The sequence below is a fragment of the Magnolia sinica genome, chromosome 15 (assembly GCF_029962835.1).
Source record: "Magnolia sinica isolate HGM2019 chromosome 15, MsV1, whole genome shotgun sequence".
Classification (NCBI taxonomy): Eukaryota; Viridiplantae; Streptophyta; class Magnoliopsida; order Magnoliales; family Magnoliaceae; genus Magnolia; species Magnolia sinica.
Genome location: NC_080587.1, coordinates 45694335 through 45766423, shown reverse-complemented (window position 1 = coordinate 45766423; position 72089 = coordinate 45694335). Strand labels below are relative to the sequence as shown.

The window sequence follows — 72089 nt, the reverse complement described above, 5'->3', positions numbered from 1 at the left end:
TTCAAGACGTGCTACTAGTGCAAAGGTTTCATCGAAATCAATCCCTTCAATTTGAGTATAACCTTGTACCACCAGTCTAGCCTTGTTTCTAATTATATTTCCACATTCATCAGACTTATTTTTGAAAATCCATTTTGTTCCAATGATATGTTTATCTTTAGGTCTTGGTACGAGATACCAAACATCATTTCTTATGAATTGGTTGAGTTCATCTTGCATCGCAACAATCCAGTTCTCATCAGTAAGAGCTTCTTTTACGTTTGATGGTTCAATTTGGGATGTAAAACATACATAATTACATATATCCTCAAGTTGTCTACGGGTGCGAACACCGGTGAGAGGGTTTCCAAGAATTTGTGTAGTTGGATGATCTTTAACAGTCCTCAACTCAGAATCAGTCTGATTTGATGAAGTATCGGGTTTATCAATGATTAGTACTTCATCATTATCTGAATTAGAGATTGGTGTGTTTAAGTGATCATCAATGACAACATTAATGGATTCTTGAATCACACCAGTCCTTTTGTTCAGAACTCTATAAGCTCGACTGTTTAAAGAGTATCCTAGAAAAATACCTTCATCACTCTTCGTATCGAACTTTTCCAAATTTTCACGATCACGTAAAATATAGCACTTGCTGCCAAAAACTCAAAAGTATTTAATAGTAGGTTTTTTATTGAACCACAATTCGTAAGCCGTTTTATTATTATCTTTTCTAGTGTAGACTCGGTTAATAATATAGCAAGCTGTGTTGACTGCTTCAGCCCAAAGATTTTTAGAGAGCTTCATGCTATTCAACATAACATTAGCCATTTCTTGAAGCACCCTATTCTTCCTTTCTACAATTCTATTTTGTTGTGGAGTTTTGGGAGCAGAGAATTCATGTAATATTCCTTGGCCGGTACAGAACTTCTCAAAATTGCTATTCTCAAATTCAGATCCATGATCACTACGAATTTTACTGATTTGAGAAGATTTTTCAGTTTGAATCCTTTTGAGAACTTTTCTTACTTCTTCAAGGGTTTCAGATTTATCCCTTAAGAAGACTACCCAAGTGAATCTGGTAAAGTCATCGACTATTACCAAGATATACTTTCTCCCACCACGACTTTCCGTTCTGGTAGGTCCTATCAGGTCCATGTGGAGAAGTTCGAGTGGTCTTGATGTGGTATTTGAATTCACCTTTTTGTGTGAGTTCTTTTTTTGTTTGCCTATCTGGCACTCACCACATATTTTATCTAATTTCTGAAGTTTGGGTAAACCTCTTACAAGTTCTCGTTTGCTCAATCGATATAGATTTCGATAATGTACATGTCCAAGACGTTTGTGCCATAAGTCGGTCTCGTCTGTATGGACCATGTAACATGTTTGATTAGATGAGCTGGATTCACTAATAATATAGCAATTTTCAGACGTTCTACGTCCAGTTAATATTACAGAACCCTTATTGTTTAGTATTTCACAGCTTTGATTAGAAAACCGAACATTATGATTATTATCACATATTTGTGATATACTAAGCAAGTTGTGCTTTAGGCCTTCAACGTATAAAACATTTTTAAACACCGGAAGATTAAAAAGTTGAACCGTACCTTGGCCTATAATCTTGCAGTTGCTACCATCACCAAATGTGACTGAACCATCAGTCATATCTTTCAGATCGGTGAATAAGGCTTTGTCACCTGTCATATGCCTGGAGAATCCACTGTCTAGGTACCACTTTGAATGACTTGTTGCTTTGAAAGCAGTGTGAGCAACCAAGCAGGTGACTTTAGGAACCCATTTCATAACTGTTTTGGGTTTAGGAACATAGTTGGTCTTCTTTTGTGTATACTTGTAGGAATGACCTATAGAGTTAGATTTTAATAGCTCCTTGAGTAAATCAACTATCTTTTCAGCTAGTGGATTTCGATTCTGATTAAAGTTGACTTGGCTGTTTCTAGGTTTTTGAAAAGTTTTTGAATTTTTAGAAAAATCTTGATAAGTATTTTTCCCTTTTGAGTTTGAGGACTCTCCTTTAACAAACATAGGAGGAGTATACTTTTGTTTGGGAGGTAGATTTTTATCATAGCCCAACCCGGATCGATCACCACATTTTTTTGATCCGGATGACAGTTTTTCTAACTTTGGATCACCTTGGGCATATTTCCATGTGTCCTTTAAACTTAGAAGAGAAGATACTTCAGTTTTAAGATTCTCAATTTCAGATTTTAAATCAACAATTAGTGAGTTTTTGAATTCCAAATCACATTTTGATTTTTCAAAATTATCTGAAATTTGTGATTTTTCTAAGACAAGTGAATCAAAACAATTTTTGAGTTTGGAAAACTTTTCTTTTTGAAGTTTAAGTTTGACAGCAATTTTACAACTTTCCTTATATAGGGCATTGTAAGCATCTTGAAGATCATCTTCATTTTCACATTCACTATTCAGATTTTCTTCACTTGTAGAGTCATTATCTGAAAATGTGAATTTGGCTAAAGTCATAAGAGCTTTGACTTCATTGCCCGACTCAGTTTCAGAATCTTCTGATTCAGAAGAACCTTCAGAATCAGATGATTCATCCCATGTAGCCAACATACCCTTCTTCTTGGGTTTGTCCCTTTTAGGACATCTATTTGCTAAGTGCCCATATTCTAGACAGTTGTAACATTGACTATCTTTCAAAGATTTTCGAGATTTGGGTCTAAACTTCTTTTTGTCATTTGATTTTTGAAAATCAACTCTTTTCTTGCTTTTGAAAATTTTGTAAAATTTTTTAGCTAAAAGACCCATATCATCTTCTGAATCAGAATTTTCTTCTGAATTACATTTAGATGATTTTAGAGCGATAGATTTACCTTTAGGAGCTTTAAAGTTTAACTCGTAGGTTTGTAGAGAACCAACTAGTTCTTCAACCCTCATATTATCCGTATCACGAAGTTCCTGGATTGCGGTTACTTTAGAATTGAACCGTTCAGGAAGTGAGCGTAGTATTTTTGCACACACTTTACTTTCTGGGATTTTATCGCCAAGACCCCACATTGAGTTTACAATGTCATTCAATCTAGTGTAGAAGTCCATAAACATTTCATTTTCCTCCATATGAATTTCTTCAAATCTGGTTGTGAGGAGTTGGACTTTAGATTTTTTGACAATTGTAGTACCCTCGTGTGTCATTTCTAATGTATCCCAAGCTTGCTTTACAGTATCACAAGAAATGATTCTTTTGAACTCATCCGGTGATAGTGCGCAAGTAATTGCATTTAGTGCTTTAGCATTTGCACTACTCTCACTTTTCTGAAGGGTGGTCCATTGGTAATATGGTGTGGTTTTCATAGATTTTGTACCTTCTATCCCTGTAACTTCGTTGATAGGAGGATTCCATTCAGTCATTGTGGCTTGCCACACATTTTCATCCATTGATTTGAGGAAGATCCTCATTCTGGCTTTCCAATAAGCATAGTTGGAGCCATCAAAGGGTGGAGGCCTAGTGACTGAAAGGCTATCAAAATTTGACATCTTAAATAGCTTAAATCGTTAGCTCAGGAATTAAATCCAAAAAAACGAGCTATTAGGCTTTGATACCACTTGAAAAGGCCAAGCTATATGTCCTAGAGGGGGGGTGAATAGGACAATGCCCAATAAAAACTTATAACAGCGGAATAATAAAGAAAATGATAGCCAAATTAAATAACAATGCAGGAAAGTAAAACAACCTCAAAATTCAGATCTTGAGAGGTTGATACAAACGTTATTCTAAGGACAACCTTACACCAAAAACAAAGTTTATGGTAGGACAACCTTATTTCTAGAAAGGTCTTTGTATCAAGTCTCAAATCGAAGAGGAATACAGAATTAAATATAAACTGAAATGAAATAACTTGTAATTAAAAATGTATTGTTCTAGGGACAGCCATACACCATAAAAATGGCAGGGCAACCTTGCTGGAACAATTTCAAATGAAATTGAAAATCAAGCTTATAAAGGAATAGCAGAAAGTAAATTCTAAGCTATTACAACATTCTCACAAAGCTTGAAATAATTACAACATTCACCACCATACATACATCCCACAAAAAGAATAAAAAATTAGAAGAATAAAACAATCAACCACAACTCAAGGGATTATAGTGGTTCGCCTGTGTGTTCACCAACTGGTATACAACAGCCACATAAAAAGCTACTCCACTACTAATATCCTCACACAGGGGATATTAGCGTTTACTAACAAATAGGTTTTCCCAGGTTCACCCAAAACCCTTACAATTGTGTCTTTGTATGTGGGCTTACACAATTAAAAAAAAACCCCACTTCTGAGTTTTCCTGGCTTTCCTCAGATAACCAAAATAACAAGATTTTTCTGGCAAATCTTGAAAGAAACCAAAATAATAGAAAGGAATTTACAATATGTAAAATACCTGAAAATCTCCTTCGTTGTAGCAGCCCGGTAGAACCAAATCAAAGTAGATAATTGAATGTCCAAGTTCAATGTCCAGTACTCGATTACAATGGTTCTAGTTCTAATAGATTTTAAATTAAACCAAATAAGGCTTGCCTTAATTGATTTTGATTCCAAAGAAAGGGAATAACAATTCCTCTTTTCAAATCAGATTGGAATAGTAGAAACAAAATCAATTAAAATAAAGCTAAGAAAAGAAGATATTAAATAAGCACACTTAGCTTAGATGGAGCACAGAATTATCTCTCAGAAGTTCGACGAAGATTGGCTTGAATACTTTAATTAAATCGATGATTTCTTCTGAGATTCGTGCACTATTTATAGGTGAAAAGATCGTGTCTTCGACTGGTCTAGAGTGCTCTTCGACTAGTCGAAGCTCTAACAGATATTTGAAAAATTCGGCGGGATATGCTCAGACCGTTCTACGACTGGTCGTAGCTCTCCTACGACTGGTCGTAGGTCACCTACGACTGGTCGTAGGTTTCCTTCGACTGGTCATAGGTCCTGAATATCTTCGCTGGACTTCGAGTCATAGATTCTACGACTGGTCGAAGATGCAGAAACACTGTTCCTACGACTGGTCGAACAGATTCCAGGACTAGTCGAAGGCTAACAGATTTTATCCGGAATTTGTAACAAACTTACAACTGGTCGAGGAATTTCTTAGACTGGTCGAAGCAAGTCTAGGACTAGTCGAAGAAGGCCTAGGACTAGTCGAAGAACAGACCAATCACATCTAAAATAAACATACGACTTATGTATCCGAAATGACCTACTTCTAAGGTCATCCTATGGTCAAACAAACCTCAATCATGAAGTATGGACATTGAAACAAGAGACCATGAAGAATGAGCCTTGAAGTCTTGATGTAGATTAAACCTTGAAGTAGCTCAATCTTGGAAGTGGCTTGAGTTTCAGCTTGAGTCTTGAGTTCAGCTTGAGTTTCAACTTGAGTCGTGAGATCAGCTTGAGTCTTGCCTTGTACTTTCTTTTCAGCTTGAGTCTTGTATTGTGAGCAGTGCTTGTATTCAAGATCTTAAGTCTTGTCTTGTGAGCAGTGCTTGTTGTGAGCTTAGCTTATTCATGAATGTTGATCCTTGAGAGAGCTTCACTTATGCAAGTTATATATAACAGAGTATAATAGTGATTTTGGCACCACAAATTTGACAACAAACAGGGATAGAAACTATAGCACTTACATGATCCACTTGGGATTTGAATCTAACTCTTTATGGGGCCCACGACACTTATACAAATCGGGAAATGGATGGACATCGTGTATGCAACACTTACAACATGATGGGCCTCATAAGGCAGCTCCATGGTGGGCATATAATCCATAAATTAGGGTGGGCCTCTTAAGGCAATGGGGCCGATGGCCTGAGAGAAATAGATGAACGGTGTGAATATAACTCATACATCATGGTGGGCTTTACACATCACAATTGGGCCTCACATATACAATGGTCCTCACACATAAAATGGGCCTTATACCATCACGATGGGCCTCACACAAGAGCCTCATGTACATATCAATGGGCCTCATCGCATGGGCCTCATATACATCATAATGGGCCGCATCTCATGGGCCTATATACATCACAATGGGCCACATCTCACGGGCCTCATATGCATCACAATGGACCGCATCTCATGGGCCTATATACATCACAATGGGCCATATCCATGGGCCTCAAATACATCACAATGGGCCACATCCATGGGCCTCAAATACATCTCAATGAGCCACATTCCATGGGCCTCAAATACATCTCAATGGGCCACATCCCATGGGGCACATATACATATCAATGGGCCTCAAATACACCAAGTGTCCCTGCACCTGCAGCAGGTGGACACTGCTTACAGCAGGTGGTTCCCACCGTCCAATAAATGGGCGGTGAGGATGAAATACATAAATCACGGTGGTCCCACGTGGGTGGGGTCCATGACTAGGCTGTGTGAATAAAGCACATACATCAAATGGGGTCCATAGACAGATGGCTAGATGAAATCATGCATCAGGAAGGGGGGGTCCACGTCCTGCTGGACGGACAACGTAAACAAAGCACATACATCACATGTGGGCCTCACATATGGACGATGTGTATACAACACATACATCAAGGTAGGGCCCACCGTCTGCAAATGGATGACGTGGATAAAACACGTACGTCATGGTGGATCTCACCGTCAAGATGGACGATGAACATAACATACATATACCACAGTGGGTCCCACCATCCCATCTGCTGGACGGTGTGGACACCACATGTGCCAGGTGGGTCTCTCCGTCCAAACAGTGAACGGTAAAGATATAGCACATACCTCATGGTCAAACTCACAAAACTTGCTGACATCAATACAACAGCTACATAGCTGGAGTGAGGTACACTAGCCGATCCGCTTCTCACACATTCATCATGGTAGGTCCCACCATCCAAGGTCTGGACAGTGTGGATAGATCCATACATCACATTGGGTCCCATCGTCTAGGGTCTGGACGGTGGAGACAACACCATCAAGGTGGGGTCCACACGTGGCCACCACACATGTCATGGATGAAATACATGAATCATGGTGGGGTCCACTCAGACCAAGCTGATAATTTTATCTTCGTCCAGCATCCAGGACTGCTGGACGATCTAGACAGCAGGCCGTCCAGCAGCTCCTGGCCTACCTGGACATGCTGGATCAAGCCAGCTGGACGGATGGTGTAGATAAAACCTGTACATCACAGTGGGGTCCATGTAGGTGGCTCACACAGTTTTGGATCAACTAATATTTGCGTCTTTCCTACATATAGGCCTGTCCCAACGGATAGGTAACAAGGTGGGTCCTGCAAGCAGACGGTCTGGATCATCATACATGCATTATCAGGTGGGCCACACATAAGAGAGAGAGAGAGAGAGAGAGAGAGAGAGAGAGATGTGTGTGATGAAGGGGAAGGGCTCCACCACTATGAGCCCTCCCTAGGTGGGCCATGTAAATACAATACATACATCAAAATGGGTCCTAAATCATGTGGGCCCTAAATCGTAAAAAATCAACGGTGGAGATCCCTTTCCACAAAAAATGCAAGGTCTAGATGACCTTTTCACAATGGGAAATAAACATCATGATGGGGTCCATGGAGAATGGCCCCATCATGGGATGAATCATGGTAGGCCATCAGCCACACCTAGGGTCCAAAGTGAGCTCCATACCATCAATCGGTAGGCCTTACTTGGCCCATCATCAAAAACACAATCTAACATACAAATCACCCACCGATTACTAATCTTCTAGGCTCCTTGGAATGCTAAGCTCCTCAGCTTCAATTTTGATGGAGGATGATGAAAATCGAAGGGCTAGGATAAGAGATGAGGGGGTAGGAAGTGGGCCACATTTGGGGTTCTCTTAGGAAGCTTGGACGTCCACACTTGGTAGCTTGGAATGGTAAAGAGAATGAGAGGGAGAGAGAGGGTGTGTTGGGGTGAAAAGGGATGGGTGAGTGATGAGTGTGAGTGACATGAGAGTTGACTTAGGGGGGTTGCTTGACGTGGGGAGAAAGAAAACATGGGTTGTGATAGGATGTCTACTTGACTAGTACTTGATTGATTGATGTGATAGATGGTAGAGATTCTCTCGGGATTCGCAATGCACGATGTTTCTTCAAGATAAATGTGGGCCCACAACTCCTGGCTTGGGTATCACATCAGTACGCAAGACACGGCGTTGGAACCATGGCGATGGCGCGGTCACACTGGTACAAGTCTCGGGTCGAGTCGACTCATATCTATGGGATGCGACTTAGGATCGCGCGCAAACGCTGATTATAGGTCATGGATTGCCAAAATTCAATGGGGAGGATTGTGGGCGTCTAAGGAATGGTATGGACTACTATACGGGCCTTACACGCTTCCTAAGAGTTCTTCTTCCCTTCTTAGTTTTTAATGCTTTCTTCTAGGGCTTTTAATCCAATCATGTCTATGGTTGGCTAGATCCCTTATCTAGGGCTAAGGGGTGAAGCTTGTAACATGGTTGAGATGTTTTTCGTATTTGATTCTTGTTATTGTTAATCTCCTTTGATTCTAGTTTGATATTTAAGGAATACTTTTAGTGTTTAATAGTTTGTTGTGACTAAAATTACAATGGATCTGCAATAGCTTGAAGTATCTTCTTTTTCTGTTCGGAGTTTGTGAAAATAGGAAATCCTGTTGTTCTTCATCGTCCCCTGGGTAAGGCTGAGTGATAGAATCCTTTCTATTCTTCACAATTCTCCTATGTTGGTTGTTAGACTAGTATATACTATTTTCTACCATCGTCTCCTTATCATGGTTAGGTGATGGAATCACTTCCAATCTTCACAACCTTCATCCGTTGAGAATTAGGTCAATGGAAGTTCATATCTGAGTTTATTGAATATCTTCCAATTGGATAGGATAGGACTCCAATTCCAATTGAGTGCCTTGAATCAAATAAGGAAACATCCTAACAGCTACAAATGGATCCTTGGAAACCCTAGTTCCCACCTTTAATTTCTCAAAGTTTCTAAATTCATCATCTCTCAATTACTCCCAACTTTCCTGATTTAGGTTAGATCTTCTCTTAGTTTTGATTCTAATTACTTTTAAAATAGAAACACAAAATTAGTCCCCATGGATTCGACCTTAGTCTCACCGAGATTATTACTACATTGAGACCTTACACTTAAGGTTGTGAACAGTTTCATCCAGAGGCGAGGTCACATGAAGACACAAGTCCAGTCACAAACTAGACTATACGCAGAGGACTGATCAAGAAACAAAGAATGACCAACCGTTCTCTTTGGCCATCCACACCCAGGATAAGCCATCTACTCCATTGAATCTACATACAAGGGAGTCTGTACCCAGCTTGGAACGCCAAGAAAACAGGAAAACAAAGTTTTGTTTCCTCTGCTGTGTAAAAGTCGGCACTTCCGTCGTTCTGTCCAAATCTTCAGCTACAGAAGGAAGAATTCACGGAGGCCCCTAAATATAAACTCCATCATCCGATCCCAAGGCCATTAGACAACAGATCTGGACCATTCAAAAGGTCGACTGGGATTGGAAAGGGCGGCAACAAGAATTACCATCAGAAACAGGGCCCATTTGTCCCTAAGTAAATTGACGACATTAAATGTGGCCGAAGTGATCCAAACACTTGAGAACGCTAATTAGATGTCCCAAGGGCGGACTACAACACTCAGAAACAAATGCCAAAGAGAATCAATGAACTCGATGACAAAGACAAAGTTAGGCCATTGCGTAAGACATGATCGCGCAAGTCGGCTAGATAGGAAAGGAAATGATGTTGCGCATGGTTTTCTTTTGCGCACCATGATTGACTAAACAACCTCTTACACAAGAAGTTTTGAGACTCTCTCAAAGGTATATAAATACCTCAGTCGAAGGGAAATACACCACAAAAGAAAAGGATAAAGGAAGAAAGGGAGGACAAGATGTGATGGCCAAACCTTGTGCATCATAGTGCCAACGATGAAAGGGAGAAAGAAAATAAGAGACATGTGTCAACCTACCGGACTGCTGCTCAAGAATAATTCAAGTTCAACTGATCCTTTTTTCTTCCTCTTTCCTCCTCTTTTTCTTTACTCTTACCATCCCTTCATAACAATGGAGGTGGGATATAAACCACATCCTCCACCAACATTAAACCTGCTTAAAATGTTGTAGCAAAGTAAACACTAATCCTAATCATTTGATTCGTGCAAGTTAGGGTGAAAGAATAGATTTTAATCTTAAGATTACCCTAGGCCTCTTAACCTTACAAACAGTCGACCAAACAAACTCAAGCTGAGGGTTTTATCCTTTAAGCTTATCTTAATTTAAGTTGGCATGATTTAATTTCCTTTATACATGTTTCTATGTTATTGTGATTCTTTCCCTGCTATCGTATAATTTTACAACCATCAATTGTCTATCCTTTGAAAATTTTAGTTTGGCTTTGATTACATGTGAATGTATGGGGGCGATGGATACAAGCCTTGCCCTTGCTTATACCAATTTTGTCAAGTTAGCCCTTATTACTCTTCTCTTTATTGAGTTAGTCATCACCACTCTTCTCTTTATTGAGTTGGCCATTGCCACTCTCCTCTTTGTTGAGTTAGCCATTGCTACTCATATCCTATATATTATGTTAGTCTTGTGTTATTTACCTTTAAGGCTTGGGCATGCGTCTTGATATTCTAGAACTCCCATGATTCAATGGATTTTCCATTTTGGTGCAAGTACTATGTTGGGTATCCCACCTCTAGTGGTTGAATAAATATTGTGGACGTAATGCATTTTTGGTAACAGCCCCTGAGGCGACACGTAATTCCATGTTTCATAGGTAGTGGTGCATAAATCGATGTAAGTTATTCACAATGCGTGTTACATCACCTCTGAAATTGGATGTCGTAAATAGTCGCTTCATGAACAAATCATGTCAAGTAATTCATCTAGTCATGTGTTGTGTTCATCTTGGGATAACCGCGTATAACCATGTTAAACGTGGGACACGCCAGCGAATCTCCGTATAATGGGATGCGGGGCGAGTTGGATAACTCTAATCATATTTCACATTGTGGTGATCGCTAAGTGTGATGAACCGCATATGCTTCGCTAGGCATGCATCTGATGTAGGTCGCTTGCGCATATTGATACCTCTCGTAGTTATGGAGTACAGGACGTATCAGAACCTTTATATTGCTTTTATGAATCTCATGAATTATTGATAATCTTGAAGGATGACCATCACTATGAGTAGGGTGTTGACCCTCTCCAACCATATAGATGATGTAAGTGATGTATAGATTGAAGTCCTAGAGGACCATCTCCCTATGGAAGACTATACTGAAAGAATACGAAGATAGTTTTATGATTTAGTTTTACACTTCTGCTACAAACTCAATAAACGTAATAAGCTTCCATTGAGAAGGAATTTGATTATTTACTAAATTTTGTTACTCTGATGAAATAATCAATATAGTTGATTTCACTCTCGTGAATGGTTACCATCGTGAATGTATACGGATGTGATGGAAATGAAAAAAAGGGTACGATTTTAAAGTATCCAGTTTATACATTATTAACACATAGTTTTCTCAAACACAAGTATAAACTCTGGTTGTGAAAATTTGGGATGTTTCACAAATAGGATTAGATAGATGCAGATAAGGAGCTAATTGATTTATGTGATTAGGTAATTGCTATCCAGTTGATCTCGAAGTAACATATCGGAATCCACATCACCATATTTCAGGTGAGTGATCCTAACACGTTTCCTCTCTATTGTAATTAAATTAGTCATCTGATTATATCACTGATAGTGATTCCTTGTGTTGAATGTTATGTTTGCTTAAAATTAAAATGACATATATTGATATATGTGTGTGTGTGTGTGTGTGCGCGCGCGCATGCGTGTGACAATTACTAATATGATGCATAAATCATTCTCATGCATCGCATAATTACACTAAATACCTGTGATCACTCCCTAGATGACCTGTAGGTACTTACAGTACCGGCCAGCCTAGGGGACCATCCGTGGATGCCCACAATATGTGGAAGCCTACCCCCAAAAAGGGGGAGATGTGAGTTGATGAGATCTAACTCAAGTAAGTGGACTGATCAACCCACTTGATGCATTCATGTATCCATACATCTCATGATATTCATGCATTCCTATTTTAATTATAATGTGTATGAACCATGATGGGTTCACTCATTGAACTTGGCCAACTGACATTATATTGATGGAAAAACCATACAGATTTAGTAGATAATATAATAGTTGCTCAAGTTTCAGGACAGGAAGATGAACTGAACACATAAAATTAGTAGCTTATTGGAATTAAGCTGATACTATATTATTTGCTTATTATTTAGAATTTATTTTTGTTATAAGTTCAAACTTGTAGATGTTTTACGTTTATTAATTGACTAGCAATTCAATAAAGCCTCAAATGGGTGGGCTGTAGTACAATAATTAGTTTTTGTGCATGTTACAAACATGTGAACTAAATGTTTATTTATTGGTTGATGCATGTAAATAATGGATGATATGGAAACCTAGAATACAAAAAATTCTTGGATTCTAGTCAGACGAAGTGACTCATTGCTTTAAGTACACTTAATGTACGAGTCATGGACTGTAACTCGGCTCTTTAGGTGTACACTCTATATTTGATTTATGTGGCATACTAGAATGGTATCAAAGAGAGGATTTTTCTAAAACTTAGAGTGACCTGTAGGTTATGTGCCCTAGTAAATTTCATAATTTGTAGACCCTTGAAATTAGAAGCATTTCATCAAGATTTCTCTCTTGATTGATATATGGAATGATGAACGTAAAGATCCAAAACTAAGTTCCCTATTAATTTTTATGGAATATGAAAATAAAAATTTATATTTTCTACACTCTGATTTGAATACAATTTAGATTAATATGGGTTAATGAGAACTAAAATAAATTTTAAGGATATTTAATCCACAAAATTCTGATGGACAACAATGGGCAGTAGGAATCATCCAACTTGTAAACTTCGTAACCATAAAAGTACTACTCTGATTAAGGTGATTCGAAAGCCTGATCGAAGATATACAAGTCTAAATTTAAAAAAAAATTAAAAAATTTGAATCTAATAGTCACTGTGCTGATTCAAGGAGTTAGTACAGGCTAGTTCGAATTCATCAAATTTTGGATAGGCCTAACTACATGAATTTTAAAACTCTTTGTGGTTGGAATATTGAGTGAAAATTTTATAGAGATGTTATACACTTAATAATAATTACCCAAAAAAATTTGGACAGAAATTGAAATTTATAAGTAGGTAAACTATTAATTAGAATAGTAACCAACGACAACGATATGGCCTATTCAGTTTGAACTTTACCAAATTAATTAAGTGGAATCCTTTAACTAAAATTCATTAGAATCATAATGTAAATATTAAAATCTAGGGTTAGCTGAGGTAGTTAGGCTGGTCGAACCAGATGTCGGGCTGGCCTAACTTGAGTGTACTTTTACTTAAAAGATTGTTATTATGATGCTATGTGAAATACAGTTAACCTAAGGTCAATCTAAGGTTATACCATTTGATGGTTGACTCATATGGAGTGTTCCGATCTTTGAACCATGTACTTTTATGCTTGAATATGTTGAGTCTTCCTTGAGATGCTTGAACGAGTCGTTTCACAGATCTTCATAAGTTGTCGAAGAATATCTTTATAAGTGCTTGTTCTCCTCATATGACTACGAAAAATGGCAATCCTAGCTGTGCTTAAGCATAAGCACTAATGGTTACATCTTCGATTCAGCATCTGAAGATAAGTACCATGTATTTATTTTATTTCATTTGGATTTTTTTGAGATAGCCTAGAATCTTAGTGGGTTGTTTTGTGGTGAGCTCATGAAAATCACAAAGTGGGTTTTGTTGTGATAGCCCATGAAAATCACAAGAAATGTTTCAAGTTGATAAGGTGATGCTGTGAAAACCTTGAAATAGTGAAAGCCAAAATTAATTGGTGGAACCATCCAAATTTTAGTTAGAGGAAAGGACTGAATATGAATGCACCCACTAATCCCCAAGGGCCATCAATTAGACCCCCATCCAAGAGAACTCTTGAGGATATATTAAATGGATTTATGAAAGGGCTAGTATAAAACATAAATGAACTTGAAACTTTGGTTGCAAGAATGGAGACACAACTAAGTATTAGGGAAAAATGGACCTTTCCGACCAAACCCAACCTAACCTTAAGAGGCAATTAAAGAGAAGTGATCCCAAATCTTTAACCCTACATGTGTAACAATTTAAATCCATCCCTAAGAAGTGGTAAAGAGATTGATAAGGAGATTCCTAAGAAGGTTGAGAAACCTTATGAATCTAAAGACTCAAGGGATGATGTTAAATCTAGTAGTGCTCCACATAACATAAAACCACTGCAGGAATACAAGCTTGTGGCACCGTTTCCCTAATTCTTACCTTATTAAAATGACCAAGTGAAAATTAGGACATTTTAGAGATTTTTTAGTAAGTCAAGATCAACATTCCCTTATTGGATGCAATTAGACAGTTCCCATCTTATGTGAAATTCTTAAAGGATTTGTGTGCGGTAAAGAGTATGATGAACGTGCATAGGAAAGCCTTCTTGAAAAAATAGGAGAGTTCCATCATAAATCAAAATGCTTCCCCAAAATACAAGGATCCCAGAAGTCCTACAATCTCATGTGTAATAGGAAACTTCCAGGTTGATAAAGCAGTTTTAGACCATGGGGCAAGAGTTGATCTAATACCATACTCAGTATATGAGAAATTGGGCCTTGGAGAGTTAAAACCCACTAAGACAATGTTACAATTAGCTGACCACTCGATTAGAAAAATGAAAGGAGTAGTAGAAGATGTGGTGGTCCAATTTGATAGGTTCTACTACCCAGTAGACTTCATTATCATGGATACACACCTGGTTAAAAATGTGAGCACTCAAATCCCTATCATATTAGACTAGCCATTCCTGACTACCTCTAAAGATGATGAGCTTCTTCCAACTAAAATTCACGAACCTCTAGAAGTATGCCTTGCACACTTTGCTGATTCAAACAATCCTATGATTACATACATAGTGAATGCCTCGCAGGATTGTGTCCCGATGCCTAACATTGACTGGGAAGAAAAATATTTTGAAAAACCTCCTTCCACCAATTATGAATATTTATCATTACAGGTGGAGGAGCTGGAATTAAAATCGAAGTCTAAACCTTTAGATTTTACCGAGACTACCCTGACTAAAGAGAACTTTACTGAAAATCAATTGTTTGTAGTCTCTTATTCACCATGGTGTACTAATATTGATGTTTTTTCTTTCCATAGGTAAATCATACATTCTTTGGACACCTCAACACAATGAAAAGAAAATTTTTAATGAGGTACAAAAATTTCTATGGACAATCATGTTCTAGGACATCCAAACTTACTATAAATTAGGTTTCTATATGATCTTGTTAAAAAATTTACTGAGAAATTTGCCAAGGTACCTGCCAGATGAATAACTGATGACTCTACATGATTGATAGTTTAGGATTAGGAACTTATTTACTTTCTTAGGATTAGTTTACTTAGTTTAGTTTAGTTACTGAAACACCTTTTAATAGGAAAAGTTTGACCTAGCTTATTTGTTTGTCGCCTTTCAAGTACTTTTCATCTAATGCTCTTTATTTTTGTTGCTCTCATATTGCTCATATTACATATGTTTATACATTGAGGACAATGTAAAATTTAGGTCGGGGGTAGGTTTCCTTTGAAAAATCTTCGGATTTCTGTTGAATTATTGAGTAATAAAATTTTTCAAAAATTTTGATTTTTTTTGTGAATATGAGTGATTATGAAATTAATCCAGAGATTACAATAATAAAATATTTAATGTTAATGATTTTTTAATCCTAGATTCTTGATATTTAATAGATTTCAAAATTAAGTTCGAAGTTTTTAATTTTTAATTTGAAATTTTAAACATTGATTGAGTCATTAATTCACACATGTCATACCTAGCTTTTGCATTAAATTTTAGGTTTGATATTGAATTGTTGACTTGATGATCATTAAGAATGATATGAACTAAACTTAGGGAATTTTTCCTTCATGTTCAAATGAAAAGAAATGAATAGAAAAAAAAATTGTCGAAAAGGGCTACCTATCGAAGTTCCATGAAAGGATTATTGTGAAAAATAAAAGAAGAAAAAGTTAAAAGTAGTGTAAGAGTCATCGATGGAAACCTCAAAAGCTGGATGAGTGTAGTGTTGAACTATAATGCAAATTTTGGTTTAGGTTTTGGTTATCCTGAGTATTTTTTTGATTATCGATGCTATCATGAAGGTAGATAATTGAACCTTTAGTTGTGATAAGTATAAACTTCACCATACACCCATGAAACTCAATGTTTAGAATTTCTCTGATTATAAGATTAACTCTTGAGCTTGATTAAGACATTTACCAAGTGCTAGATTTAACTAGAAGTAGTGCTCGACATTAATGTATTTTAGATTTCTAAAATCTAGATTATTTTTAGAATTATTTAAGTTATAGGAAATTATTGATTTTGGTTTCAAAATATCTTTTACATGTTTTGGTCGAGACTAACAAAATGTTGGTTGGAGGTGTGATAACTCCTAAATATTTACATATTTATCCTCTCAATTACATTAGCTTTCATGGTATTCAAGTGTTAATTTGATATAATTATATATGTTTTATACATGTGAGATGATTTTGGACCTAAAGATGAAGATGTATTAAAAAGGATAAAATTAGAGCTTAAAAAAAGATAATGAAGAATTACGGATTTGGAGGACATTAATGAAGAATTCACATGTCAAAGATCTAAGAAAACTAAGGACAAAGGGTAGAGAAAAGACTGGTTAAATCACAAGTCTATTAACAGAAACAACAGACTGTTCGGTGCCACCTAAGTTTGGTTTGGTTCGACCGAATGTGCACAGAACAGTCCAGCAAGAAATTGTTATTTTCAGAGTTAATTCGGCTTAACACTTAAGTTCGACCGAAGTTAGGTTTAGTTCCACCGAAGATCCCTTTGGTGCAACCTAAGGAAGATAGAGACTTCAGACAAATATTGGATAAATTCGGTTGCAACTGAGCACTAATTTGGTGCATCCGAATTGATATTCGATGCACCGAAGGCTATGGTTGGCAGTAGTTGAAGTGTAACAAAAGTGTGAAAATTGAAGTTGTTTCATGTCGATACGGATTTTTCCTATTTAAATAGATGTTTTAAGCTTCTAAAGGATGAACAAGGGCTTATAAGAAAGACCTAGGGGTTGCAGAGCATCCATGGAGTCGTCCTTTTTCTTCTTCCTCTCAATTCTTGTTTATTTTTCTAGTTTTTCTTTTGTCTTTCTTTTAAAATGCTAACCATGTTAAGATAATCTCTTGACTAAGGCTAAGGGATGAAGTTTGTAGTTTAATTACAGTATTTGATTTATTTTATTCAATAACATTGGTTTAAATAATGATAATAGATTGAAATAGATTTAGATTTACTTTAAAGTCTTTGAGTTGTTTATTTCTGAATTTGTTATACACTATAGGTACAATGAATGCTTTAATTTAACAATTGTTTAACTTAAATTGGAGATGGAATCATTCTATATAATTGATTGATCTAGTGTTGCCTTTGGGTGCATTAGATACTTTTAATTCTCTATGATTGATGTCTAAGTGCTTCATGAGAAAATCGATCAATTGAAATCATATTATTATTACTGTTAATGAATATTTAATTGAATTATATTTTGGTTAAATATATAGGACTTCTCTTATTGAGATATACATTGAATCAATAAATTGAATATTATGATTGTTATGAATGGATTCCTGGATCCTTAGTGTTTTACTTATTTATTGTTTTAAAATATTTTTTTTATCATGTTGGATTAAAAACCTTGATAAATCATTAGACTTAGATTAGTTCTAGGTCGTTTTCCCTATTCCTTGCGGATTCAACCTCAATCTTACCGAGTTATTACTAAATTGCAACCTTACACTTGAGTTGTCAACCCTTAGGTTCGATCATCTTGTTATCACAGGTATTTAACAATCCTCTGCCACTTGAATTTAAGTTGGAAGTATCAGTCCCCAAGGTAGTGGATTTTTCTTAGTATCTCCATGACTTCTCCGAGAGAAGCATCAGATTCAACAACTTTAGAAGCATCTTTAATGAAGAAGGCAGTGTTAAATAATAGGGAGCACCAGCAATAATCAACAAGGTCATAGTCAAAGATTTCTTTCAAATAGACCTTGACCCGACTAAGGAAAGAAGAAGGGGAATTGTTGAGAGCCATATCTACAAATTAAAAGAGTTTGGGAAGTACATGCATTTTAGTGAGTTACAATGTGAGGTCTAATATTGTTTATATAAGCAATCATTCCCACCCCCCCACCCCCTTTAAGAATTTGTAGTTGTCATGATGGTTCTTTTGGTTAAGGCAGTGCATAACTTTTCATTTTCTGCATGCCACATCATTAAGTCAATTATAAATGGTAAAAGTAAAAGAGATTTCTAAGGAAAAGACCGCCGATGAATTTTTTTAAAAATGTGGCACAATGGCCAATTTTATTAACTGATATACGTGCTGGAGTGGACTTAAAATTCAAAAGATAAAAATCCAGCAATCTCACCCTTAACTTCCTCCTGTCTATCCTTCTTAGCCAAAACAATCTGAAGTCTTAAGGATACCTGTCTAACTTAGATGATTGCTTTAGTTTGTGCTTTGGCAAACTCATCCAGAATCTTGATAGCCTTTTTCCAGTGATCACGCTTCGCTTTCTTCTCATTGAAACTTCTCCTCACCACCTCCAAGTGTATCTCCAAAGCGACAATCTTTATGCTCGTAACATCTAACTCGGCCTTAAATTTCTTCAGCTCTTCATATTCGACCAAGAGCCTGTTAGCAGCGTCACTAGCCATAGCCACCACTTGAGAAGTCACATTTGTCCACTTAGATTTAAGATGTTCAATCACGATGTGGAGCTTGTGATTCTCTTTCACAAGATCTAAAAATTCTCTGAGTGTTGGTAACTTGATTACAAGGCTCTTATCCAAGCGAGAGAAGAATTGGTATCGATCGATCAGTTCGGTAAGTTTCTCAATCAGTTCGGTTGATGCAACCTCTTGTATTCCTTAGCGTACGAGCTCCTGGATTTTTTCTTCGAGATGTTATAGTTGCATGGAGACTGTGGGAGACTCGATCATTGGGATGTCGCTACTAAGAGCTTGATGGAAGGAGATAATATCTTTAATTAGAAGTACATCTTCAGTTGTGATGTCAGATACCGAAGCATCATCAATTGATATCAGTGTTGGATTAGGTATCAGTTCTGAGTGAGGAATAGAAACATCGTTCACTTGAACTCCTGTTGATACTAGGTCAGAAATGATAGCTTCTGTGTTGCATACGATTGGAGTGGTTCTTCATCATGGAAGGATCCCAAGACTAGAGATGGTTGCCAGGTGGATGCTGGAGTAGATCATGAGGTATTCACTTCAGTTTTGTCTTCTCCATCCCCTTGGTCAATAATTATCATAGGTGTCACAGGTTGATCGACCATATGCATGGATTATGTCTCATTATCCATTGTTTCTTGGATGGGAGGAAAATGGAGAAGTTCATTGCTCATTCTCCCTTCAGAATCGGTGGCTTGCTACTTTGTTGCTTCGATGGACTCGACAGCTGGGTTGACTTGTTAAAGTGTTGGTTCTAAAACAACTTGCCTTTCTACGGCTGATAGCTCCCGAGTCACCATGAATAAAGAACAAAGTTGAAAGTAAGATGACTGATAGAAAAGGAAATATGAAAAAGGGAAGGAATGAAGCTAACATCCACCTGAGTTGGAATAAACAGTGAAGGTGGTGAATAGGTAATTTATTGACTAAAGTTTTTTAATAATTATTGCCTTCAGTCAAGCAGAGGTTAGAAATGGTGGCAAATTAGGTTTATAAGGAGTGAGATATTTGTTGAAACTGAAGGTGGTGAATATGTAATTTATTGACCAAGGATTTGTAATGATTGTTTCTATCGGTCGAGTAGAGGTTAGAAATGGTGGGGAATTGAGTTTGTAAGTAGTGAGATATTTGTCATCAAAAGGAAGAGATTATACAATCTCTCCCTATCTTTCCACCATTTGATCCAACATCGATTATAATGTGCATCTTTGTGACGTTTGAGGCCTTCCTCAATTTTTGTAGTATAATCTTCAATGGTGAGCCTTCGTCAATACTTAGTTTGGAAATATATTTCAAAACAAGTTATAGTGTCATCTGAAGAAGCACCTAGTTTGTGCAATGTCAGTGGGCCTTGCATCCTAGTTGATGATGGTTGACTTGTTGATGTTGGCCTTATAGTTAGATCAGCTAAGATGAGGACTAGAGTTAGAGCTTCAGAAGCTAGACTGATAGGAGGTCGCATATCAACAATCCTTGCAGGAGCTGATGGAAGAGATTGAGCAAGATTTTTTTTTTTTTAAAGAAATAGGCCCATTCAACAGAACTTTTTTGCGTTTTGGTTTAGGAGTTGTCTCGATCGTTGGAGTTATTGTTGTTTCAGCCAATATATCTCTCAACCTAATTATTCGTCAGTTAGACGTTACGGCCGATTGGGGTGGATTTCTTTTTCCTCATAAGTGGATTTCTTTTTCCTCATAAGTCCATCAAGGAATAAAGGTGAGTGGTGATGAGTTCACCAGAGGTGGCAACTAACTATTTATAATGTCCCCCCCCAATCACTCAAAAAAGGTGTCCCTCACCTAGGGATGATTCAAAAACTTGGGCAGCTCAAAAGATATGTTGACCGATTTAAAAGAAGAATTACAGGAATAATAGAGTTCGAATTCATCGAAGATCAGCCGAGAATAAGGAGGTTGATTATAATTCTTCTGAGTGAAGGGATAATAAAGGCATTGGACGAGGATGAATTGTCGAGCAAGAAAATTCAGACAATACTGCTGGATTTCGGCCTTGGCATTTTTCTAGTATTTTTGGTCTGCCATAATGAAGATCCCTGCAGATGGGGTAACTTTTCCAGGTGAGAAGCAAATGAGATTTGTTTGTTCATTCGTTTCTGCAAAATTGCTTGCAAACTAGGCTAGGGCAAATTCTTTGAGGATGAAAGGGGTAAAAGTTTGATAATGTTTACCTTTATTGAGATGAAAGAATAAGGATTTCTTATATACAGAGAATGTATGGTTCACCTGAGGAATATAAATAGCGCACTGATCATAAGAGGTATAAATGATATCGAAAGGGATGTGAGAATGTACAAGGGTAGAGCGGAAGTATTTGTAGATCCACATTTAGAGAAGCCATATTGGTCTTCCACTGTGAATAGACCTTTGGTGGTCACTTAATAAATGCCTTTATACAAGTGACCAAGTACAAAAGGCACATGGGTAAGTTGTCGACCCTGTCCGACCGCCTCGACCATTTGGTCATACTTGTTAGTGATCTGGAGAGCATTCACACAGAGTAAATGATGGTACATGTAGAGAAACAAGAAGGTTGCATGTTCGTTGTACTCTACTCGGCCCTCGTTCTTATCGTATGTTTGCATGAAGTAGGAGTAGGCTTTACTGACCTTATTGGTAAAATATATTTGTTCCTTGTGAGCGAAGCCTAAGAAGTCTCGTCAAAAGAAAGAAGTTCGGTAAGAGCAGAGATATCCTAGATTGTTGGACTCATAAGACCACATTCGAAGAAGAATGTGTTAGTGGATGGGCTCCAAAATGTTAATATTACGATAAGTAGAGCAGGATCTGAAGTATAGATGAACAATCGTAATTCAATGCATTCATATATGCCAGATTCTTTTCAAGAAGTTTCATGTTGGGCAGAGATGCTATGAAATCGATCGTTCCATCCTAATAGGGGTTTCAGATAGGATCATGAAATTTTTTTAAGCATTGGAGGATTCTGGAACTAATTTAGATTGAATTAACATTATTTTGCGGTGACAGTTCGGGAAGAAGAAATCCAATAAGCAAATTTCATTAGGTTCGAGTTCAGGTAGGAAGGTCAGCCCCATGCAATGGTAGTGTCCAATTGGTTATTTGAATATAATTTCACCTATAAAATTTTCGAAGAGGCCATCTAAAATGTTTATTAGATCATCTTCTTGGAAGATTAAAGAAACGGAAGAAAAGGAAGTAACCATTACAAAAATGTGAGGGTTAATTTGGGTTTTGGAGATAAAGTAGGGAAGAAGGCGTGAGAAGTGGAAGAATGTGTTAAAATGAGGTATATATTGGCTAAAATCTAGTGCATTAATTAGGACATCATTATTTTCTCATTTGGTATGATGCCTGTACATGCGTCGTCAGGAGAATAACTCTTTATTCTAAAAAAGAAAATAAAAAATGTACTTCAAAATTATCTTAGTCAGAAATGACAAGCGATGCATCGCCACATGGTGTGAAGAGAAAGTGCATTTATGAGGGGTCACACGTCACTTTCACCTTTTCCCAAAAATGAGGCAATGTGAAAGGCAACATTCATCGCTATTTTTGCCAATTCCTACAAGAGCTAATCAGGAAAGGTTGTGTGCAATTAGGAGAGTTGTGTAGTGTATTTGAAGTTTTTTAGAGATATTCAGAGAGGATTTTGTGGTCAAACAACTGATGTTTAAGTAGTGCCACATGATCCACTAAGAGAAAGTGGTCGAGTGAAAAGTAGTCGTGCTAAAACGGTTATCAAGACGAATGGCAGGCTTAGAAGCAACGAAAGCAAGTAGTCCTAAAGCCAAACTAAACCAAATCTATCTTTCAATTATTAATCATTTACATTCCTTAGTGTAATCTTTATCTTTATCAATCATTTACATTTCTTAGTGTAATCTTTACATTTACTTTCCATTTACATTCCTTAGCATAATTTGTAACAGTAATAAACTAGTTGTTAACTTTAGTTCTAATTTTTGTCTACGCTCATATGTTAGATTCAGCTCGAATATCAAGTGAAGTTCTCTATCCAGAGATGCGTTTTGTAGTTGTTCTCTGCAGCCAATTGTAAGAATTTCTTTTTATTTTGTCTGTACTAAAAAGAAAAAGTCTTTTTGCATGGAAGGAAGATGTGTGACCCATTTTAAGAGGATGAACCCCATCCTCTGACTATTGTCTAATCATCCTAAGCAACACTTTGCAAGTGGTTGAATAGGCAATTAATCTTATTAAAACTCGGTATACAGTGGATTTTCAACATATCTGCCTCTCTTAGCGCTTGGGATCATAAATGTTCAGTTTAAATTGAGCCGCACATTCAATTCTGGCACACTTACAGTACTAATAACATTACTGATATTGAAATAATAATAACACATCTAAATGCACATCATTTACCAGGGTTTGGCTCAAAATGGAGTTTAGGTGCCGTTCAAATGGGCCCGAAGGTCTTCCAACCAAACAAGGATCCTAAACCTAGAAAAAAAAAGAAGCATTTTACTTTCTCCCATGTTGGATCTGGTCCTCAAAGTGAGAACAGAAAAGAAAAAAAAGTCTAGTAAAAATGTCACGGGTTTGTGAGGGTGTCGTTCGTTAATGAGTTGGCATGCGGGTACCCTTAATAAAAAGATAGGTGTCTACATGCGTTCTCAATGAAATCCACCCCTTATTCATGGCTAATTATTTAGTGAGGCTAATGATATTGCCCACTTGAATTTGGAGAGTGTTTCAGGAGTGATGATTTTCTCCAACTGGGCTTACCGATGGTGTTCCAAGAGTGATGATAGTACCCAACTGGGCAAGCCAACGGTGTTTGAGGTGATTATTTGTTGAATAACTCTTGGGCCCACGTTTGATGTATTCCCCTTCAAAATATTTTAATATTCATTAATTCTTATGATTACCCATTTAAAGAAATCAGTGATGTATGTGTGGGTTCCATGTGTTAGATGTCATCCAACACATGCATCAGGGACCCAGTCTGCTTTGCAGTAGGAGATACTTGGTAAGGTATTCAACCTTACTAATGAGAAATGATCCACAGAACTATAATTTATAAATGCACCTAGTTCCATCTCAACACTTGGACTGTCAAACCACCAATTGAGACTTTTCCACTAGGTGTGGCAAACATTTCATCTACTAGAACGTTGAAATCACATCGATGGGATTATTTTTTCACCATTCATTTTGGAAACCATGGACCTTAATAAGCACAATTGAATAGACAATTCAAATTATTGATTGGATACAAACACAAATTCACTTTTATCAAGTGATTCTCCTAGTGTATTTCATAAGACAATTAACTAATGGTTAAAATTGTCTTGTATGTGCCATTTTTATCCGGTGTGCCATGAAATGTACGCCGCATTTAGTGGAAGTTCATACCGTGGATTGATTGGCCAAGCATCTTAATGCAACAAAGATCACTATAATTTGTACCACCAAGATCAATAAATTAGTTCCCCCTAGTAGAATTATGAGTGTGACAATAACAATACACATGTACGGAGAAAAGAGGGCAACTCAACCAACCGGTGTGTGGTCACCATTAATGTTTAAACTCGCAAATCAACCTCATCAGTCAAAATTGAAATTGGAACCACTACAGGAACCATCCTTGTCAAGAAGGATGCTAGTTTTGGTTGAAACTACTTTTAGCTTTTCCTTATATGTTATGGGTGTGAAAGTTATTGCTTTTCCTTCCGGATCCACTACATATAGATCCACTATTAAGAAGGTTAGAGCATGAGGGGTTGTTGTGGTTGACGTTGCTAAACTGGATGTTATTACTATTATTGTTGATGTCATAAATGTATAAATAACAGGGACTGTCAATGTCATTGACAGACCACTTGATTCCATCAAACATATTTTGATGCCATCGACAAATCCTCAATGCCATTGAACAAATCTAGAAAATCAATGTTTTATCACTAGAAAGTTTTGGTGTTTTACTCAATGCCATTGAAGGTATTCGATGCCATCGAGATTTCGTCGATGACATCGAAGTCTCATCGAAGGTGCCATCGAGTGTGCACGCAGAATTGCGTAAGTGCTGAATTTGTTTCTTACTTTGATTATGATACTATATGGGGCTATATATATTAGGTGTAATTGAGACTTGGGAGTATAGAGAAGTGTTCTAGGTTTTCTAAATTTGTTCCTAAGGGTTTTAAGGGCATAGCTTGGGCTTGAGGAGTAGTTTTGAGGCTTATTCGAATCAATAATCTCTATCTCTTGTAATTTTCTGCTTTCATAGTGCATTACTATCACTTTATGCAGTGGTTTTTTCGTACAAGGGTTTTTCCAAGTAAAATTCAGTTTTTTTATGTTTGAACTTGGTTGTGCGATTAGAGTAATTTGCTTGATTTATCATTATGTGCTTCTGCGGTTACCCAACAAGTGGTATGAAAGCTAACCTTATGAAGCAGATTGAATTTGAAGGCATAATATCAATGACCTCTTATCCAAAGTTCAATGTTGAAATATATTACTGAAAAAAAAAATTGAACTATGGAATGTGAAGATGACCGGTCTCGTAGTTTAAGAAGGATTGGACGATGCTCTCCTTAAAAGGTGACCAGAATCTATGATAAATGATAAATGGAACAAGATGGATAAGAAAGTGAGAACCTTTATCCAATTTTGCTTATCGGATGAGGTTCTCTATAATGTCATGAGAGAGAAAACTGTAACAAGTACATGGGCGAAGTTAGATAACATTTATGTGAAGAAATCTCTTGAGAATCGCTTGTACTAGAAGTTTCAGTTATTCAATCTGAAGATGGCAGATAGGACTAATGTTGAGGCCCACATTAGTAAATTCAATAGGTTAATTTGTAAATTGTTAGATGTGAAGGAAATAATGAAAGACAAGGATCAGGTATGCATCCTGTTGAATTCTCTCCTAGCTTCATACGAATCATTCAAGGACTTGTTGTGCACTGGTAAATCAACCATTAGCGTCGAAACTACTATCTCAGCCATTCAGTTCAAGGTAATGAGAAAGAAAAATGGTGACGTGGGTGCCTCTATAGATGCACTGGTTATGAGGGGATAAAATTTTGAACGGGATAATGGATCTTCTCAATTGGGGTCCAAATCTAAGGGCAAGTATAAAAGCAAGTTGAAGTGCCGGAATTGTGAGATGTCTGGGCACATGAAGAATGATTGTCGGAATCCTAAGGTAAGAAAAGAGAATTCAGAAAGTACTTCCAGGGAAGTCAACACTGCAGATTCCAATGAGGAGGTGAACAGTAATGATGTGCTCACCACATTAAAATTTGTGTACTTAGATGAAGAATAGATTTTGGATATAGGGGTTTCATACCACATGACTCCTTATTAGAGTTAGTTCACTAGTTAAAGTGAGTGCGATGATCGCTAGGAGTTTATGAGTAATGATAATGCCTTAAAGTATAGGTTATGGATTAGTGAGCATAAAGATGTTTAATGGTATGGAGTATATTTTGACTGAAGTGAGATACATTCTTTATTTCAGGAAGACTATGACATCTTTGTTGGGAGCACTCGAGGCGCTTGGGTGCAAATTCAACGGATTTGATCATGTCCTTAAATTTTCAAAGGAGCACTCATAGTCATAAAGGCGTAGAGGAATGAGAACCTTTAAAGGTTGATTAAGAGCACTTCATCGGGTGGAGCTGCAATGTCTATACGGATTCTACGTCTACACATATGTGACATGCACACTTGGGACACATAAGTGAGCGGGGTATGAAGGTACTTTCTGACCTTTGTTTAATTTCACTTTTTAAAAATATTGATTTTAAAATATGCGAGCATTGTATGTATAGTAAGCAGTCAAGGTTGTCTTTTAAATATGAAAAACATGTATGTAGTGTATTTTTTATTATGTTCATTTTGATGTGTGGGGGTTGGTGCCAGTGGTTTCTGGTAAAGGGTCGTCATGGTTTGTTACCTTCATTGTTTATTCTATAAAAAATAAATCCAATATTTTCACCAACTTCAAATAGTGGAAGGTAATGGTAGAAAAATACTTGGGCAAAAAAGGTGGAGGTACTAATGACAAATAATGGTGAGGAATTCACTTTTTCAGAATACAATAGGTACTGCAAAGATGAAGGGATTGTGAGGCATAATACAACGCGCCACACACCAAAGTAAAATGGTGTGGCTGAGCGGATGAATCAAATTCTCTTGGAGAGTTCCCAATGCATGATTAATGATATTGTGTTGGGAAAGGATCTGTTGACCAATGTCGTTAACATTGCTTATTACTCGGTGAATCAGTCCCCTTCTATAGTAATTGATTGTAAGATTCTAGACGAAGTGTAGAGTAGTCACCAGGTAGACTACTCGGGATTGCGTGCATTTAGTTACGATGCTTATTCTTATGTACTGTTAGTTAAGAGAGATAAGCTAGATCAAAGGCCTAAAAAGTACATATTTGTTGGCTATGTTGATGGTGTAAAGAGGTACATGCTATATTAACTAGTCAAAATAAAAAATCAACCTTGGTCGTGATGTTAAATTTGACGAAGGATTCTTATTCCGTAAGGATGAGTACATGGAACTGGAAATGTTGGTTATGGACATTCGGTTAGATAAAGATGAGACACAAGAAGATACATGTATGTAGATAGAGGTATAAGAGTAGGTGGAGTAGCTACCTGTGAGAAGGAATCCGCCGTGAGATCGCGGGTTACCGGCAAGATACAAGGATAACTCAAATATTGCATTTGCTCTCATTACATATAAAAGAGATCCATCTATTCTTAAGAAAGCTCTTGATAAGTTGGATGTTGAAAAGTGAAAAACAGTGATAGATGATGATAAGATAGATTGCTTATAGAAGAATGAGATGTGGGAGTTGATGGAGCTTCTCGTCAGCCATAAAGCGAGTGGGTGCAAGTGGATCTTCAAGAAGAAACGGGATAGGTATAAGACAAGGTCAGTAGCGAAGGGATATGATCAGAGGTGTTGACTTCACGGAGATATTTTCATCAGTTGTAAAGCAAGTACCTATCATATTCATGTTGGCACAGGTTGCCCAATACGATCTCGACCTGGAGCAGATGGATGTGAAGACTACATTCCTGTATGGGGAATTAAAAGTTTGATTCTTTCATAGTGAGTCAAAGGTTTACCAGGAGTGGATATGATCATTATGTCTATTACAAGACACTGAGTGATGAGAAATTTATTATCCTGGTTTTTCTACATTGATGACATGCTTATCATTAGTCACAGTATGTTTGCGATTGACTTTTTGAAAACTCAGTTATCAGAGACATTCGAGATGAAAAATTTGGAGGCTGTAAAGAGGATTCTCGGCATTGACATACATATAAACAGGAAGAGGAGCATGCTATGGCTATCTCGGGCGGAATACCTTGATAAGGTATTGATGAATTATGTGATGGACAAAGCTAAGTCGGTCAGTGTTCTCCACCTGGCTTACTTCAAGCTATCTTCACACTATATCCTAAAATCGATGAAGGAAAGCAAAATATGTCTCGTGTGCCTTATTCGAGCGCAATTGGAAGCTTAATGTATGACATGGTTTGTACGAGACCGAATATTTCACATGTAGTGGGTATTGTTAGTAGATACATGTCTCACACTAACACGTAACACTTAAAAGCAGTGAAATGGCTACTTTGATATTTTCAAGGTACGCAGGATTACATCTTATCATTTGAGAAATCAAGGGCTAAGTTAGTAGGTTATATGGATTCTGATTACGTGGATAATGTAGACAATAGAAGGTTAACTTCCAGTTACTTGTTTGTGCTAGTGGGTAGAGCGATAAGTTGGATGTCGAAGCTTTAGTCTGTGGTGGCTCTTTCAACAACCGAAGGTGAGTATATGGCAGTGACGAAAGCGTTCAAGGAAGGTGTTTTGTTGAGAGGGATGATAAATCAGTTGATGCTTTATCACTCATGTACTAAATATATTGATGTGTGTCAACATTTTATCTGATATGTATTTAAGAAAGGAGGCATGACTCTGGAGAAAATTCACACGAGCATGAATTTGGCCGACATGCTTACGAAGGTTGTCATACCTCAAACTCAGAAATTGGATTCACAGGAATCCCGATCACCGAATCTGATGCCGACAACCTCCGTAGTACCCCGTTCTCAGTTCCCAGCGCCCATATGCCAGGTTCCAATCCTGGGATCCTACAAGGAGGATTTTTCAACGTATATTTATCTTATAAGAAGCATAACCACAAGTTTACCCAAATCACAAAAGCAATATCATCATCACATATCCACTAATATAAACATTTGAATACAATGTTGAAAGGGAAATACATATGTCAAAATCAAAGCTCCAGAAGTCAGCTACATGCTCCAAGCTCCACGCTGCTTCAACCTAACATCACCTGCACGCATCTATCGTGCATAAGCTTATAGAAAGCTTAGAGGGTGGTGTAAGTGTGTGTACAAGTTAAGTGTCAAGTCTTCGATACAAAGCCATAATCATACTATATCGGAAATACTGGTAAGATCATGAATCATACGATATCAGGGTAAGCAGAAATATTGATAAGTCCATGAGTCAATCAATATCAGAATACGCAATACAGATTAGCTATGCAAATGAGGAGTCATAAAGAGCCAAATATCAAATGCCGATGATGCAATGCAATATACAATTCCTGTTGAGTTCACGTATAGCGTCAGCCGTACCTAGACCATATAAATGTAGAAACATAGTAATCCAAAATGTCATATGCTGCGGATGTAATGCAATATGCAGTGTGAATGGAATGACCATGCTGGAGTGTGAAGTCGGGATGATAGTATGTAGTATTGCAGGCTATGGGGTTCATCGCAAGGGACTTTTATCCAAACCAGTCTCATACCTAATTTGGATAGTTAGACTCAATGTGATAAACTCCTGATCTCAGGTAGTCGCGCGCCCCAACCAAAATCCTGGCCATTACAAAGGTACATGTAAAAAATAGTTGTACACCACCAGCCCGAGTGGATAGTGAATGAATGAATATGCAACTCCTGCTCAATAAGTCCACATATCAATACTGTTCATCTCTGGGATCATCACCGGGGTCTAGTACACTCTACACCAGCTTGCCGCCCCATCAAGCACACCTAGGTAAGTAGAAGAGACATCACTATCTGTCTGGCCAGTAGTCAGCCAATATCTACCCGACACGTCGATAGCGGACTCATTCACGAGCTGGTCAAACTCAATCTAGCTATACCTACTCTCTCAGGCGGGAAAGGCCACACCCCCTCCCAACCGACCACGACACAATGGGAGACACGGCCTACTGGAATACAGCCCTCATGCGCTTATATATATCCACTCGGTCTCGATGTTGGGGCATCCTCTGGTACCAAGAAGGTTTAGAAATTTTCACTCAGGACCATTTATGGCAGCCCGATGCTAATAACAAATTTTCAGTATCCCATCTGGCCATCCACGATATGCCTGTGGAGGTTACGGCCCTAATGTCACTAGGGCATACAGTAATCACAACACACAATGCAAGATGCATGAGTCATACAATTCAGTCATGCATTAATCCTGCGCATACCGTGTGCTCATGTGAGATAACCTCCGCCTATCAGGGAGTCTTATAACAACCTGCCCATTGACATATGTAATGGTCAACCACATCTCATAAAAAACATGTAGATGATGTGTATGGGCATGTATCATGATGCTATGCTGTCACATACTCATAATCGGTATCAATAACTGGCATCGACAATCAACATCGACAATATGGACATTTAACCAACATTGCCCCCAAGGAATGACCCACATAGAGCCTAACATATAGTGGACCCATGGCCTCACACAGGGGCCAAATATACAACACCATGAGGCTCACTCAAGAGCTTAATACACATTACGATGGGCCTCTCATATGGGCCTAATATACATCACAATGGGCTCTATCGCCTAGCCCTCAAATGCATCATAATGGGCCTCATCACATTGGGCCTTAAACACGAGCTGAATACACATCACAATGAACCTCAAATATGGGCCGCATATACATCACATTAGGCCTCAACAATCAGCCTCGATAATCAAAATTGGCCTCGACAATCGAAATCGGCATCGATAATCGAAATCGGAATCATTATCGACAATTGGGATCAACATTTATAATCGGCCTCATCAATCAGAATCGGCTTCGACAATCGAAATCAGAATCGACCTCGTCAATCAGAATTGGTATCGACAATCGGAATCGGAATCGGCCTCGACAATCGGAATTGATATCGACAATCGGAATCGGCCTCAACAATAGGAATCGACATCGATAATTGGAATTGGCCTCGATAATCAGCCTCAACAATCGGAATGGGTAATCGACTTCTACGCAAAGCGAGATCCCTGGATAGACAGCCGATGATGAACCAAGTAATATTAATGGAGCCCAATCATTTGGGGTAACCCAGTAGAGAATGATGAGAATGGGCCTAACTAGGCCTAATAAAAGGTCATAATGTGGACATTCAACCATCATTGCCAATCAATGTGGACATTTAAACAACATTGCTCCCAAGGAGTAGCCCACATAAATATCATTACATACATCATGGTAAAATCACACATCACATCGGGCCTTGAATACACAACAGGTGGGCCCTACACCTGGGCCTCAGATACATCACATGGGCCTCATCACATGGGCCTCAAATACACAACAGGTGGGCCCTATACCTGGGCCTTAAATACATCACGTCGGGCCTCACTAAAGGTCACGAACACATCACAGTGGGCCGCATGATATGGGCCTAATACACATCACAATGGGCTGCATCAATGGGCCGCACTAATGGGCCTCACACCATGGGCTTTAAATACACAATAGGTGGGCCCTACACATGAGCTTCAATACATTGTAAGTGGGCCTCAAATATACATCCCAGGTGGGCCACATACCTGGGCCAACACACATCACAGTGAGCCGTATGTCATGGGCCTAATACACATCACTGGCCACATGACATGGGCTTCAAATACACAACAAGTGGGCCTCATGAGTGGGTCCCAAATACATCAAGGTGTGCCTCATGGATGGGCTACACGTACATCAAGGTGGGCCTCATGGATGGGCTACAAGTATATTAAAGTGGGTCTAATGGATGGGCCACAAAATACATCAAAGTGGGCCTGACAGATGGGAGCTTAGATTACATCTAAAATCATTTAAATAGTTGCAAGTGCAACATGTGTATCATTGTACACATATTCCATGGGACACATGGCCCACTAATGATGATCAACACTGTCCAAACATTGTCCAGGTAAATCAGCACCATCCAAACACTTCCCATGTAAATTAGCACCATCCAAACATTGCCTATGTAAATTTGCACCATCCAAACATGTCTAGCACCGTCCAGCACTGTCTGGACGGTGTGGATGAAACAAATACATCATGGTGTGGTCCACGCGGTGGACAGATGGACGACATGGATATACGACACATGCATCAAGGCGGCCCATGTCCATGTAATGGACAGTATGAATAAAACCCATACATCAGTAGGTATAAAGACACATACACTGAGTGGGTCCCACATAAGGACTGTGTGAAAAAAATACACAAATCCTAGTGGTATCCCACATCCAGGGACTGGATGTGAGGTGGCCCACATCCACCATCTAGATGATGGATGGTCAGGAAATAGTACTCCAGCGAGGTGGTCTACATGTGTGGATGGATGGACGGTGAGGATGCAGAATACAAACATCCAAGGTGGGCCACGTCCCTTGATGGATCGTTGGATGAAAACACATACAGTATGGTGGAGTCCACACGTGTGTGGGTTCCATGGCTGCAATGCAGCAGGGAGGTAGTCTAGCTAATCAACGTCCACACCAGGTGGGTCCCACGTGGGGCCCACCATAATGTTTATTTTCCATCCAATATGATTACAAGGTCACAAAGACCTGAATTAATAGGAAAAATAAATTTCATATAGATACAAAACTTCTGTGACCCAAAAAGGGTTTCAATGGTTGACGTTCAACTCATCACTATTTTCTGTAGTGTGGACTACCTGAGCTCCGTGTACGGTTGATTTTTGGGGTGCCCCATTATTTAAAGGGGACCCATCAAATACACGGTGTTGATGTTCAACGTACATCGCGGTGGGGCCTGTGGCTGGGACCCACGTCCCTGCCCTTTTTCATCAAAGCAGCAAGACGCTGCTGTAGCGTCCTCTGGACGATAGCAGCAGCAGCATCTGTTGTATGTTTTTTTAAATTATTTTCTGGTGGATTTTCATAGGTAGGGTCCACATCAGGAGGATCCACTCCATTTGCTGGGTTCTATGGCTCGGGACACATCTAACAAGCCCAATATTCAGCATGTTTTGACTTAAAGAAACATCACAACGGGCCCTAACAAATTAAATCGCCCAAAACGACTATTTCTATGATAAGGCCCGCCAAAGATTCAGTTCAGCTTCATTTTTCGGCTCAACGCCTAAAATGAGCTGGGAAGTAAGGTGGACAGTTTGGATCAGGTACATACATTAAGGTAGGGTCCACATGAGTGGGCCACCAAAATTTATGCATCAAGCTGATATCTCTGACATTTCCTCCAGCAACGCCTGCTGCTGGCGGTGAATATACAATGCATATATCAAGTGGGCTCCACCGTCCCTTATTGGACGGTGGAAAGCATGGATGAAACACATATATCAGGTGGGGTCCACGTCAGTGTGGCACACCTGTTTTGGATCAGGGCTGATATTAATGTTTTTCCTTTATCAATGCCTGTCCCAAAATGGATAGAAAGGTGGGCTCCACTAGATAGACAGACAGCTTGGAGAAAATGCATCATGGTGGGCCTGCTGGCCCTGGAGGGTCTGATGTGCTGAACACATTAGGTGGACCACACATCATCAAAAAAATGGAGAGAGGGAAAGAGAGAAAAATGGTTGTGGGAGGGGCCCGTCACTATGGGCCCCTCATGTATTACAATACATATATGTGATCATGGTGAGACCAAGATGGGATCCTCACCATTGATTGGTGGGTCCCACTTTCCCATCATAAAAGAAACACAACCTATCATACAAATCACCCACCTTTGCTTCTTCTTGGACTTCTTCTTTCATTAACACATTCTAGAGCTCCAATGGATGAGATTTAACGGTCGAGATTGGTTTTGGAGGGTGGGGATAAGAGATAGGAAGTGGGCTATACAAAGTTCTCTCATGGAGCTTGCTTGGACGTGGGTTGCTTGGAGAATGAGAAAAAGAATGTGTGTGTGTGTGTGTGTGTGTGTGTGTGAGAGAGAGAGAGAGAGAGAGAGAGAGAGAGAGAGAGGGGTGATGGGAGAGAGGGATGGTGAGGTATGGGTTTGTTTGAATTTTGGGTAAAAGAGGGATGGGTGGGGAGAGAGAGTTGACTTGTGAAGGGTGAGGTGGCATGGTGCATGGGTGGTGTACTTGACTTGATTGGTGTTTTTCTCGAATTGAACACGGGCCCACATCTCCTAGCCCAGGTATCGCCTCGGCGCGTAATACGTAGCGTCAGAACCGCAGCGACGATGCGGTCGCAAGGGTACAAGTCTCAGATCGAGCCGATGTAAGAATACAGGACACGACTCAGGATTGTGCACAAACGCCGATAACAGATCACGGGTCGCCGGAATTTGACCGGGAGGACTGCAGAGGCATACCGAATGGTACGGGCTAGGATACGGGTCTCACAAAGGTGGTTCCCATAAAAAAAGTTGAAGTTTTATACAACTTCTCTTGACTTGACGAAGGCGTAAAAGGAAGATGGAATGTACACGAGAAGCGATGATGGAGCTATGATATAAGTTGGAATTAAATAATATGATATAAAGCCATGAAGAATGAAGGTTGAAGTCTTGTTGGAGATTGTTGTTAATGTCACAAATATGTAAATAACAGGATTTGTCGATGCCATCAACAGACCACTTGATGCCATTGAACAAATGTCGATGCCGTCGAAAAAAAATCAAGAAAATCCATGTTTTATCACTGGAAGGTTTGGGTGTTTTACTAGATATCATCAAAGGTATTCGATACCATTAACAGATCGTCGATGCCATCAAAGTCCCATCAAATGTGCCAATGACTGCGTGCGCAAAATTGCATTAGTGTTAGATTTGTTTCCTATTCCGATTGTGATACTATATTGGGTGTAATCGGGAATTGGGAGTATAGAGAGGTGTTTTAGGTTTTCTAAATTTGTTTCTAATAGTTTCAAGGGCATAGATTGGGCTTGAGGAGTAGATTCGATGCTTGTTAGAATCGGTAATCTCTCTCTTATATTTTTCTACTTTCATAGTGCATTACTGTCACTTCGTGTCGTGTTTTTTTTTCCCCGCAAAATCTTTTCCACGTAAAATTTAGTTTGTTTTTGTTTGAACTTGGTCATACCATTGGAGTATTTTGCTTGATTCATCTCTATGTGCTTACGTGGCTCCCAACAACTATTGAACTAGAGGTGGGGTAGCTGATGTTTTCGAGGATGCGATGAGGCCACTATCATCAATGGGGCGATTTTCTAAGAGGGTTAATGATTATACACATTCAAATATTGTATGGTAGCTGTGTCGAGCCCAATGTGATGTGAGAGTGCCATCGAACTCATCCTTTGTAAGCCACCTCCCCATGCTAGCCCTATCTCCCAAAACCCTCCTTGATTAGGTGGGCCACCCAAAGGGAACAATGGGGCACATTCCTGCAAACATTTAGATGGAATGCACAGTCCACCGCCTTTTGTATATGACATCCAGCCCATTCCGTAGAAGAGAACCACCAGGGTAGGAACATAAAAATAATGATCATAAGAAAAGGGTGGGCAGGTGGGCCAAACCATATGATAATATAGATTATCGTACATTGCACCCCATGGTGAGCCCCATCTAAGTCTTTGATCTGGATTATTATTTTTGGTGGTATGGTGAATATGGCGAGGCGCAACAGATCTACGGTTTGGATTTTACCTATGCCAACTGGTTGGATCCACAACAGCTTCAACCGACTGTGATTACAATACTCTGCAAGTGGATATTCTCCACTTGCAAAAGGAAACGAAGAGTCAGATGGAGAACAGCCACACGGCTCTCCATGATTACCTAAATGCCCATTCTTTTGGTCTAAAACCCATCTCATGTTCATTGGTTCCCCGGGTTTAGCCACTCCTAAAATAGATTTCTAGAAAATTATAGGAATTTTTACCCTAAAGTTTCTCAAGGATTTGGGATTTACCCAATAGTGCCTCGAGGAACCGTTACCCCGCGGTGCTTTTTAAGAGGAGAAATTGCATTTATTGCCCTCCACTTTCTTCACGATACAGTGAAGAATCAAAAGTTGTGGGTCTCACATCCTACCCTGTTTAACAAATGCCTATCTGATGATCTGATTGACCTGATACTTTAGTCATGTTATCACCATGCTGTGGTGCATACGTTTGACGGGTTGGATGTCATACACATACACAACGTGTGCTCCACAAGTCTCAACTTTCACTATTTATTAAAGAAAAAATATAAATGAGAACATTTTTATCCCTCAAAAAGTACCTCCTCCTAAAATATAATTATAGAGCGTTTCTTTGATAAAATATAACTTCCTGTTGAATTTTATGGTAAAAATCCCAAAATTTTACCCCTCTCTACTCCTTTTGTAGACAGTAAAGAATGGAAATATAACATTCGCCTGGTTTATGATCCTTGTAAATCAATTGTAATCATTTCAAGTAAAAACCAAATTTACATGTCTCCGTGTCCTTTTAAACCATTCACTGAGAGCAACAACCGGCCTTTTTAGTCGCTGATACTTCATCTACATTGAGAATTATTTGGCCAGCACAAGGTGCGGTCGTTTCAGTGACCTTCGCATCGAGGCTTTTCTGGCTGGTTACTTGGTGAATTTGGGTAATCATTTGCACAAATGCCTCTTCTACATTCGTATTCTCAAAAGCCGATGTTTCCATGAAAAAGATCCCTTCTTGTTCAGCAAGCATCCGCCCTTCTTCTTCATTCACATTCCTCTTGTGGCCCAAATCAGATTTGTTCCCCACGAGCATGATCACCATCTGGGAATCACCCAACTCACGGAGCTCTCGCAGCCACTTCTTTAGATTTTCGAATGTGGCCCGCCGTGTTATGTCATAGACTAGCAAGGCGCCCAGAGCACCTCTGTAATAAGAGCTGGTGATTGCTCTAAATCTATGAAAGTAATAAGAACACAAATGATCAAGGGTCATATTAATTATTATTGAAGAAAACCTAAGAACGGTCTATTTAATCAGTAGCAAACTTCAATCAAAGTGGTTGAAGAATAAGATAATTTAAATGCGTATAAATCTGAAATGTTAAGCATGCAAGTATCTAGGAGTGTGCCCATGCTCCTTGCCTTCTGCCCTGCTTTGTGATGATCCAGACTGTTCATCCATACCGTCCTACATGGTGGATATCCTACTAATCAGAGATCTCACTGTCCCTAGAAAGTTTTATTAGAAAAGGACTCATGTGGTGGGACCTCCTTGATGAACGGTCTAGATCATCACATGGTACCACAGACACAGTGAGAAGCTTCTTCGGTCATCCGTATCCTTATTAGGACATCATTCTACGAATAACTGTAATTAGACACAGCATCTGTTTTCAATACATTAGGAAAGATAATGAACCATAATAGGCATCTTTTTCTTGCTACCATCAGCAATATACTCTGTAATACATAGTGGGACTAGCATTTGGCCAATTTTACCCTTGCATTTAGTCATGAGAGCGAGTCATGTAAATAGGTAGTTTTGGAATACCTCCGGCCTATCAACCAGGACTATATTTGTCTTTTCCGGCATTCATGTGAGTAGTCGGTTCTCTGAGTTCTTTTTTACACGTAGCCTGACTTGGATGCATAGTATGAGAGGGATGCAACGAAGGCTCTGTACAGCCCACCGCAATGACAATGTGACAGTCTATACCATACATATCAAAAATCGAGGCAGATCTAAACCTCAAGTGGGCCAGGGGATGGTTCCTCCACCATTGAAACCATTCTCCAACGCTTCTTTGTTTCTCTCTGGGAATGTAGCCATTGCATCTGTGTGGCAACGACTTTCATTTACTCTCTCTCTGTTCTTTTTTTTTTTTTTTTTCAATCTCTCCTGCCATCTTCATTTGAATTGAAAGTGTACATATCTAAGTGCAGTTTAGCCCAAAAAAGCTTAGTCTATCATACTTGTGAAAGTTTGGATGGGCAGGCCAGACATGGGCTGACTCTTTTGGCCCATTAGATTACCAGGACTTTGTCTACCCAAAAGCCCCATAGACCAGCCCAACTCAGCCGCTAAATAAGCCCTTTCTCTTGTTTCTGGATGTTTAGCTATTGGAGAGAGTGATTAATGCAGGGATGGACATGATGAGGTCAATCACCGTCTTCCCCAAGGATAATTACTCCGAATCCACGGAGTTTCTCTACACTCCTCACGGAGATTCCTCGAATCCACCATGAAAAATATAAATAAATTCTAATAAATTTGAAAATAGATAGATTGGTGATAAAAAGAATTACAATCCTTTAAATAGTAATGTCAAACCTAAGAAGAAGTTTCAGAATCAAACTCCAACTCAAACCCAATAAAAATATGACTTACAATGAATAATAAACTTACTATTTATATACTGTCCTAATTTCTACCAGACTTCATGGTTAAAATAAGAAGTGTCCAATTTGGCCTAACCACGTTATTCTCCTAAATTTTCTAAGCCCTTTTCATGTTGGGCACCACTCCTAATGCTCAAAGGGTTAAAAGTTATGATCGAATTAAAATTTATTATAAATAGTAAAAATGAAATTAAAAAGGATTTCAATTGTCGATCTGATGGAATCTCACAAATCCAGCGTGCGAATCTAGCATAGCAGGGTTGAATGGCTAAAGTAGCTTCTACTATCCAAAATTATATATAGTATACCGAATAACTTATTCTGGTTGGCGAGATGTGCATGATTTAGAGATCCGGCGGTTCTAATCACTTCCGCCTATGATATGATCTTCTCTAGTCCATCCGGTGCATAAAGGTGTCCGCAACCCGCTCTACAACAGTGAGTCTGGCATGGATCTTTGGGTAGTAGGCAAGAAGTAGGCCTGGCTCCGTGAATTCTCAGACATGCACTATTGCTTTCGGTGTCCAATTGGAATCCCACTGGTGGGAATGCAAAGACGATTATTGCATGTATGTACCAACCAATAACGTAAACCGCAGAGGAACTGAGTCGTTTGTGCACACCTGGCACAAGTATCACATGTTTAAAGAAATCTGAGCATCCGACCTCGGTAACGGTGGGCCCCGCCTTAAAGATACCCCTGGCAAAAAATTCAGGTTCATCTACTAATCAGGTGGACCGCACGTGGAGTCATAGATTCTTGGCAGGTCTGATTTAAAACAACCATCAGTTCACGACGGTTGGACTTTTTACACAGAGCTATCTTAATTGTGTTCCCCAGTCATTGCATTGATTAAGTGTCGTACGCATGTCACATGTTGCGAATGTGCAAGGGGTGTATGGTAACAACCATCCATCATTGTGTACGTAATGATCCCCTTCCCAAAATGTAGCAACATGGTCAATTCTGTCATTGATGTTTCACCATAGGGGTTGGGTTGTTGAAGTTTTGAAAATATTGAGAGAGAGACAGAGAGAGAGAGAGAGTTTCGGAAAGATTAGTTAAGATTTTAGATCTAAATATAAAATAAGTTATGTTAATGTAGATTAAAAAATGATGCGTGAGTAGAAAATTGAGGAAAATGAAAGGAGACGAACAGTTGCATGGCTATGTTAGACTTAAAACTTCATTCATATTTGATCTGGTATCTTTAGATTTTCTTAGATATTTTAGACCGCGGCTTATTATTACCACACAATTCGAAACAAGCACCAATATGGTAGGTGCAGGACATCTGAACCGCACATCAAGTCGGTCGTGTCCTTTAGGTCGTCTCTCAAAAAGAAAAAATCAAGCATTTCTTGACCACACATTGTTTCTGTCCACATCTGGCCCACCCGACATTTGGCGGAAGTAAGTTCGGGGCTCACCTAATACACGGCTCAGATGATCTACACAGGTGCAACATTCGCACATGTGTCTGCATGTAGCGGTGAGCGGGGTAGCAAACATCACTTAATTAGGTAAGATGATGTCTTGACCTGATATGATTGTGTTTCTTTGAATATTGAATCTACCCGTTTTGTGTAATGAGTAACGAGTGTTTTATATATTTTTATGCCCTTGTAAATAGTGTATACACCGTATACCCAGTGTATATCGTACTCAAGAGCATCTAAACGCGATCAAACGGTGCTGATGACTGTGACCCACTATTCAACCTAGATGCCCCCTGCCCACCTAGCAGCTCCGAACATTGAAAAGGTGATGGGCACAATTTATCAATGAGAAATGATCAGATCCAACGGCTGTATCATAAGTTACGATACAGCCATTCTATTTCACTCCAAGTTGTCAATTAGGAAGAATATTCTAGCTGTATAAACGGTGAAACACAACATGATAATCACCTGTTATTAAAATTAACCCAATCCACCAACTAGATGTGCTACAACACTATATTAAGTCATACCATCGACTGTCCATGGCTATCAGCGTTGTACCTTCATCTATCTGTGGTTCTGCCTGATTTTTGTACTATATGATCCTCATGGTTTGGCCGAACTTTTTTATGGGTAGGATATTCTAGATATGTACTATGTTGGTGGGAAAAGAATGGCTGTGTCTCAGAAGGTTATGATACATTCGCTGTATCTGATCATTTCAGCTAATCAATGTCGACTGTTCATGAAGAATAAAGAATGGGATATTACACCCAAAGGTTCCAACATTAATCTCACGCACAAAATGGGGTAATGAAAGTGGAATATAATAGGAAAAAAGAAAGAGTCAAAGAGATATTATATGATCCTCGACCAAGGGATATGAACAGTACACACGAGTTTTTCTTCTGCATGTGGGCCCGTCTTATGATCCAGACTATTGGTCTGCTGGGTCCCACCATGGATAGACCATGGTCCAAAATTCTCCTCAGTAGAACAATTCTAATCCCACAAATTGGTGTCTCATGAGTAGATGGTGTAGATGAGAAATAAATAAACGGTTCACATTCAACCAAAAGAACTCTCAAGATCTATCTAAGGCTGGGCGAAAAAAACCAATGGTCTGGATCAGTGAACCATTAACACCATATGTAGGACTAAAACCGTAGACTGTACCCTCCAAAAGCCAGGATCATATAATTCCTGCGAAACCCAAAAAAAATAATAAATAAATGAGTAAAGCATACCGTTCTTGGCCGGCAGTGTCCCATATCTGCGCTTTTATGAGCTTATCTCCAACACGAACGTTTCGGTAAGCGAATTCAACCCCGATAGTGGGCTTGGAATCAAGACGGAATTCGCCTCGGGAGAACATCGATAGGAGATTCGTCTTACCAACACCCGAATCGCCGATCATCACCGCCTTAAAAAGATAATCGCACTCATCGTCGAACGCATCCGCCATGGTCATGCCCATCTTCCTCTCCAACAAAAATCAAAAGAAGAGGGAGAGCAAGAAAGCAGAGATTATGAAGAGTTTAAAAAGGCTTGAGAGAGATCGGAAAAGGCTTTGTTAGGTCATGTCATTGAAATAAGCAATATACATGGAAACCTCTCGGTGTATAGCCTTTGGAGGGCCTTTGGAGGGAGTGACAACGACCAAAACGACACAAGGGTCGATTTAGCCCTGTATCATTTTAAAATGGTAAGGAGAATAAATCAATAAGCTAGTGCTCTAGCACCATGAGTTTCATTTGGACACGCCATAAACCTAATCGTTGATCAGGACCGTTCATTATGTCCAGCTCTTTCGTATGCCACGGGGCCTGAAAATTATGTTGGTTGGATGATCTTATCCCGTCGAACGTTGACCATCTTTTTTGTTGTTGTCTGTTTCTCAAGCTATCTCGGATGGTCAGCATCATCAAATTGTCCTGCACCGACTTGATTGCCCCCCCAACCGCCTTTTTTTCCCAATGAACGGTCTTGAGTGTGCGTTTTGTAAATGATGATTTTATTTATTTATTTGTTTTTTTTGCTCCTAGCCCGTGAAGGGTAAGCTGGACCAAATGGGCGGCTCAAATCCACTGGATAGGTTTTCCATGTGTCCAACTACCATTCATATCACTATAACTTATCAATGAGCATGCAAGCACTGGATCAATTTTCATTTAGACAGCTATAATAGAGAAATTATCCCGTGCTCTCAGACCACTGCAGTAATAATACTCCTGGTTCGACTTGGATACTTAGATAGTTAAATCAATTGATCCAGATTATTCATTAGGTGCAGTGCAGAATTCACGGGCTACCATGCAAACATCACACCAATCTGAAAATTTTTAACCATTTGATCAATGCCCTTTAATATCGACGGTCAAAATTCTTTACACAAAATAGGTCCAATCAACAATTTGATACGTCTATTTGTTAGTGGACATCATGGATTGCTTATGATTCTAAAGAATCATTTTTGTTGGTAAATCATTTCCATCTCATCCATGGACTGGAAAAGAATGGCTATAGAAAGTAAGACCAACTTAAGGATAGACTTGATCATCCTATAAGTGTGATTTTGTACAGTTGTCCACAAAATGTGTTATGGACTAAATATACGGTTCAGATCAATCGATTGAACTATCCAATTGAACATATGCAACTGGTAGAACTATTAACTTATATAACTCTCTAGAGCTCTGGAGCATTTCTCGCTTAAATAATTAAGAAGTAAACATATAATGCTCAGGCCTTAATGTTGTAATGTTTAGTTTGCACAAGTGTAGGAATTGTTCCATGGTTCCCGGATGAAAACAGTTCATAGAATGGGCACTTCCATGGATGGCCTGTGGACAAAAAATCCTTCTGCTTAGAATAACCCTAACCTTTCAATAGCTGTTCAATGAATAGACGGCTAAGAGAGAATATACAACCATCAGTCACACTCGATCAAGAAAGGGCTCGGCGTTAACTAACTAAAGCCCGAACCTTACTGAGCAACCTTTGGCCCGAGCATTATTTAAGGCGTCAGCTATTAAAGGTAAGTGTCCAATTTCAGTGTAGGACGAAGGGGTCCGGCCCCATGGCTCCTTGGTAGATACTGTTTCAATACTGAGACCAAAGACGAGTGCCCATGTGGTGTGGGTGGGTGTGCGAGTACGTGGGGTGTGGATGTGCGCATTGAAAAAAGAAAAAAGGTGCAGGCGAAGGACTTATTACTGAAAAGGACCCGAAAGCTAATTTCCGCAAGGGGTTACCTAGCATACATCGCTATATATTACACTAAGATGCCATATTGTGGATATGAGAGGGCCAAGAAAATCCTTAAGGCTTAAATATTTATGGCCCTTGGTCAACCTACGGTTAAAGAAATAGAATAAATCTGAACATATCGTTATACCATACGTTTGGACTTTGGTCACGTCAACCTACGGTTAAAGAAATAGAATAAATCTGAACCTATCACTATAGGATACGATTGGAGTTAGTTCTGAATACCGTATCAATTTACACACTTACTGATGCGCCCACGCAAACCAATAAAATATTCATCAGCAGTACGTCACCTCCCAAACGGAGGAGCCATACCTACTTAGGTAGATAAGACACTGTGACGGGAAGGCATGTAACGATAATATTGTTGAGTTGAGATATTGTATATTTTTCCCTAGTTATACATTGGTTTTGTCAGCATGACTATGCTTAATAGATTTAATTATGCATGTTTTCTCTTAATATGTGATTTTGAGAGCTAAGGAGAAAAAAGTATTTAAAGTATGGAATTAATGCTCAAGAATTATCAAGGTTGGATATTTGGAGGTCAGGGTTGAAGAATTCAAGAGTCCAAGATCCAACAAGACCCAAGTAAAGAAAGAAAACCAAAAAACCGATGAAATCAAAGTGCTGAAATCGACTGTTCAATGCCATCGACAACACCTTCAATGCTATCAAAGTAAGTGTTCGATACCATCGAAGGTAGATCGATCATGTAAGGCCCGTATCCTAGTCCTAACTGTTCCGTTAACGAATTCCGGCAACCCGCGACCTTTAATCGATGCTTATGCATGACCCTAAGTCGTATCCTATAGATTTGAGTCGGCTTAATCCGAGACTTGTACCATTGCGACCGCACCGTCGCCGCGGTTCCAATGCCGCATCTTTCATACCGATCTGATACCCTGGCTAGAATATATGGGCTCATGTTCAGTTCAAGAAAAACACTGCGTGTTTGCAATCTCAAGAGAATCTCTACAACATGTCCCATGAATCAATCACTTAATCACCTCATGTCAAGTACAAGAGCAACTCCAAAATCAATTCTCTCTCACCCTCTCTCTTACATACCCATATATGTCAAGTACACCTATCAACTCACATCCATCACCTCTCACTTACAATCACCGTTTCTTTCTTTCTTTCTCAACACATTTTCCAAGCAAGAAAAGTGGTGGATGTCCAAGCATTTCCAAGGAAAGAAAGTGTTGTATGTGGCCCACTTCCTCTCCTAAGATCCATCATGCTAGCCATTCGTTTCTCATCATCTTCTATCAAAGAGGGACACAAAAAGTTCGGCGTTCCATCGGACCAAAAAGATCGAATAGTGGGTGTTTCTATAGGCCTAGATTTCTTGTTTTGATGATGGGCCAAGTGAGGCCTACCGATTGATGGTATGGATCTCACTTTGGACACTAGATGTGGCCGATAGCCCACGTTGATTATAATAATCATTCCATGATGGGGTCATTCTCTATGGACTCAATCATGATGTTTACTTTCTAGTTTGAAAAAGGTCATCTAGACCTTCCATTTTAATGGAGAAGGAATCTCCACCATTGATTTTGATTTGGTGGGCCCAGTTGTATTGGGACCCACTTGATATATGATTGGATGCATGGAAAGGGAGGGCTCATAGTGGCGGAGCCCTCCATCATCACGTCTCTCTCTCTCTCTCTCTCTCTCTCCTTCCTTTATTTTATGGCCCATTTAGTGAGTGTACGTGGTGTCCAGACCGTCCATCAAATGGACCCCATGGCTGTCTAAACCATGTGGGCCCTACCTTGATGGAGATGGGATAAACACAAATATCAAATTGATCCCATCAAGTGGGCCACGTCCATGTGGGACCAACCATGATGAAATGTATACCCACACCGTCCACGTCCAGCGTCCCTGGACGCTGGACGTTTTGAAGGGTGAACAGACAGTGGGTGTACTAACAAAAAAAATATAAATAAATATATATTATATTTGATTTAAAGCTTTTTGGGTGGGCCACTCCTATAGGCCTTACCTTAATGCATGGATTTAATCCACGCCGTCCATCCTATTTATCATCCCATTTTAGGCGTTAAGCCGAAAATGAAGCCAATTTGATTATTTGGGGGGCCATAGCATAGAAAATAGTGGGTTTTACCGTTAAAACCCACCCTGATGTTTCGATACACCAAAATATACCGAATATTAGGCTTCTTCGGTCCGTCTTGAGTCCTATAATCCAATGGGTGGAGTGGATCCACCTGATGCGGGCCCTACCACGGAAAAACCTTCGAAAAAGAATATATATATATATATATATATATATATATATATATATATATATATATATATATATATATATATATATCGCGCATGCACACACACACACGCAAGGCGGTGGGCAGGGGTCCTAGTCGTGGACCCCACATGATATGTGTTGATCATTAACACCGTGCATTTATTGGGTCCCCTTTGGGACAGTGGGCCCCCCAAAAATCAGCCGTATGTGGAGCTCGGGTGGCCCACACTACAGGAAACAGTGATGATTGAGCGTATGCCATTGACACCCTTTCAGATGTCACAGAGGTTTTCGATCCGTATGAAATTTATTTTTCATCTTTATCTGGGTCCGCATGACCTTATCAACAGATTATATGGGAGGTAAACGTTATGGTGGGCCCCACATGGGACCCACCTATAAGAGGGTTGGTTGGTGCACGCATACAGTAGCATAATAGCTGTTGTATTGACGTCCTCAAGCCATGTGGGCCCCACGCACGAGGTATGTGCTATATCTATGCCGTCCATCCTTATGGGACCCACCATGATGCATGTGTTGCATCCAAACTGTCCAACCATTTTGAAAGATAATTTTAAGGCTTGAGACTAAAATTAAGACAGATCTAGGATCAGGTGGACCACATTACAGAAAACAGTGGGTTTGAATGTCCACCATTAAAAACCCTTGGGCTACAGGGTTTAAACCGATATGATATTTGGTTTCCCTCTTAATCCAGGTCTTTATGACCTTATGATTAGATTGGTTGGAAAATAAACTTTATAGTGGGCCCTGTGAATTATTTAAAAAGTGAGAATTATTATCTCCACTGTCACTTGGGATATGGTCTAAATGATCCTTCAATATGACTCATTTTTTTAAAGGAATTTATAAGGCCCGTTGTTGAGGCCCACCCTGATATATATAAGGCCACGTGATGAAGCCCATCTTGATGTATTTGTGGCCCGTTGTTGAGGCCACCTTGATGTGATGTATGAGGCCCATTGATGTGGCTCACTTGATATATATGAGGCCCATGTGATGTGACCCATTTGATGTATTTGAGGCCCATGGGTCGAGGCCTAATGAGATGTATACAAGGTCTATTGCATTGTGTGATTCCACTATGGTTTATGTAATGATATTTATGGTGGGCCATGCCTTGGGAGCAATGATGGTTTGATGTCCACATTGCAAGAATAATGTTGGTCAAATGTCCACATTATAACTCTCCCTAAGGCCCATTAATAGGCCCATACTTATTGTGTGTAGGTCGTCTAGGCCCATCCACGTTGTAAGGATAGTTCATCACCATATAATATGCTTAGTATAACTCTATAACTCATGCCTATACACATCATATGTATGCTTGATATGAGTAGAGACTAATCATAGCATATGCCATTGGGCAGACTATTTATGGGACTCACTGATAAGAGTTACCCACATGAGCGCGTGGTATGCACGAGATTGCTGCATGACTGGACAATGTGACTCATGCATCTTGCATTCTGTGACTGTGATTACTGTACGCTTTAATTACATCAGGGCTGTGACCTCCACATGCATGTCATGGATGGCCAGATGGGACATCGAAAATGTTTGGTTCGAGCATCTGGGCACTTTGGATGTCCGTGGGTGAAAGTCCTTAAACCTCCGAGGCCAGGAGATGCCCCAACGTCTACACCGAGTGGATACATGAGCGCCCGAGTGCCGAATACCAGTAGGCCATGTCTCCCACTATGTCATGGTCGGTTGGGAGGGGTGGTGGCCTTACCCGCCCGAGTGAGGAGGTCATAAGCTAGGCTGAGTTTGACCAGCTCGCAAATGAGTTCATTATCGACAAGCCAGGTAGGAATTGGCAAACTACTGGTCAGGCAGATAGTGTGGTCTCTTCCACTCGCTGGGCTGTGCGGCTAGGGAGGCGTCAGTGTGGAGTGTAATAGACCCCGGTGATTTTCTAGAGAGAAACCGTACTGATATGTGGACTTAATATGAGGACTGACATGATATTATGACACCCCGTCACTGTTGTACATGTGGGCGGATGTTGATGTGGGCAAGTGTGATGTGGGCGGGCTGAGGCATGCGCGAGCTACCACATTGGGTGAGCTATTAGTGGTTAGCAGGCTACTGTGCTAGCAGGCTGTAAGACACGTATCCTAGTTCGTACCGTTCCGTTGGCTTCCACGGTCCTTTCGGTCGAATTCCGGCAACCCTTAACCCGTATCCAACATTTGCGCGTGATCCTAAACCGGGTCCCGCATACTGAAGTTGGTTCAAACTGAAACTTGTATCATTACGACACCACTGTCACCGCAGTTCCAACGCCGCGTCTTGCATACTGATCCCGTACCCTGGCAGGGAGATGTGGACCCGCGCTCAGTTCAAGGAACACGCCGCTCGTTGTAAATCTCAAGAGAATCCATTACATCAAATGTCAAGTACACTCCCATCACTCACCATCACTTACACCCATCCCCAAGTATAACCACCCTCCCCAAAAGTCAACATTTTCTTACAAGAAAGTACCTACTTACATCACTCACCATCACTTCTCTCCCATCATCTCTCTCTCTCTCTCTCATCTCTCTCTCTCATTTCTCCCAAGCTCCATGGGAGCAACTCATGTCCATGGCTTCCATGGGAGAGAGTAGTGTGGCCCACCTTTCTACCAGCCGATCCCACCATCCTAAGCCCATCTCAACCATTGAAATTGTCCATTTGAGACTCTATCATGCATTGGTGGTAGAAGGAAGGAGAGATCTCGAGGTGGGTGATTTTATTACTTGATTAGTGATTTGAGGGCCACATATGTGGGACCCATCTTGATATATGTGTTGTATAGAGGGGCCCATAATAGTGTGGTCCCTCCTATTTTCACCAATCTTTCCTTCTTTTCTCTATTTCTCCCTCTCCTTCTCTTTTGGTGTTAGAACGTGGACCCACCTTGAAAGATGGTGCTGGACGTGGGACCCATCAGTCATGTGTGTATTATCCACACCATCCAACCATTGGTGGCCCACCCTGATAGCATATCTGTGGTGGGGCCCACCTTAAATATATGTGTGATCCAACCGTCCAGCATCCAGGGACGCTGGACGATGCCACAAGGTGAAGTGTGAACTGACAGTGTTGTGTACTGACATGTAAACAAAAGTGTCAGTTTGATTTTTTAACTTTGGATGGACCACTCCTACTGGCCCCAAATTGATATATCAATCTAATTCACGCCATCCATTCTATTCCCCATGTCATTTTAGGTGTTGAGCCGAAAAATGAAGTCAATCCGACTATCTGGCGGCTCATAACTTAGAAAACAGTAGTTTTCACCGTTGAAATGCACTCTGATCTTTATACACCTCCAAAACATATTGAAGATTGGGCTTGTTTGGTCTGTCTTGAGACATGGAATGCAATGGATGGGTTAGATTCACCTGATCTGGGCCTCACGTACAAAAAACCCTAAAAATTCTATTTTTCAAATATATATATATATATATATATATATATATATATATATATATATATATATATATATATATATATATATATATATATATAACATTACATTCGGCCATGGGACTGGGGCGGGCGGAAGGCAAGGACCCACAGCCCCTGCTGTGGGCCCCACCATGATGTATATTTGATATCCACACCGTTCATCGGGTGGGTCATTGCCTGAAGTAGATCCACTCTAAAAATCAGGCTGATCTAGGACTCAGGTGGCCTACATCACAGGAAACTGTGGGGTCTAACGGCTGCCATTGGAACCCTTTTTGGGTCATCAAAGAAGTTTTGGATCATGATGAAATTTGTTTTCCTCTTCATTCCAGGTCTATGTGACCTTATCAACAGATTCAATGGAAATAAACGTTTTGGTGGGCCCCACGTGGGACCCACCCCTACCGTTGAAGCAGCAACAGCTGACTTGTAATGACCCTGAAAATTTTGTGCCAAGACCTGAGTACTACCTCTATTTTTCCTTAGAAGCTTTTTGGGGTAATTAGCGCTTAACTCGATTGCTTGTGAAATTTGCATCAATCACTTTAAATTGGATCTGCATGACTTAAAACCTGTAGAATGGTTAGCGCTATGTTACTCTGAAATCTGGGATTCATCGCTAAAGCCCGTTGTTCTTGAAAATTTTTGAAAGTTCTGGATCGGACCTAGACCGCGCGTCGAAAGTCTGATAGTGATGATCTTAGGCTGTTGCGGTCACCATGTTGGGCTTGACCATCACCTCAAAAATCAAGTCCAGATGATGTCCTGGGTCGATTTGATTGAGTTCGGAGTGAAGAGTGTGAGAACGGTTGGAAATTAATTAAGATTTTGTAAAATCTGAGTCGTGTCGCTTGCGCGATGATTTTAAGCAATCTGACTGTTGGATTCTGACCTAATTTCACCCTCTGATTAGGGAAGGTGGCCTAGGCATGTCCTTGTGCTTGTGGACCTGATCGAGATTCGGTGACCATTGATTTGAGTGTGGTCTGCCACGGCTGATCTGAAGATCCGGTCGGTATGAAAACTCAGCTTGACCTAGATCCATGGTCAGTGAGCTTAAGTTCGACCTTTCGTGGTATTAGGCCCACCGGAAGTGCTTCGTTGGATCGAGAGAGGCTTGTTTTGGTTATACCCTAAGTATACCTTGGCCCTGGGGTTATTTTCATCAATGTTAGGCCTATTTATAGACCTTAAAACCCTAGCTCTCTTTTCCATACGAATTTCCTAACCCTAGCTTAGAAAGAGAGAGGAAAAGAGAGAGAAAGTGAGAGAGAAGTTGGTGAATCATCTTAGATTCTTTCCTGTTCTTCTTCATCCTTAAACCTTCACTTTAGATTCGTTATTCCGGCGATTCTGAGTTCATCTTTGGGTAAGTTAACCTAACCCTAATCTGTGTTAGAGCTTAGAATAGTTTTTGTGATGTTGTATCTCATTTCTATTCTTGCCTTAGGTTATCCTGTCGCCGTTGACGAAGACATATCGTCTGAAATCAGTTCGATGTTCTTTTCTAGATTAAGGTGCGGACTTTAATCATATAGGTTATGGTTTTCAAGGCTTTCAATGCCAGTGAATGGTTTATTCTTGCTATGGATGAGATTTCACATGCCAAATGTTATGTTTATTTTGCGTTCCTGATATGCATGTGTTACATTGAGATTTATGTATTCTATGTGCATGTATAAAGTACCGTATGCGTATAAAATATGAACATGTGATTGCCATGATTAATTGTTGTGTACTTATGCTTATTGTATGTGCGGCAACTCCTTGGTAAAAGGAATTGTCCAAATGTGTGTATTTCAACATACGTCATGTATGTTGTATTGTGTATTCTAAGTGTTTGTAGAAATGTTCGAATGATCTAAAGTGTGACATATCGATCTAGTATGGGCGTTGAGAAGCGATTCTCAACTCTCCTACTAGTGTGTATGATTTTCTTCATACAAGTTACATTCCTTGTTGTTTAATTTCAAGTATTACTTATGCTTAAATCCATTAAGTTGATATTCTTTAAATGCTCATGTACCATATGATTTGAGTTGTTATTCCATTACTATTCTAAATTGTTGATATCAATATCTGTTATAGTGGAATGTGTTTGGGACTATGAATAGTCCAGGAAATCGGTAATCGGTCTTAAGTTCGTGGTTGAGGTTGCTTTCGCCACGTAGGACGTGATTAGACAAACTCGAATCGTATTAGAGTTGTTGACAGTGGTTTGGCCACGCGGAGTGTTTACGCACTCTATGTCGTTCAACCCAACGTGCGCTCGTGCTAGTTGAGTTCGTTAAGTAACCCGATTGTCCGATGTATGTTTACCATGTATGGACGCTACTGTTTGAATCTAGCGTACCAAACTTACCGATGAAATCCTATTAACCATGGTACCTTGATCCGCTAAGACTCATGAGCCGGACATGGTGGTATGGGACACCGTGGTCTAGCCGTCGGCCTACGCTGGGGTGATGAGCCTCCCCATAGTGACCAGTGAGCAACTAAACTCGTGAGCCGATTATGGTGGTATGGGACACTATATTCGTGCTGTCGGCCTACATTGATTGGTGACGAGCCCTTTGTAGTGACCTCGAGCATACCTGGATACCGCATTGAGGTGACGAGCCTTAGTGTAGTAATGAGGGTATGATAGGCGTGCATTGATTGGTGATGAGCCCTTTGCAACGACCTACAACCATATGATCGTATGAGATGCCTAGGACTGACGACCCTAGAATGGATCATTGTTTGGATGGTGATATGAGGAAGGTACCTTAGCTTCCCAGTCCTGCTGTATGAAAAGGACTAATAACAACTTGGTAATCATGTTCATGCACTGCATTTGCATGTGCTTTGTAGACCTGGCGCACTTTGAGGCGATGTCATGCGTAACGTAAGATGAAGACACTGAGGGTGTACGCGTGAGGGCACGCATCATTCTTCATACATCCTTGCATTAACAAGAGTACTTAGGACATGTTTAATTATTCTGCTTTATCATTACTGCTTGATTGAACTGATAACATGTTAACCTTTGCTTTATTTTTCCACTGAGTTGATCACTCACTCCCACGTTCTAGGGCGGTGTTAAACACCCACCAGACTGTCTTAGTTGCTGATGTTGCAGATGTTGAGGCGACTTCTGAGGCAGAGCGGGAGATTGATGATGATGAGGCTGCTTTCTCTTTTTTGCAGTTTTCAGATGAGTTCTAGTGAGACTTGTTCTGATGCGCGGGATGCTGGGATTTCTTTTGGGAATTAAATGATGTAATTTAATACTTGTAATTTTGATAGTAACACTTGAAATACGACCTGGTATGTATATGTACTTCAGGGATTTACACATGTACACATATATTTCTATAAGTCTTCCGCTTGCTTTCTTCACTTATCCCTGAATTATATTTGCTATTTGGCTTAATCTATTCCATGTTTATGCACTAATACAGACAACATACATCCATCATTAAATATGTTACATAAGTGATGTTTTGGAACTCGGGAGCTGAGTTATGCTCGACCCCCGAATTTCAGGGCATTACATGACTGCTTCGTATAGCAGCTATATTGCTGCTATACTGATGTCACAACACCCATTGACGTGGGACCAGCTGTTGTGTGGGTGCCATCCACACCGTCCATCCATTTGTATGGACCCTATGTGGTTTAAATCCACACCGTCAGTCCAGACGCTGGACGTATGAATTCTCTCCTTTTAATATAATATTTTATTATATATATATATAGGTGTGTGATATATATATATGCATATACATATATGTATATGGTATATACTTATCTTGTGGACCCCATGTGGGACCCGCCTGCCAACTTCACATGTCTACTAATAGGTACCATTCACTCTATGATTGTTGAGAACTTAGAATGATTAGATCCCCGAGTTCGAATAACTTAGAGACTTTTGATATAGTTCCCTACCATTGAGATTATCAGGCTGCATATTATTCCCGTTTCGATCATATCTGATCCGATATCCATAGATCAGTGGGGTCACCATTCTATTGATGAGCTGCCTTAAGAGCGCAAGGTTGAGATTCATGGGCGTTATCCCCATCTCTTAGGTGTTTGATTATTTTGGTATAGTGTGTTTTGATTATATCTATAGTGATAGGGTTTCCCACCCTTTGTGTGCTCTGTATTGGTTGTAGTATGTTTTAAATTTCAAGGATGAAATTTTTATTAGGTGGGGAGAGTTGTAAGACCCATGTCATAATCCGTACCGTTCCGTTGGCTTCCGCGGTCCTTTTGGTCGAATTCCGGTAACCCTTGATCCGTATCCGATGTTTGTGCGCGATCCTAAACCGGGTCCTGCATACAGAAGTCGGTTCGAACCGAAACTTGTACCATTACGACCACACCGTCATCGCAGTTCCAATGCCGTGTCTTGCATACCGATCCGGTACCCTGGTAGGGGGATGTGGAGCCGCGCTCAGTTCGATGAACACGCAGCTCGTTGCAAATTCCAAGAGAATCCATCACATTAAATGTCAAGTACTCCCATCACTCACCATCACTTACACCCATCCCCAAGTACAACCACCCTCCCAAAAAATCAACACTTTCTTACAAGAAAGTACCTACTTACATCACTCACCATCACTTCTCTCCCATCATCTCTCTCTCTCTCATCTCTCTCTCATTTCTCCCAAGCTCCATGGGAGCAACTCACATCCATGGCTTCCATGGGAGAGAGTAGTGTGGCCCACCTTTCTACCACCCTATCCCACCATCCTAAGCCCATCTCAACCATTGAAATTGTCCATTTTGGACTCTATCATGCATTGGCGGTAGAAGGAAGGAGAGATCTCGAGGTCGGTGATTTATTACTTGATTCGTGATTTGAGGGCCACATATGTGGGACCCATCTTGATATATTTGTTGTATAGAGGGGCCCATAGTAGTGGGGTCCGTCCTATTTCCACAAATCTTTCCTTCTTTTCTCAATTTCTCCCTCTCCTTCTCTTTTGGTGTTGGAACGTGGACCCACCTTGAAAGATGGTGCTGGACGTGGGACCCATCAGTCATGTGTGTATTATCCACACCATCCAACCATTGGTGGCCTATAGTAGGATGTTGTTGCGTCATTACAGGTGGGCGGAAGGCAGGGACCCACGACCCCTGCTGTGGGCCCCACCATGATGTATATTTAATATCTACACCTTTCATTGGGTGGGCCACTGCCTGAAGTGGATCCACTCCAAAAATCAAACTGATCTAGGACTCAGGTGGCCCAGATCACATGAAACAGTGGGGTCTAACGGTTGCCATTGGATCCCTTTTTGGGTCATCAAAGAAGTTTTGGTCATGATGAAATTTGTTTTCCACTTCATTCCACGTCTATGTGACTTATCAACAGATTTGATGGAAATAAACATTATGGTGGGCCCCACGTGGGACCCACCCCTACCATTGAATCAGCAACAGCTGACTACTTCGTATAGCAGGTTTATGGTTGCTATACTGACATCACAACCCCCATTGACGTGGGACCAGTTGCTGTGTGGGTGCCATCCACACTGTCCGTCCATTTGTATAGACTCTTTGTGGTTTAAATCCACACCGTCAGTCCAGACGCTGGACGTATGAACTCTCTCCTTTTAATATAATATTTTATTATATATATAGGTGTGTGATATATATATGCACACACATATATGTATATGGTATATACTTATATTGTGGGCCCCATGTGGGACCCACCTGCCAACGGTTTGGATGGTGTACCTAACGCCTGCTACATGGCTGGTGAATTGACGTTACCAATTTCTGTGGTCCCCATGAGGTATGTGCCTCCTCTATGCCGTCCAAATTGAGGACCCATGTGCGGTCCCACCATGAAGCAGCTGCACCATCTAATCACCCACCATGATATAGGCGCTGTATCTACATCGTCCATTTATTTTGGGGTTGGGCCCATCGTGATGTATGTGTTATAACCACGCCGTCCAGTCCGCTGGACGTGCGACCCACTGTTATAAGTGTTGTTCATCCAGGCCGATTCGATATACATGAGGCTCATTGGCACGGCCTGATTCGATATACATGAGGCCCATATGAGCGGCCCACTGCGATATATTTCCGAGCCATGCGTTGAGGATCATTGTAATGTATTTTTGACTCGTATGACGTGACCCATTCTGATTTATTTGAGGCCCAGGTACGAGGCCCACTGTGATATATTTAAGACCTACGGGACCGAGCCCAGTGTGGTGTGTTCAAGGCCCATGGGATGTGGCCCGTTATGATGTATTAGGGCCCATGGGTTAAGACCCGTTGTGATGTATTGGGGCCCGTGAGTTGAGGCCCATTGCAATGTATTTGGAACCTGTGAGCAGAGCCCACCTCATATGTTCCATCCTAACCGTCCAGGTCATATAGGGCTAGCCTTGATGTATGTTTTATTCACAACGTCCATGGGATGTGTGACCCACTAGATGTATGCCTTCTATATCCACATTAACCATCTGGTGGGGCCCATCTGTTGCATGTACAGGGCCTACCTATTATGCATTTGTGCCGCCCATTGATGTAACCCACTTGATGTGTATGAGGCCCACTAGTGCGGCCCATTGATGCGACTCACTTGATGTGTAGGAGGCCCATTAGTGCGGCCCATTGACGCAACCCACTTGTTGTGTATGAGGCCCATTAATGCGACCCATTGATGTAACCCACGTGATGTGTGTGAGGCCCATTAGTGCGACCCATTGCTATATATTGAGTTTCATGAGTCGTAGCCCATTATGGTGTATTTATGGCCTGGTGGTAAGGCCCATGCAATGTATTATGGCCCTTTACGATGTATATTAGGCCTTTGTGTAAAGCCATGGCCCCACTATATATTTGGCTTTATGTGGGCCATTCCTTAGGAGTAATGATGGTTAAATGTCAACATTGTTGAGTAGTGATGGTTAGATTCTACATTGTGACTTTTCCTTAGGCTTGATAAGGCCCATCTTCATCATTCTCTAGTGGGTTAACCCAAACAAATGGGCCCCATTGATATTGCTTGGTCCATCATCGGTCGTCCACATATGGACCCCGCCTGGCGATCGAGGCCGATTATCGTGACCGATTGTCGATTCTGATTATCGAGGTAGATTACCGATCGATGCCATTTATCATGACCGATTGTTGATTTCGATTGACATGACCGATTTGTCGATTCCGACTATCAATTGATTTCGATTGTCGTGACCGATTGCCGATTGACATGACCGATTTGCCAATTTAGATTATTGATCGATTCTGATTTGTCGATGCCGATTGTATAGGCCGATTCTGATTGCTGAGGCTGAGTATCGAGGTCGGTTCCGAATGTCGAACCCGATTGTTAAGGCCGATTTCGATTGTCAAGGCCTATTGTTGATACCTATATGATGTATATGCGACTCGTAGTTAAGGCCCATTGTGATGTATTTGAGGCCCATGGGCAAGGCCCATTTTGATGTATTCATTGCCTATGGGCAAGGCCCATTGTGATATGTATCAGGCCCATGATGCATGACCCATTTGATGTATTTGAGACCCATGTGTAGGGCTAACATGTCATGTATTTGAGGCCTATGAGCAGGGCCCACCTATTGTGTATATGTGGCCCTTGAGTAAGGCCCATTACGTTGTATATTAGGCCTTTTTGTGGGGACATGGGCCCATTATATGTTTGATTCTATGTGAGCCATTCCTTGGGGGCAATGTTAGTTAAATGTCCACATTGTCAAGGCCGATTGTTCACACCGATTATGAGTATGTGATAACATATGTCATGCCCCAAACCCGGGGACGGACAGCTTCCGTGATGCCCCGAATTCGGCACTCGACTTCCATACACCAAGTCCCGAGTTCGGCGCACCACAAGGAAGATTTTTGACTGAAATTTTTTTTATATACATAGTAATACCTGAGCATGAAGATCCATGATCAAACTACCAAGCAACACTCTCCATCATAAGTCCCGATGGTTATAAGTATAATGCTTTACAAAATATACGCAACGTCAACATTGCCAAATCGAAGAATAAATGCAATGCATCGAGAAAGTTAAGTCTTCCAAGCTACTCCAACCCTGAAAAAAAAAAGGGAAATATGAGGCTTAGCCCAAAAAGCCTAGTGAGTACACACGTGTGTGCAGTGTGTCCTACAAGCAGGCAAGATAAATGTACTACAAGGAAATCATACCATAGCCATAACCATATTACATGCATCCGTAATCACGTCATCATCATCATATTGTCATGCCGTAATTATACAATATCGAAAATACTGACAAGTCTATGAGTCATACAATATCAGAGTACGCAATATAAATCAGCATGTAAATGAGTTATAAAGAGTCAAATATCAGATGTCGAGGATGCAACACAATATGTGGTGCGAATGAAATGACTATGCTGGAGTGAAGTCGAGATGGTGGTACGTAGTATCGCAGACTATGGGGTCTGTCACAAGGGACTTCTATCCAAAATAGTCCCATACCTAATTTGGATAGTCAGACTCAATGTGGTAAACTCCTGATCTCAGGTTAGTCGCGCGCCCCAACCGAAATCTTGGCCATTGCGAAGGTACACACAACAGATAGTTGCGCACCACCAGCCCGAGTGAATAGTAAATGAATGAATGAATGAGTATGCAACTCCTGCTCAATAAGTCCACATATCAGTACAGTTCATCTCTGGGATCATCACCGGGGTTTAGTACACTTCAAATGACACTGTCTCTCTCCTAGCAGCACAGTCCAAGTGAGCGTAAGAAACCTCACTATCCGCCTGGCCAATAGTCTGCCAATACCTATCCGGCACGTCGATAGCGGACCCATTCACGAGCTGGTCAAACTCAGCCTAGTAATGCCCCCTACCCTCGGGCGGGTAAGGCCACACCCCCTCCCAACCGACCACGACACAGTGGGAGACGCGGCCTCCTGGTATTCGGCACTCGGGCGCTCATGTATCCACTCGGTCTCGACGTTGGGGCGTCTCCTGGCCTCGGAGGTTTAGGGATTTTCACCTAGGGACATCTATGGCGCCCGTATGCTAGAACCAAATATTTTCGGTGTCCCATCTGGCCATCCACGATATGCCTGTAGAGGCTACGGCCCTGATGTTGCTACGGCACATAATGCAAGATGCATGAGTCATACAATACAGTCATGCATCAATCCTGCGCATACCGTGCACTCATGTGAGATAACCTCCACCTATCAGGGAGTCTCATAACAATCTGTCCAATGACATATGCAATGGTCAACCACATCTCATAACAAACATGCAGATGATGCGTATGGGCATGTATGATAATGCTGTGCTGTCACATACTCATAATCAGTATCAATAACCGGCCTCAACAATCGGCTTCGACAACGTGGACATTTAACCAACATTGTCCCCAAGGAATGACCCACATAAATATCAATACATACATCATGGTGAAATCATACCACATCGGTCCTCAGATACATCACTTCAGGTCTCACACAAGGGTCGCACATTCATCGCATTGGGCCTCACTCATGGGCCATGAATACACCACATCAGGCTGTACGACCCATGGGCTTTAAATACTCAAGAGGTGAGCCCTACACACGGGCCTCAAATACATCACAATGAGCCACAACCCATGGGCCTAAAATATATCTCAATTAGCCACGACCACGAGTCTCAATTACATCACATTGGGCTTCGCTCATGGGCCTCGAATACATTGCAAGTGGCCTCAAATCTATTTCACAGGTAGACCACATACCTGGGCCTAATACACATCACTATGGGCCGCATCACATGGGCCGAAAATACATCACAATGAGCTTCATCATATGGACCGGAAATATATCTCAATGGGCCTTGCCCATAGGCCACGAATACATGGCTACACTAATTATGATAAGTCCTATACTACAACCACTTCGCACGTCACATAGATAATGACTCATATTCGGTGTCACCTGGTTAAGGGCCGAGAGCCACATTTCATCATACCATTTATAGTTTAAAGATCACATTGTATAAAAATCCAGGATCTTGATAGCATTAGCTTGGGTAATATAACCCTAAATCATATTCGGTTTAGTGTACAACTTGGTCATGTGTGATTTAAGTGGTGGTATCTATGTCGATAAGTACAAATCTACATTGTTGAATGGTCATCAATGCCACTTGATTTCATACGGTTAGGTGGCCTTGTACATATTTCACATTCATACAATTAGATGACTACGTATACTACATGTACTCCACCATTGCCTATGATTAGGTGGCTATACATACATCAAATACCCACATGATCAATGGGCCAAACAGGTAATATCACACCCTCACACCACTAGAGTTTATATATTTGTTATAATTAAACATGTTTTTAAGAGTTTAAACACAAGTATCATGATCTTATTACTTGGGGCCGCACTCTAACCAAAGTGCCAAGTGATCAAGGGATGTCCACAATCAGCCCATTTAAAGGATTAATCATCATTACTTCAAAAATTACAATACCAGTTCATCATACATTCCACACAAGGAAATTACAAACTCTTATCGAAGAGGCCCAATGGTTAGCCCAAACAAGGCTATCACTGATGGGTCCACATGGCGTTCACTCAAAATGGGCCTTAACATTCTTAGGCTCACATATCAATGGAATTCATAATGGGTCCTATGCAGTAGAGTCCATGGGGATTTCCCATGAGGTTGAGTTGTGTGTGACCCACCTACGACTTAGGTCTGCTTTGATTATTTTAGTCCAAGTCCTAAAATGATATGAGGAAGTGGATGGTCTGCATGGATTAAATAGATACACCATGGTGGCCTTAAGTTGAATTCAATAGTTAAGTACTTATCCTCACAGCCTTGTATTGTATGGTCCAATTCAGGTTGGATTGACTGTTCTATGGGATAATGGCTTAAAGGAAACCCGGTATATGGGTCGATATCTAATACATCGTCAGGATGGCTCATAATGAATTTTCAATGATGAGAGTTTAATTTGCATTATTTCAGAACATACGACTATCTAATCATTGGATGGGCCTAAGTCTTGGTAACATATCGTCAAAAAAGTTGATAAAATAGATAAACGATGAGGATCTTAAATATAAATCATGTCATAACCATGGTGGATTAAGTGGCATAACACCTACATCAAAGTGGGTCATACCACACACAAGTTGAGAGGGTTACCCTCCCTTAAATATTCATAATTATTTGTTGGGCCCACAGAGGTGTGGTTCATAAATCCAGCCCATCCATTATGTGTGTCCCACTTGGTTGAGGGGTCAGACCAAGTTTCAAATACATCCAAATTTCAAGTGGACCTAACAGGTGATTTACATACTCGAGCTTCGAGTTGTACAGACAGTTAAGGAGATCAAGGTTACATGGGTGCAAAGAGATGTATTTATTGCATATACACAATTCACCTATTTTTATTTATTATTATTATTATTATTTTTTTGAGATCATTTTATAGCATCATCCAAAAATGAATCATATCCGAAGATTATCTGGACCTCACCACAAACAGTAGTGGAGATAATGATTTCACCACTAAACAATTTACAGGGCCCACCATACCGTTTATTTTCCATCCACTCTGTTCATAAGGTCACAAAGACCTGAATTAAGTGGAAAAACAAATTTCATACTGCTCCAAAATTTCTAACCCAAAAGGGTTCCAATGGTTTATGTTCAATCCCCGCCACTTTTGTAGTGTGGCCCACTTGATAGTTAAATCTATCTCTCTTTTTTTTTTTTCCCAGCCTTAAGACAAACTTGCCAAATGGATGGACGGTTTGGATATAACACATACCTCGAGATCAGATTGATCCAAATCTTTTTTTGTAATTATTATTTATTATTAATATTTATTTTTATGGTGTGGGCCGCCTAAGTTCTGTGTACGGCTGAAATTTGGGGGTGACCCATTTTTAAATGGGACCCATCAAATGCACAAGGTTCCGATGTTCGACATACATCAAGGTGGGGCCTGTGGTGAGGCCCACATCCTTCCGGCGTCAGACGCTGGCAGCAACCTGCTGCTGGTGCTTAATTTATTTTTTTTATTTTTTTTTTTATTATAAATTTTTCATATATGGGGCCCACAAAAGGATGATCCACCATCTATGTGTGTGTCCCACTTGATGGAGGGGACGGTCCAAGTTTCAGATGCATCCAAATTTCGGATGGGGCCCACAAGTGCTTTTATATGTTTTAGCCATGTCGCACATTATTTTAAATGGTGTGGGCCACCTGAGTTCTTTGTACGGTTAATTTTTGGCGTGACCCATTTTTAAGAGGGGACCCATCAAATGCACGGTACTGATGTTCAAAATACATCAACCTACGGCCTGTGGTGTGGCCCATATACTTCCAGCGTAATAGAGACCTTGCAGAATTAGCGTCAGAGTGATTTTTTTTTTTTTTTGTTTCTCATATAAGGGGCCCACAACAGACGATCCACCATATGTTGTGTGTGTCCCACGTGGTGGAGCGTTCAATCCAAGTTTCAGATACATCAAAATTTCAGGTGGGGCCCAACAAGTGCTTTTATATGCTTTAGCCATGTCTACACATTAGTTTAGATGGTGTGGGCCACCTAAGATTTGGATTGTCTTCATTTTTCAGCTCCATGGCTAAAATGAGCTGAGAAATTAAATGGACAACGTGGATTAAATACATACATCACGTGTGGGGCCCGTTGGGGACCCACAACCCCTGCCCCTTTAAATCAAATGGCTGGAAGTGTCTCTCTCTTCTTTTTTTATACGTGTAAGTGTGTGTGAGTTTGGCCAGCCCAATGGGCCAATGGATGGGTGATTTGGATGCCATACAAACATTTTGGTGGGGCCCACTATCAATGGGTCCCACATGAACTCTATAATAAATTAATTTTATATGTTTTCTCCTATGCATCCCCACCATTAATAGCATCATCATCATTATTGCAATTATCTTCACCATCAATCATACTATCTTCATCATCCACACCATTAATCACATCATCATTAACATCATCTCTACCATACATAAACACAATAAAATAAAATAAGAATGAGTAGGGTGGGTGTACTCACCTTGATGAATTAGATGGATGGTTGAGATGAAATTAATGGTTGAGATGGATGGAAGGGATGTGATTGATGGCCCACCAAGATCAATCCTCTCTCTCTCTCTAATTGTAGAAAAATGGTGAAAGGCTAAGGGGTGGAGGTGTATTTATAGAGAAATGGATAAACTTTTGGTTAAGTTAAGCTAATGTGATTAATATTAGCTTAGGCTATAATTTTGATAATTAACTCATGATTTGTAATTAATGGTGGATTAAAGAAGCATGGGATGGCATGGTTTGATGATGTCATACATGAGGTGTGGCATGGAGAGATGTTGACTTTGGGGAGCACATGAGAGATGGGAGGTATGGGTATGTGACATCACACACATGGGTAGAGATTCTCTCACCCATGTATGGCATGTACATGTGTGCTTGACATGTGTTGTGCACATGTGTGGAATGAAATACATGGTGTCATGCGCACATGATACACTTATTATTCTTCACGGCGTATCTCACTAATGAAGTATCATACCGACGCACGGGTGGTACCTCCACGATCGCGGCGATGGGGCGGTCGATATGTGATAGGTTTCAAGGTCTTGGGGTTCTGGTCAGTTGGGTGTGTATTATGAACGGTCAATCTATGTCTAGCTAAGGACATCAATCATCATGCACATATGCATGGAAAATAGTACCGAATGGACCAGGTGTTACAACATAACATCATCATACATGCCCATACGCATCATTTGCATGTTTATTATGAGATGTGGTTGACTATTGCATATGTCATTGGGCAGATTGTTATGAGACTCCCTGATAGGCGGAGGCTATTTCACATGAGTGCATGGTATGTGCAGGATTGACGCATGACTAGATTATATGACTTATGCATCCTACATTATGTGTTGTGATTACTGTACGCCCTAGCAACATCAAGACCGTAGCCTCCACAGGCATATCGTGGATGGCCAGATGGGACACCAAAAATATTTGGTTCTAGCATACGGGCGTCATAGATGTCCTTGGGTGAAAATTCCTAAACCTCTGTGGCCAAGAGACGCCCCAACGTCAAGATCGAGTGATACATTAGCGCCCAAGTGCCGAATACCAGGAGGCCGCGTCTCCCACTACGTCGTGGTTGGTTGGGAGGGGGTGTGGCCTTACCCGCCCGAGGGTAGGGGGCAATACTAGGCTGAGTTTGACCAGCTCATGAATTAGTCCACTATCGTCGTACCGGATAGCTATTGACAGACTATTTGCCAGGCGAATAGTGAGGTTTCTTACGTTCACTTGGACTATGAAGCTGGGAGAGCGGCAGTGCCATTTGGAGTGTACTAAACCCCGGTGATGATCCCAGAGCTGAACTGTACTGATATGTGGATTTAGTAAGCAGAAGTTGCATACTCATTCATGCATTCATTCATTCACTATCCACTTGGGTTGGTGGTGCGTAACTATTTGTTACGTGTACCTCCGCAATGGCGCGTGACTAACTTGAGATCAGGAGTTTACCACATTGAGTCTGACTATCCAAATTTATGTATGGGATTGGTTTGGATAGGAGTCCCTTGTGAAGAACCCTATAGCCCGCGATACTTCGTACTATCATCCCGACTTCACACTCCAGTATAGTCATTCTATTCGCACCGCATATTACATGATATTCACGGTATACAACATTTTAGGTTACTGCGTTTCAACATTTATATGGTCTAGATACGGCTGACGCTATTCGTGAACTCATCAGGAATTGTATATTGCATCGTATCCTCGGCATCTGATATTTGGGTTTTTATGACTCCTTATTTGCATAGCTGTTCTATGTTGCTTACTCTATTATCTTATGATTCATGATCTTGCTAGTCTTTCTGCTTATTCCGATAATGTACAATTTATGGATTACCAGTATTTCTGGTATTGTATGATGATGGCATTGTATTGAATACTTGGCACTTACCTTGTGCACACACTTACACCACCCTCTAAGCTTTCTATAAGCTTTTGCACGATGGATGCGTGAAGATGATGATAGGTTGCAGCAGTGTTGAGCTTAGAGTGTGCAACGGTCTTCTGGAGTTTGACTTTCAATTTATGTATTTCCCTTTTACTATTCTATTCAAATGTTTATATTAGTGGATATGTGATGATGATGCTGTCTTTGTAATTTAGGTATACTTGTGATTATGCTTATTACGAGTTAAATGTACATCGATAAAAAAAATCCTCCTTGTAGGATCCCAGGATTGAAATCTGGCGTATGAACGCTAGGAGCCGAGAATGGGGTACTACGGAGGCTGTCGGCACTAGATTCGGCGATCGGGATTCTTGTGAATCCAATTTCCAGGTTTGGAGCATGACACAGGCTACTGAGCAGGAGTTGCATACTTATTCATTCATCCATTCACTATCCACTCAGGTTGGTAGTACGTAAATATTTGTTACGTGTACCTTCGCAATGGCCAGGATTTCGGTTGGGGCGCGCGACTAACCTGAAATCAGGAGTTTACTACATTGTGTTTGACTATCCAAATTTAGGTATGGGACTGGTTTGGATAGAATTCACTTATGATGGACCCCATAGCCTACAATACTTCGTACTATCATCCCGACTTCACTCCAGCTTGGTCATTTCATTCGCATCGCATATTTTATTTCATCCACGACATATGGCATTTTGGATTGCTACGTTTTTGCACTTATATGGCTTAAACAGACTTAGCATGATTTACATGTTGCATTGCATCATCAAACATATGATATTTAGTTCTCTATGATTCCGCATTTGTATAGTTGATCCGCATTGCATACTCTGATATCGTATGATTCATGATCTTACCTGTATTTTCGATATTGTATGATTATGGCATTGTATTGAATACTTGGCATGTGCATCGCATACACTTACACCACCCTCTAAACTTTCTATAAGCTTATGCATGATAAATGCGTGCAGGTGGTGTTAAATTACAACAGGGTTGAGCTTGGAGTGTGCAACAGTCTTCTGGAGCTTTGATTTTTGACATATGTATTTCCCTTTCAGCATTGTATTCAAATGTTTATATTAGTGGATAGTGATGATGATGTTGCCTTTATGATTTAGGTATACTTGTGGTTATGCTTCTTATGAGACAAATGTATGCTGGAAAATCCTCCTTGTAGGATCCCATGATCGAAACCTGGCGTATAGACGCTGAGAACCGAGAATGAGGTCCTACGGAGGTTGTCGGCACCAGATTTGGTAATCAGAAATTTGTGAGCCTGATTTTTGAGTTTGGGGCGTGACAAATCACATCGTAATTATCAAAAAATTTTGATTTACTTACTGGGCATATTTGAGCACCCTTCGATCCCATCGAAGGAGAGTTCGATGCTATCGAAGGAATTTTTGATGTCATCGAAATCAGTTTGATCTCATCGTAAAAATCATGAATTTTTGAATTTGGTCGCTGGACATATTAGAGCATTCTTTGATGCCATCGAGGAGATGTTTGATGCTATCGAAGCTAAGTTCGATGCCATCAAAGGATGTGTGATGACATCAAGACATTACGTAGATTCAAAAGTCGGTTGCTAGACAATTTTCCAATTTAACATGGACTCTTTGATGGGACTTCGATACCATTGAAGGTGACATAAAGCTGCCATAGCTGCGTAAATTTGAGGCATTTTGAAGTCGGTGCAAATTAAGCCTATTTAAAGGGATATTTTATGAGTTTTATAGCGAGATTTATGGTAGGAGTAGAGCAAGTAATTGTGGTGGAGCCTTAAGGAGTCATTCCTTCTTTTCAATCCTTGGGTTATAGTTATTTTTTATGTTTTTTCTTTAAGAGTTCTAGTTCAATCATATTTATGATTGGTTAATCTCTTAGTTAGATCTAAGAAGTAAAGCTTGTAGTTCGTTTTGATGTTTATTTTACTTTGATTCAAATTATTTGATCTATTTGTTGGACAATTAATTATTTCTGGTTTGAATGAAAAGTAATTATAGTTTATTTTGATCCATTGTTAACTCCAAGCACATTGGATGCTTATGAAGACTATGAATACTTTCTTACATGTGAGGCTTTGATCTGTAGAATTCATTGATCTATCACTAACTCTGGGCATGATAGATGCTTTGAATGAACTACTATCAATTCATTGATGCTTTATGAGAGAAACAATTCAATGAAAGTTCAGAATTTGTTTAAATGTATGGATGGTATTCTAACCACTCTATCATCCGACTAGATAGATTAGGACTCCGATTCCAGTTAAGTTATATTAATTGAATCAAGTAAAATAACATTAGGATGGCTATAAGTGGATTCTTAACACTCTAGTACTTCATCTTTGATAGTTGTACTTCACAATTACTCTTCAACAAATTCAGTATTTAGTTCAAGTTCTAGTTCTGATTCTAACATATTATAGAAATTGCACAAATAGCAAGTCATTGTGGGTACGACCTCGGTCTCACGAAGTTATTACTACTTCGTAACCCTTCACTTGGGATTCTGCTAAGTGTGAAATATTGCATATTTCCTCCTCATTATTCCTTGGTTTTATGGACATGATAATGCTTAATCGATCTATTTATACATGTTTTGTCTTGTGATGTGATTTTGAGAGCTTAAGGTGAAAAGGATGCTAAAAGCATGGATATGATACTCAAGAATTACCAAAGCAAAGATTGTATACTTGAAGGTCAAGAATGAAGATTTCAAGAGTCCAAGATTCAAGAAAACCAAGTGAAGAAGGAAGAAATCCGAGATTGCAAAGTGCAGAAATCTAGAGCTACTGAACTTGATAGTTTGATGACATTGAACATAACTTTGATGCCATCAAAGTAAGTTTTTGATTTCATCAAAGGAGGCTCAATCCCATCAGAAAATCAAAGAAAATCAAGTTTAATTACTGGACATATGGGTGTAACTCTCAATCACATTGAAGACCCATTTGTAACTATTTATATGTTTAGCACGCATAAGGTTGCCAAATTTCATAAGACAGATACACAATGATACCAGTTAGATCGCAAGTATGGTCAGATCGCGACTACACTTCATCTCATGAAGATCAGCTTAAGATCGGCTTATCATCTCAAGACGTCGCTTGATTTCAAGATTATTAAGATTAGAAGATCTCTATATTAGCCAACCAACATATGATATAACCCTAAAAAGACCTTAGGTCAGGTGCTTTAAAAAATTGTTTACTTTAGGTTATCTATAGTGTAATTGTTCTGGAGTTTAGTTAGCCTAACTTCAATTTCAAGTAGCCTAACTTCTTCAGCTAATCTAACTTCAGGTTCAGGCTAAATTTCATATTTAAATATTTGAAAAATCCATTGTAAATTTGGCCAACCTAACTCTAGGTTCATCTAGCCTAACTTGAAGTTCAGCCAGCCTGAGTGAAGTTTAGGTCAAATTCCAGCAATGGATTCTCGGATTTTTGAGACAATTCGCCCAATCGAATGGGGAATTCGGCCAGCTGAATTGGACATTTGGCCAATCGAATTTCACCTTAGGCTAATAGAATTTTGGATAAATCTTATCATGCGTAATCTGATTGCCGTTAAAACGGATTTGGTGGAATCTGGCCAGCTGAACTTTTTCTTAGGCTAGCTGAATTTATAAATCCTTTGGCTATAAATAAGGACCTTCTCTCATTCTAAAACAAAATGAAAAATCACTCTAAACCTTTTACAACTGAGAGAGAAGCTCGAGTCCTCGTCAAGCTAATTGTACGGTATTTATAAATTTATTTAATTTGATTTAATTCCATTTCTCTAGCTAATTTTTATTATATTTTAAAGAGTAGTCTATACTCCACTTAGAATTAAGAGAATTGAATCTGTAACATTAAGGTTTATCATTTTCTGAAATATTGTAGAACCCTATACTCTTTCTAGTTGAGCGAATACTACCTCCTCTAGATTTGAGAAAGATCCTTACTACAAGATTCAACTACATTTTCGAATCTACATTTGAAGATAAATATATTGTTTACTTTATTTCATTTAGGTTTTTCTAAGATAGCCTATGAAAATCTCTGTGGGCTGATTTGTGATAGCTCGTGAAAATCACAAAGTGGGTTTTTTTTTTTTTTTTGTGATAGCCTGTGAAAATCACAAAAGAGTTTTAATTGTGATAACCCATGAAAATCATAAGAACAATATTTGTTTGTTAAGGTGAACATGTGAAAACCTTGTTATAATGAAAGCCAAAATTACATGGGTAGTAATTTTGGGAGTGGAGTAGGAGTGGATTTTAAGCACCGAATCACTATAACCCCTTGTGCCTTATGGTAAATGCTTATTTCTTTTTGGTGATGAATGTTATTTATTTCATTCCTCGATGTGAATGTTATATTTATTTTATCTTCTCTTACTAGTTTCAAAGATTGATTTTAAAGGCATTTGTGAAATAAGGTTGTCTTACTTAATATTTTAGGTGAAGGTTATCTTACGAATTATTTGGAATCAAGATTCTAATACTTGGGCAATTGAGATCATATATTCTGCCTTTATTTCAATTATTTGGTATTGTCTTATTCGCCTGATTGGACGATCTAAACCGTCCATAATGTTCAGGGCTAGGGCTTGACCAAACCCCATCCATTTTTGCACATTGTCTCACGTGTGCATGCACACAATTTGTGGCATAAACAGGGCTGTGTGAGACTATTTTACCAAAAATGGAAACTATGCAGTGCAGAGCTAGTAATCTGCATGCGAATGGCTCCTGCAACATCTTAGCACTCCACTTGGCGAAATTGCAGCCCTCCAAATTAGGGCTTTCCCAGCTGCGACTAAAGTTTCCCTCCCGCCACCGCCATGAGATGAGAATGAACTCATTAAGTGAAAACTCTAATGACTATCCATTTGGTGTCCGCCACGGTGATCATGAGACCTATCCACGCGATCCAAATGAACCAAATCATCAGAATACCCACCTGATCCAAATTTGCCATTAGTAAGGACATCATCTCCTCCGTTTAAGCAGGAAACCCATTAGCGCAGGGGGGCCCTATTATTGATCTAGGTCGTTCGAACGACGGTGAAGATTATCAAAAGCCAGCCCATGTGATCGGATTATGATCACGCAAGCTTAGGTGGCTGAAATCAAATGATTTTGGTGACAAAAATCTAAAGCTGAGCGTGGATTAACTCCTGATTCCATAACCTAATCTCTTATTAGTTTTATTCAAAACCTCCTATAACAACGACAATAAAACCTATAAAGAGCCCTTTTAGGGCAGCTATCCGAAAAAGAAAAAGAACGAGAGAATGAGAGCAAGAGGCATTACTGCTGCATCGAGTCGTGGATCAACCAAGCTGCGGTTTGAGCAGGGTCCCTCCCTTGTCCAGAGAGAAATAAGACGAAGGTGGAGATAATGAGAGTAGGAGTCAGGGAGAAAGACGAGAGAGAAAAGAGAGGGAAAGGTGCGATTATGCTGTTGGTGCGCCAAGCTGAGTCAAGGAGTGGTTGTCGGATTTGGACTATGTCTAGACTGAGTTGGGTGTGGTCTGGTCGAGCCCAGACACTGTTTGGTCCAGCTGGAAAAGAAAATGAGAGAGAAAGGGAGAGAGAGAATGTCGTCCTCTTTGTTCTTACTGTCCGCTACCACATTGAGTCTCGAACTTGATCTGTCTGAGTTTGGGATGGCCTCTTGAGCATCTAAGCAGCAGAGGAAGAGGAAGAAAAGTAGGGAAGAGAAAAAGGAGGAAGGAGAAAGGGAGATTGGGTGTGGTTGCTGTTGAGTTGAGTTCGAGTCAACTCGCTGACTGACTCGTCTGCAGTAACATTTCGAGTGGCCAGTTTCCTTCTTAGGCTACCACATCTATCGGGTTAACTCAGTTGATTGTTGAGTTTAATCGGGTCAGATCTCAGTTCTGTTTGGAGCTGGGGTGTCTCATTTAATTATCAAGTTGATTTGTTCCTCCCACTATCATGTTATTTGTGAATCCACCCTATCAGGTATATGTTTAGAACTCTTATGCCGAGTCATGCAGCTTGTTACCGTGTTGACTCAGTCGGATGCTTAACTAGGATGGATTCCTTCTAGTATCTAATATTTGTGAACACGAGCTCGGTGGAACCTTGTTATTCCATGCTCTGACTTTAACCTATTAACTAATTAGAATCAATTCTCTTCAAGATAACTAGAAATTTATCCTAATTAAGGTAACCCATTTGACTCAACCCTCATTCAGTTCCAACCCAATGAATCTTAGGGCTTACCAAATTCTTCATATATTTTTAGCTGATTGCCTTAGAACAGTGGGATTTTGGAAGATTCGAGTTGGGAGACTGATTAACAATGATTTGAGTCAAGTCACTCAATGCATGGTGCATGGGAAAACTCATTCCCTCACCACTCCATTGTGCCATTTAAAAACCTTTCGTTATGCCAAAGTTCGATTGAGGTAGGGAATTGAGAGATCTCTACATTGAGGCTTGTGTGATCACGAAAAATCTTCTTGGAGGTGAGGACTCACCCTTTGATCTTCCTACTTAAGTTTATCAATCTGGACATATATGATGATATGATTTCTCTCATTGAGTTACGTACCTCACTATTGAATATGCTAACTTGGTGTGCAAATATTTCTTGTGTTTAATTATAACAAGCATAAACGATTTGATGATAACAAGCTATCTTTAGTTGTACACTTGTTAATTAATTGTATGTTTGCCACTTGTGATTAAGTGATGGGATGAATGGAACTTATCATAAATTTACAACCTTGTGGTCCATATTTGACATACGCGGCTTGGACACACATTGCCTCACATGGCTCGGACCGCATATTTAACCTATGTGGCTTGGATTACATATTTACCCTTCGTGGCTTTGATGGAACATTGGCGCCATTTTGTGGCTTGTTGGTTATATTTGCATATCTTTTTGATTTTCAGGTCATTATGCGAAGTTTGTGATGATTTCGGGGTGGAACTGAAGTTCGCTTGTCGATTTCTAGCCATTTTGCGGTGTTCATACGATTTTTTGAATGATGTCGGAGTTCTTATGTTAATTTTCTCTTCATCTTGTGATGTCCAGTCTTATGGTTATTTTTGAGTGGAGTGAGAGTTCACTTATCGATTATCTAGCCATCTTGCGGAGGTCACGTACGATATGATTTCCAGGTGAAGTAGAGGTTTGTATGTTGGTTTCTTAGCCATCTTACGGTGTTTAGTCGTACCATAATTTTCGGTTGGAGCAGGAGTTCACTAATCAATTTTCTAACCATCTTGCGGAGTTCACGTACGATATAATTTCCAGTTGGTCTAGAGTTTATATGTTGATTTTCTCTTCATCTTGCAGAGTTCAGTCATACCATGATTTTTGGGTGGAGTGGGAATTCACTTATCGATTTTCTAGCTATCTTGTGGAGTTTCACGTACGATATAATTTTTAGGTGAAGTAAATATTTGTATGTTAATTTCCATTATGCGGAGTTCACTATGATTTATGGGTGGAGCAGGAGTTCGCTTATTGATTTTCTAGCCATCTTACGGAGTTCATATGATTTTCAAATAATGTTGGAATACCTCTGTTGATTCTCTCTTCATCTTATGGTGTTTAGTCGTACCATGATTTTCAGGTGGAGCGGGAGTTCTCTTATCAATTTTGTAGCCATCTTGCGGAGTTGATGCATGATATGATTTTTCAGGTGAAGTAGAGGTTTAAAGGTTGATTTTCTACTCACCTTGAGGAATTCAGTTGTATTTTGATTTTTGGGTGGAGCAGGAGTTCATTTATCAATTTTCTAGCCACTTGCGAAGTTCATGTACAATGTGATTTTCGAGTGCCATAGAAAATTGCATGATTGATTATTGGACTATCTAGACACATACACTTGCATTACAATTGCAATTATATCTTGTCTATGATGAGATTATGTTAATTGACTTAACTTTTAAGTATACGATCATGATTATAAATTGAGTTATTTAATATGTCCATTCTCATGA

At 39.9% G+C, this 72089-nt stretch overlaps 1 protein-coding gene across 1 annotated transcript; it reads right to left on the bottom strand.

Moving 5' to 3' along the window:
- Positions 1-36620: 36620 nt before the first annotated feature.
- LOC131227623 (ras-related protein RABA6b-like) lies at positions 36621-41733 on the bottom strand. The gene is made up of 2 exons (XM_058223428.1): positions 41285-41733; positions 36621-37150 (listed from the first exon to the last, which is right to left on the bottom strand). Exons 1-2 carry the CDS (start codon positions 41512-41514, stop codon positions 36721-36723), a joined length of 660 nt encoding a protein of 219 aa, XP_058079411.1. The 5' UTR covers positions 41515-41733; the 3' UTR covers positions 36621-36720.
- Between the last annotated feature and the right edge of the window lie 30356 nt (positions 41734-72089).

Bases quoted from the DNA above. Each gene is read 5' to 3' on its own strand.
- LOC131227623 (XM_058223428.1), bottom strand. From the start codon at position 41,514: ATGGGCATGACCATGGCGGATGCGTTCGACGATGAGTGCGATTATCTT. The intron at 37,151-41,284 runs GTATGCTTTACT...TTACTTTCATAG, and splicing joins GACACTGCCGGCCAAGAACG to ATTTAGAGCAATCACCAGCT.